A 71,604-nucleotide genomic window follows, 5' to 3' on the forward strand; every position below is an offset into this window, starting at 1 on the left:
GGTACTGTAGTTCCGATGCTTGAAGCTGTACTTGACGTTGTTCCAACTGACATGGTTGCTGTCCATTTTCACGATACTTACGGTCAGGCACTTTCAAATATTTTAATTTCACTTCAGGTGAGCTACATGTTGGGATGCTGGCATGTTAGTGGAACAGTCTGTAGGATTTTTAGGTCTTTAAATTTGACCCTCCCAAATCACCACAGCAAAATCAGCAACTTGGACAATTTTTGGTTTAGCTCCTCTAAAAAGATGGTTAACCTGAACTGCACTCATGTCCCTTGTTATAAAAATTTGTCATGTTCACTCTCAGTTGAATAAATTGGATTAACAACCATGATAAAACCCTGGTCCTTTCTTCAGCCAAGCAAGATACTGTTTGTTTTTGCAGCCTAAGAAATGACTGTTCATGCTTAAACATGGAGATGCACGCATGTACAAATATCTTATTACAGCCTGGCAGAAAGAAGCGTAACTGTAGATTCACAACTTCTGTGTATCTTCCAAACCAACACCTAATTGGTTAAATCTGGTCTGGTCATTTATTTTACAGATGGGTATCAGCACAGTGGATTCATCTGTTGCTGGTCTTGGAGGTTGTCCATATGCCAAGGGTGCAACTGGGAATGTAGCCACTGAGGATGTCGTTTACATGCTGAATGGACTTGGAGTGAAAACAAATGTGGACCTTGGAAGGCTTATGCTAGCTGGGGATTTCATTTGCAAACATTTAGGACGTGCATCTGGTTCCAAAGCAGCTACTGCTTTGAGTAAAGTTACTAGTCATGCCTCCAAACTATGAGTAACTAAAGCTAGTCATGCACCTGCATGATAGGTACATTGTTTGCCCACTGTTGCGTATGCATTATGTTGGTGTTTCCTGTCCAGTGGGCCCTGCCATTAGAAAGAGAGAGCCAGCAAAACACAAATGTAAATGAAATGCTGTTCACTTTTGCTTGTGTTCTGAGCCCGTTGAGTCGCTTTGATTGTTGAGAGAGACATCACATGTTGAACATAGCAAATAATAAAATGCATAGAATGTCCAAGTTCAGCAATTGTCATCTTTCACACATTTTTCCCAATAAAGTAGTTGAAATCAGTATTTCTTCTTCTGGTTGGACATTTTTTTTTCTTGCAATTCTTTTTGGAATTCCTTCCAAGGTCTGTCATCCTAATTTTATTTTCTTGCATCCTTGATTTGGAAGCTTCTAATGAGCTTAGGTGGCACTTATCCGTGATGCACAGATACAATGCACAGTGATAAGATTGTGATAAAAAAATATTGAACATGATACATGCAGATACATGTTTGTATTACAGATACAATGCATAGTGATAAGATTGTGATCAAAATATATTGAACATGATACATGCAGATACATATCTGTATAAAATGTAATTTTGTAAATACAAATTAAGAAAGATCGTTCTTTTTGGACATTACTAAAACAAAAATCATAAATTACTTTTTTTTTTTTCACTTATAAATAGGGATTATACTGTCTCTTTTGAAATTATCTTTAGACAGTGCTTCCATGCTTCTGCACTATACACGTTGGTGTCTCGCTACATTGATTTTTCACAATCTTTTTCATAAGTTTTGGATATTACTCCTGTACTTATCCAAAATTATTGGTATGGATTTCATATTTGGTGCAGATATGCAAAACATATTGAAATGTTTGATATCTTATAATGAGTTGAAGTGAACTTCATACTATCCAATTCACCACATGAGACTACATCAAGTGCATGTTCCAAATTTTGGCTGTTGGTGATGGCATGTGGAAGCAAAGAATTATCAGTATCCTGTGTTACTGTGACACTAAGTAAATTGTTTCTTCCTTTCTGTGCATCTGCTTTTACTATTGTGTATATTGTGTTTTTGCAAAAGATATATTGATGTCATCTGTACACTTTACTTCTGGTGCACATAAAGAATCTCATTAACAGGAGTAGCTACTCTCACAAGTAAAGTACTAAATTAGTAAGTAACAAACTAGAAAGCTGAATATCCCATATCCCATGTCTGTCCCAAAAAATCTTAGCCCTCACCCTGCTTTTAAGCAATCCTTTTACAACTGACACAGAGTAATATCCATTTAAGAGAGATGTTCTGTGTTGTCTGCTTCCTCCCTTGATTTTCTCCCAAACAAAGGATCTCTGTATTGTGACAGCTGAAAAATTATTAGTAGTTGAGAGTTGTTGATGACATAAGTCAGGCACTTATTATTGCACTTTTACATTAACTTCAATTCAATCTATGCTCTTTCATTAAAACCACCTTTAATGCACTGAGGACTTTGTCTCCTTAGTATGTTTGACCAGCTTACACCTCACCCTCACTAACACAGATATAGTACATGGTGAAAAATTATCTGCTCAACCAAATACCGAATCCAACTACAAAAAGAGAATTGCTATGGTACTTCTTCTTCTTTTAATGACTTTGAACAAGGAAAGGAGGAGAGAATGAGGGGAAACAAATTTCTCAACAACTCTACCAAAATTCTTTAATTTTTTTAGGGTTTCATAGAATTAAATGAAAGAGCTCACAGGAAAAGCAAATCAACTTTGCCTAAAATACATATTTCTTCCCTTTTCAATTTCTAGTATCTCATTTCATTCCCCTATTCTTTTGTGATTTTACTTTTTACGTGTTAAGAAAAATAGTAATTTTAGTAAAAATTTCAATTTTAAATATAGGTTTAACTGAACCAAATATATATATATATATATATATATATATATAATATTGATGCTCAGATTAAAATTATGTTTTTTTTAAGTATGAAAACCAAAACATGAAGTAAAAAAAAAGAAATAATCAAAATAATAAAAAAATTAAGAAAAACCAAAATTATGCCTTAGTATTTGGTTTATATTACATGTCAAAAGCTGTTTTAAAAGAATGAGAGGATTAAATTTGATAAAGTGAACTCTAATAGCATTTCATGATAAAATAATCTGAAATATATATTTATATGTGTGTGTATTGATAGACAGATATGTTACATCATTCAATACAAATTTAAAAATCAAAATAAATCGGGTAAAATTGTTTATTATAATATTATTTATTTATAATTAATAGCTAACAAATGTAATTAACTATATTTTTTTAATGTTATTTTATGGTTTACTGCATTTTATTAACCAATTTATATGCTAATCTTTAACTATAAAATCATACAATTTGTTTATTAATGAAAAAAAAGGTTGAATTTACATCGTAATAATCTTACAAATATGTCTTCAAAACTAGAAACAAGTTTTAAAAGGTTGAACGCAGTGTATAAACACTTATAGGCAATCTTTTCTCTTGAAAAATCTATCCCAAACTCACATGATTAAAATTATTCTCTGTTTTAGACAAAATAGCATTATTATAATGTAATAGCGAATGAACAGCATGTCAGTATGAAACTGTTTGTACTATTTCTTTTTAAATGGTCAGAACTGAGGGGGATCCAATCTTAGGAAAAATAGAGGCTTATCTGAATGAAATTGTTTTTTTGTTAACTTTAATTTCAGCATCAGGTGAATACCATTGAATTCATTAAACCATGATATCAGAAATTAAGTTGAATGCAGCTTGTAAGGAATAAATTTCTTCTGCATAATGTGCATCCAAGTACTTTCCTGTCCCCAGCTACAAATCCATCATGCAAATGCCATAAGGAGAAATTTAAGATCTCATTGCTATTTTTGTGATATAGAGCTGGACCCTTCTCTCTTTTCCTCTGGGGCATTGCATTGCAAAAATCTTTGTTCTTGTGTCTCCTAATTCTCCTGAAACAAATGAGACTGAAATTCAACTCTAGATTCAAATGAAATGGAAAATCTCTTTTCTGCTTCATTTCATTAAAGATACTCAAATGAGTCTCTCTTAACGTGAAACCTTACTTTAAATGCCACCCTTGTCTTGTGCATTTATGCTTACTGTGACATTCTGTTGCCCGGAAAATGACTTGACATGCTCGTGAGCTCCTCTTATGATATTGCTTTCTTCACATTTCTTTTTCTTTTCTCTTTCTTTTTCAACCACACCACTCATTAGCAACGGTTAACCAAATTCTTATCTTTTCTCAACATTTCAAATCTTTCTCTTGTCCCATGCATCTTCATATGCAGGTCCTATGTAACCAAATTCTTATCTTTTCTCAACATTTCAAATTCTTAGCCTAAGTTTAAATGTCCCAATTGTTCATTGATGTATCAGTTTTAACCAGAGATATTATCATCTATTAACTTTCTAACATTTTTAAAATATTAATAAACATAAAATACATTTAAAATTTTGAAAAAAATGTTCACTACATTTTTAGAAAGATTGATTTGGAAAGGGGTAGTAAATGAGGGGGTGATGGAGTAGATTAAAATAATTACTGTCTCAACAGCTGGTGCTGGAAATTGACCATGATTTCATTAAATGTCGAATTTGGCTGTTTGTGGAATCTCCATAATTCTGATGCAATTGCAGCCAAACAGAAATTGTTCACACTGCACAAAACCAGTTTGAATGATGAAGGACAAAATATCTGCTCTCAAAATAATTGCATGCTCTGTACCCAATAAAATTATTGTATCCTCTGCAATATGGCTGGAAGGGTGTCCTTAAAATGTAAACCTATCACAATTACACTATATTTTCTTCCAATTCCAAACGGTATAAACTGCAATTAATTCTTGTCCCTCCTTTGACTACTGGTTTATGTTAGATTCTGAAAATGTTTTAAACATTACTGAAATTTGGTTCAACGGTAACCAACTAAAAATTAAGGACTGGCAGAGCAGTAAACATTGACATAAGTTGTTTATTTATGTTTTTTTCTTTCTTTCAGTAAGTGGATATAAGGCTGGCATAGGCAGAATAAAAAAACGAAACTAAGGTGGGACCTGAATCATAATCACCAAAGAGAAATTAAGATGACTGGACGGCTATGGACATTTGATTCTTGCTCAGCTTCATGATTAAAAGTGTTATTGTAGGTTGAAAAATTTTATGCAGATCCATGGCTCAGAATTCATCTCATCACAAGAATCACTGTTACAGAACACCTTTAATTTTTTAACTTTATCGATGAAATTATATGTTGACTAATTTTTGGGCCCCAATAATACATGTCTACATTGCAATAAACCTGAGAGAATTTGTGAAATTAAGGTTTAATTTTTATCTGCAGATGAACTTTATGGTGGTGTGCTACGTACCAAACCAGCTCTAGAACTATACACATTCTGCTAATGCAGAATTAAGAGAAATGCTCATTAAATTAATTTTACCCAGTGAAGACAAAAAAACGCAAGGAAATGGGCATTTTAGCAAAGAGGGTCAAGTTTAAAATAGTTGAACTCATGAACAATGGTTAAAAGAAGGTTGCATTTTTCACATAAGATGAACATATAAACTGATGAGTAGTTGTAAAACAGAAATCCTTTTAAGCAAAAAACAAAAAAGGGGTTTCATTGCAATGTAATAAATGTACGTACATAAAGCTATATCACAATATTCATTACTGAATAATGTATTATTATGGTGATTTTACATGCGGGCTAGCCATACACACTTTCTTCTGTGAGCCAGCAAGAACTTAGCTAAATAGAGAAAACCTGATGATGTCTGTAAGAATCCTGGAAGCATGCAAACAAACACATCCATCATCATGGCATTACCTTACCTTACCTAACCAATATTCGCTCCATCGCACCAACAACAAGCACAAAAAAAAAAATAAAAATAATAGTTTTCATATATCTGAAAACATATCATCATCATCAACAACATCATCACCATCATCTTCATCATCATATATACCATTTCTCTTCAAAAATAGTTTTAACTATATGTTCTCTTATCATGAACAATATAATCTCAAACCTAAGAATTTTCATATACATCTGTGAACTTACCGAGGGGAAAAGGAAAAACACTTATAAAGCACAAAAAATGCTTTGAAAATGTAGTAATAATATTAAGAAAGAAAAAAAGAGGAAGACAAAATTAAGAAATAGGATTTGACGACTGGAAACATTGAGGATGTCTCTTCAGGTAACTTATCTGTTGTGTAGAGGATTAGGACCTGTGTACACTTTCCTTTTGTCTGCACCAAAAACTTGGTCTCCCTCTTTGTGTGCACCGTTTCCTTGAAGGTCTGCTGCACCAGGGAAGTTAAAGGGTTTGAACTCAGAAGCAGAAGAAGCACCTTTGAATCTCTGAAATCTGGCTTTCCCTGCTGCTGCGTGACATGGGGTGGTCCTCAAGAGTAAGAGCAGAAGAAGAAGAAGCAGAAAGAGGATAAGAAAGCTCATCTTTTGGTTCTTGCTCTTCACACAAATCATTGCATAGGGAAATATGGCACTACCCTGGTTGTTTTTGGTCTCCTATTTTATGTGGGTGTGTGGTTGAGAGATGAAAAACCCTTTTGGTTTTGGTTATGTTATCAAGAAAAAGAAGCTTTTTGGTGGGGATTTATCTTTTGTATAGGAGCCTAGAAGTTTGAAGAGTAGGAAAGTCAATGCAAGGAGAGAGCCAACATGCATAGAACTTGCTGCCAAGTCTCTTAGTATATAGAAAATGTCTGGTACAAATTTCAGAGCCAAGTTTTTTCTGTTTTTGTTTTTGTTTTTGCTGAGAAAGAAAGAAAGGCAAAGACAAACACCACACAGCTCAGTGAGAGAGAAAGAGAGAGAAATTTTGTTGGTGTTTGAGTCGGAGAAAGTGGGAATGAATGAACTACAGAAGAAGGACGGAGAGTTTCTTAAACTCACTCTCATGTCAGATTAATCATTTTCTTAATCTACTTTTTCAACATAAATAAACATATTCTTTCAACCACATTTTCTACTCTTATTATCAAACTATGCCTGTCATTTTTTTTATAACACTCAATTTAAAGGTTAATTAACCTTATATAATTTTCATTAGAGTTTGATTAGAACTCTCTTGCATTAATTATTATTTTTTAAACAAAAATATCTTTAATCGTGTCTGTTTTAAATGTAACCAATAATAAGTAAAATACATTAACATCTTAGATTCTTTTTTGGTAATCTAATTTTAATTTTATATGAAGAATATTTTGAAATGTCACTCTGGATATTCACATGTATAGCTAATTAAAATGATAAACTTGTAATTTTTTTTAATGAATTTTAATCAACAGCTTGTAAAAGAGGTTGAAAGAAGATATTCCCAGAAAGGAAAAGATAAGATGTCTTCATTCAGTAGCATGCGAAATCCTGATTCAAAATTGAAGTGTGTCATTTTCTCTTTTTGTTTTTTCAGAAGGTGATAATAATAAGCCCTTACTTTACTTAATTGAAGTGTTTAATTAATCATGTTATGTCTAATAAATTTTTTTTTCTAAAAGCTTTAAATTAATATTCAAACATTTTATACCAAATGAATCATTAACTAATCTACTAGCTGTCACTGATTATGAAAAGCTTTCAGATTCAATGATTTAATTCGTTTCACCAAATGCAGCTATATGATAATACAGACATGCTAATATATAGCCACCATATTTAACTATTTTTTCAACACCACTTTCCTCTACTTTTTTTTTCTTAATTATATATAAAGCATAGAAATCTTATGTTTATATACAGTATTGTTTGCGGCATTAATTGTAGGTATTTGACTATTTTTCAGTCAATATTTCCTGCTTTCGACATAGATATCATGAAGGATTATTAATTATGCGCTAATCTATATAGCTAAGTTAACGTACGACACTGTTTGACTAGAGCAATTCTTTGAGGTTAGTCAACAGAATACTATGAAACAATTCAACATATTGAATATTGTTTATAAGATCAAGTTCTAGATAGAGGCTAACTATTATATATATATATATATATATATATATATATATATATATATATATATATATATATATATATAATCTACAATCACGGAGTAACTTATGAATTAAATTTGGTACTTGTGTATTAGTAAATTGTAACCTTTTTTTTTTTTTTAAGAATAACTTGTGGAGAAAAACTTTCAATTTGGTTTCTTAGAACATGATTTAGGGGTCATACTAATCCCAAAAGCTAGCTTATAGCATGAGAAACCCTCATTAATATACATAATTATTGAAGCAATAATTTTAATTAGCTTGTGTCTCTCTGTTTTTTATACTTATTGAATGGATAATATATAGTAAATGACATAATTAAAATTTAGGTTAAACTTAAATAGTATGTGGCTTATGTATAAGGTGCTATTAATCTCCGAAAGCTTACTCATAACTAAAGGTAGGTTTCCCCCATTAATTATATACTTTTTCTGTTTCCATTTTATTTATTGATAATTGGGATTAAGTCAAAATTACATTAGTTTATAAAAATTGTTTCATTTATTACTCTAATGGTTCTTTCTCGATAGGAAGAAGTAATAATAAATGTGAAAATAAAATTTAGAATGGTGATATAAATAAAAGCAAAAGGTTTCTGAAGACAAAAAAGAAAAAGAAAGAAAGAGTAAGTGTTTGCAATGATAGAAAAGTAACTTTTGTGATGAATGTTATTTATGAGTCACATTAAAGAATGACACGTAAATCTTACGATGGCATGATTTAAGCCCCTTAATTCCAATCTTAGGAAAGATTTTAATTTCACTTTGTTTTGGGGTTTCCAATTTGGGGGCGTTGTTTTGTTGCTGATAGAAAAGGCATCGATATAAAAAAAAAAAAAAAAAACAGATGAAAAGGATGTTGGAAACATAGAATTAGAGTTTCGTATGTTTGATTATGTAGGGGAGAAAAGCTGTGATGTTGTATTCAATCTAATCCTGGTAGAAAATTGAGCAGACAAAGGTGTGTCAGCATTGGTGGAAAAGATAATTGTTTGACTTCTTTGACACTTGATTCACCTTGCATCATTATACATTTAGGGACTGAGTTATATGCCTCTCTATTCATGAAATAAATTTTTATATCTTTTTTACATTCGTTAAAAAAGTTTTTTTAATATTGGTTATTAAATCTGTATAAAAACAGTAATGTAAAAAGTATTCTTGATTTTGAAATTGTTATAAATTTGATGGAAAAATATTTTTAATATATGATTCAGACTTTTTATATCAGTTGAACTATTAATCAAAATAAAAAGTTTACTTAGAACACTAGTTTATCTAAAAAACATTACTTTTTATATTAGTTGGAGTAGTAATTAGTATAAAAAGCCGTTTTTTATATTAGTTCAAACTTTAATCATATAAAAGTCTTATTTTTTTTTAATGAGAGGTTGTACATGTTACTTATCATACATAAATCTACGTAAAATACATTTTAAAATGACGAAATATACATATAATAATCTAATAATGCAATACTTCCCCATTGTTCAAATAATGACTAAGCATTTATAGTTTATACAAAACAAGTCATAAAACACCTAACATCATCTTCTATACAAACTTAAAAGGAACAAGGCTTATTATGCACGAACTTTCTTTAGGATTTCTTGCTCCATTGGAGACGCGTCATAAAAAATCTACACAATGAAGAGTTTGAGCCAAGTTATAGAAATAAATACTTAAGATGTTAGTTATAAAGTGTTAACATACCAAATTCCATAAGTCAGCAACGTTTATGAATATGATTTTCTACATCTACCTCATAACATAATATCTGCAGTTAAAGCTCTCTGATTGACATGAGCACTAAAAGTTAAATTCATAAAATGTCATAAACTTTATAATTATATTTTAGTAGTCTAAAAGATTAACCACTTACAGTTGGTGTAATGAACTGCAAGTTTTTTTTAAAGGTGATAAGTGTTCGCTTAACCTTGAATAAGCCTCAATCACTTTGTAAAAATTAAATGTACATTGAAATGTGTGCATAGTATGGAACTTAGTAAAATTAAATTATGTGTACACAACAAATAAATTATTAAAAAAACTTACGCTATTAGTATATTTTTAATTGTCAAAGTGTTAGGTTTCTTGTGTAATGAATAGAAGAGAATCACAAGAGACTTTGAGGAAAAATTACTAGTAACTGCTTGTGACCCTTGTGGATTCTAACAATATTAGTGTCAAATAAGTTTAACATAAATATAATTTAATTTATAAAAAAACATACTTACTATTGCAAATAAGGTGCTAAGTAGATTTTTTTTCCCTTTTGAAAGGTCTCTAATAAGTACTTTTGCAGCTCTTCACTTTTATTCTCAACTCCTAAAATGACAACATAGTCAATAAGTTCATATATGTGACTGTTCTTCCTCTTAATGTATATATGATGTAAATACCTCAAACATTGAAAATGAACAGTGTTAGAATAATGTATTGATATATTCTAACTTGATAAAAGTAAAATTTTTTACTTACAACAACCATAGTTATTATACTGATATACATAACATATCAGTGTCAAAGAGAACTTCAAATATATCATTTTGACATATAAAACAAGGGAGGCGAGATGTTATGTTTGCGATTTCAGAAGACATTTCTAACTCTATAAGTTTCAGGGAGATCTTCGTGGCCAATCCACCAAGTAATTATAGAATTGTCTATATGGAGACTATGACAGATATTGTAGTGATTCATTCACATCTTTCTTCCATTAAGCTCCAACTTGGTATACATATTTAAAAACTTAAGTAAGATTAGTATATATATATATACCAATAAAGTAAAGAAAGTGTGTAATTAAAACACTAATGCAAATTTACCTCCTTTACAATTACTTTTGCTAATCTAACTAGTCAAAACATAAAACTTATAGGGGCTTGCCTCACTATCTCAACCTCTTGAGTGTGAATCGAGACTCAAGCAATAACATCTCGAATATGTACAACCACCACCCTCATCATATAAGTTGTAATGGTTTCATGGTGTATGGTTGGCAATGTGTTACCTTCAAGCATGCCACTCAACAACTCAAGCAATTTTGTGAAGTTGTTATTAGTTCGCCCATTTTTTGCCTTCACATTGAACAATTTTAACACTGCAAAAAATCAAGTATACTTAGTGCATTATGAATACAAATATTTTTCTACATCACTGCACAAGTTGTCATAGACATGAGCACATTGGAAGGAATCATGTCCAACATCACATATTGTGTCCTCTAACCGATTATCCATCTCTAAATTAACTTCTTCTACTTCTACTTGAGACTTAGTTATACTTGACATGTCTATTAATTCACCATGTCATGTTCACTTTGTGTAACTCTTTAGGAATCAATCGCAAAAATCATGTTCTTGAATAACTACAGTGGGTAATATTTTGCTCATTCAAACAAATAACACACGAGCAATAGAATATTCCATTATTATTTTGAACATTCATTTTTGTAAATTTAAGAAATTGATTTACTCCATTCTCATACTTATTTATTGTGCATAAATAATTTATCAAACTCTAATCTATTATTGTGCTTATAAACCAACACCTATACTTTTAGGTAGAATTAAGAAACAAACAAACACATAATCCAATCTGTAAACTCAACCCTACTTCCAAAACCACATAGAAACTAGTAATCAATGAATGTGGTTGTTTACACCTAAATTCAAAATATTTTAACTATGTGTCTAAGAAGTTGAAAGTCATAAGATTTCAAGAGATGAATATCTTTATTGTGTACTTCACAATGGTTGAGAAATATTAAATATTTGAAAATAGAAATAAAAAAAAAATTCTTACGTCACTAAATTAATAATGGAGTAATGATAGGATGACACACATTTATATTCATTTGAAACATATTATAAGGGTTAAATGGTCATAGAAGATTGGATTTTTGTATTTTTTTCATAAAAGAAAAATTTAAAAAGTAAGAAAAGATAGTGTTAAATGAATGTAAAAAATATGTCTGCGTCAAAGTATCATTTATCTTAATATCGTGTCACTTCAATAAGAAAATATTGAACACAAATAATTTTTCAGTTTCATATATGTTGGTCATTCTACAAATTAATAATGATATTTTCAGTAACAAGTAGTGCTATTCTTGAACCTATTAAGAAGTGACCATCATGAAAGTGGTAGTATTTTCAAAGGAATTTAAATAGATAAAGATGTTGATTTCATTAAACAAACATGAATCAACCATGTTCATTGTTGAGCTTTGTCCCATAGAATCAACTTCATCATCACCTTAATTTTCCCAACTACAATTCACTTCATTGTTCTCTCACTGCCAACCAAACTTCACAATACTAAAAAACTTCATCCTTATTTTTCATCGTTGCACCAAAAACCAAAACCCATCACCCCACTACCATTAAGGTTGGTCAACTCGTGCATTGCTTAGGCTTCTCACCACACATATTCTCTCTTCTTAATACTACCTATAATTGTCTCATTCTTTTTCTAACATTTATTATGCATCAATCCAACATACATCACTCATTCATTTTTAAATTTAAAATAATAAAACAAAGACATCAACACACAAACGATGTAGAATTAGGTTCATATGTTAACCTTTTTTAATGAAGAAAATATAGAGAAGGTGGATGGCGAAGGAAACACCACAACACCATATCATGCGAAGGCAACACCGCAACACCACACCATGCCTAACCATCCTTGTGAATGTCGTTGAGAAGAATGATCAAACACCTCTTAACGTAGATATTCTTGATGTTGAAGGAGACAAGAATGTGACAAGACCTATGGGCGAGTAGATGAATGCGATGACAACAATAGCTAGGCGTTCTTGATGTTGGAGGAGGGCAACAATAGTGCGATGAACAAAATAGAAGTAGGAGAGCTCGAAGTCGATAATGATATGGAAAAAAGAGATCAACTGGAAGACAACTCACAATAAGGGAGAAAGAAAGGTGAAAATGAAGGCGAAATCATTATGTGTAGAGGCGAATGAGGTGAAGTGCAAAAGTTGGGAAGAAGAAAATTAAACATTCTATACCAGTTATAATGACTAACAGATATAAAAAGTAATTTTCTATACTAATTATAGGTCAAACAAGTATAGAAAAGCTTTGTAATTAATTACAGTTTTGTCACTATGCCATTTTCTATATTATAACCAATATAGAAAACCTTTCTAATTTATTATAATTTTGTCACCGTGTCACTTTTTATACCAATTTAAGCTAAAATCAGTATAAAAAATCTTACAATATTTACAACATTGTGTCACTTTTTATACTAAATGGATTATGATAACTCGTATAAAAATTCGTTATAAAAAGTGTTCTTTTATACTAATTATACATCTCTAATTCTTTTATACGTTTGAATCAAGAAAATATAGATAGATAAATTATACTAGTATAAGTTATAACAAATGTTAAATCATCTCATATCTTTTAAATAATTTTTACGAAAACTATTTAGGTTAAGAGTTCAAATTACATTGAGTATATATTTAAAATTATAAAACTAAAATCAAAGTATAAGGTGTCATTTTTAAAATCGACTAGAACATGAATTATTTATAATATTGCTATTATGGTTTAATTTTAGTAAAATTTGGCACAAATAATTGCGAGGATATAAAATTATAATTTAATAATTGTATTGAAAAGATTCCTTTTTGTACATCATTATTAACAATGTAATTTTTACTAAATATTATATTCATCTTACATGTACCATATATACAAAAAAGTTTGTTAATTCAAACATATTTAATATTTCATTTTTATAAATAAAATATGCTTAAATAAAAATAATCTAACTATTATTGTTATTAAATTTTAATAAAATCTAGCACACATTATCACAATTTATAATTTAACGATTGGACAACAAAATTTATCTTTATATAAAATTATTAATAACATGGTACTTAGTAAAAATTATACCATGTAATTTTATCATCCATGAAAATAGAATCTATTTATAGCATGTCAAGCAAAATCAATGGTCGATTTTATAGTTTTACCATTTTAATTATAAAAAGACAATTTTTTTTTTGTATGCATTGGGTTTTATATACAAAACTTCATACGACTTATAATTTGTTTTAAATTTTGTATATTGATTAATTCGAATGAATATATAATATTTAAAAAAATGAAAACATTAAATTATTAGATGATATTGTATCAAAAAAATATGAAGAATTCCATATACATAATCATTATATAACAAATTTCAACTATTAACATTTACATTTTATAAAAAATATTAATCAGATTACACACACATAAAAGATCGGTCGAATACATAAAAGAAGAAGATAAGACACCTGCTGTAAATATATCCTTTTTCTAAAGTTTCTGAATAGTTCTATTTTAGCATGCTAATTTTCTGAAAGAGCTCAATAATTATTCCTAATAGTTGTAATCATCACATTTAGCTTTTGGATGATATTCCAACATATTTTTATAAATTAGTATTTAGAATAAACACGCCCTTTTAAAAATGTACCATGATAGAATTTTATTTTATACAAATTCTGCATGTGGTTTCAGTTGAGTCTTATTAATTTTAGAATTTAATAAGAATATATTATTAATATAAAAAATTATAACGACTCAATCAGAAATCATATTATATAAATTTCAAAATTGTTTATAAAATCAATATACGATTAAACAGTATGAAAAGTTGTTTTTATATATAATTTATTTTGTCTTAATTTTATTAAATTGTTGTTGTTGAAAATGAATGTTTTTAGAGGAAAAGGTGGTGAATGGGTCCACAATAGCCTCGGGGAGAGAGAAAGTTGAAAGATGGCATATTTAAACTTTAACTTCGTGCTCTGAATAAATCAACGAATTACTGCAACAATCAAACTAAGTCAAAGACTTGATTAAAGTTTAAACATTGATTATTAGAATGTGTAGTTATGTAACTACTCAAATAATTGATTACGTGGAATATGGGGAATGTTATTTTCTTTTATTTAACCAAATTAAAATAAATAAACAAAAAGAAAATGATGGAAAACATATATGATTTAGTCAAAAAGGAGGAATAAAAACTTTTGTATAATGTATAGATTAGTGAATAACATAATAAGTAATCTTAAGATTATCACAGTGCCACCATTAATTAATTGATGTCTATTACTTAAGTGCAGACGTGGTATAAAGACATAATCCAGTTTGTTAAACTAATTATGGTATACATCATTAGTTTAATTAATTGATATTTTTGTTCTTAAATAGGATATTTAGTAAAATAATAAAGAAAAGAAAAAAGAGGAGAAGCTTGGAGTGTGGGGGCAGGAATTAAAGAGGTGTGGGGTGAATTTCAGAATAGATGTAATGGTTTACTTTCTTTGTGAAAATGATTATGTTTTTGGATGAAAGTCATATGCAACACTTTCTTCCTCCTCAACCAAAATATAACACACAAACTCACCAATTCAAACTCAACCAAATTACAAATATCCACCTATATAAAACAAAATATAAACACTCAACTCTTTCTTTGACCACTTTTCAACAATTATTCCTCATTACATTTTATATCTTTTTTATTTAATACTTATTTTACAAAATATTAACACAATTGCTTCAAAGATATACCACCATTCTTTTATAAATAACCATATATATCAAACTTCCATTTGCAAATTACAAAAAAATAAAATAAAGTTATGTTACAGATTTTTGATAGATTAATTTATACATAAAGTAATTTTAACTTATACCTTATTTCATAAAAACAAGTAACATCACAAATAATGTCTCATTACATTTTCATAATCTTTCATAGTTATCACATATTAGATACAACTTTCGAAAGATCAATGTATTGATTAAGATTTAAGATTATCTACATGTTATACTCATCTTGTTTTTTTTAAGATCTTTCTCAAATTTCATGACTATATCTCATACCAATATATAAGGGTCAATCACTTGTATGTAGATTTAACCATAAAGGTCAAATCTACACATCATCTCCTTCAACTTTTCCTCTAAGTATTTTTCTTATGTGAGTCCAATACTTATTCAAGTTAGAATTGTCTTTCTTCAAACTCTTGCATCAATACACTTCTTCCATTATTCAAGCATTAACATCTCTACCATTGGAAATCACTAACTCTTACTCTAAATCACACAATCAACCAACCAAAAGAGAGATTTCACCACATACAATCATTTCATCATGTGCAATATTCACACCTCTTTATTTTTCATCTATGCTTTGGTCATTATTAAGATATAATTAATATTAAAGTAATAAAATTAAAGTATACAGCAAAAACAGGATAACAACTAATAGTAGTTTCGCAACGCCAACAACTCTTGGAGCCATTGACTTTAAAATCCTAAGCAATGCCTCGTGATGGCTCCCAAGCGCCCATCAATGTTCTTTGTCAAAATGGCACCAACGATCCCAACACGGTGCCTAACGCCAAAGATAACTGGAGCTCATTGTCCAGAGAGAGGCTGATGACATTAGGATGGCTCGTGGTGTTACCCCACTATAGCTCTTTGACTTCAGGTTTTAAACCCAACACCCAAAGATCCATAGAGATGCCTTCTATCAATATGAGATGCCCTAGGAATTGAACTTCCTTCATCCTAAGTTTGCATTTAGATAACTTTACATACAATTGTTTTTCCCTTAAATTACCAAGCATCATTCTTATATGTTTCTCATGCTCCTCTTAGGTTCTTAAATATACGAGAATATCATCTACAAAGACAACGAAACACTTATCTAGAAAGGTCTTAAAATACTATTAATGTAATCCATGAACAGAGCAGGGAAATTATTTACTCTAAACGGCATAACAACATACTTGTAGTGACCGTATCTTAATTTGAAAGTTATCTTGTGTGTATCTTTAGTTTTCTTTAAGATTTAATGATACCCCAACCTTAAACCAATATTAGAAAACACTACAGCTCCATGTAGTTGATCCAATGAATCATTTATGCTTCATAATGGATATGTGTTTTTGTCAATACCCAATTTCGTCCGGGTGACTAAATAATAAGACTTAGTTTTTATTTTTGTCTTATTTTATTTTATTTTTCAGTTTTTTTACTATTTGGTATTTGATTTAGCTTTCTTTATTATTATTTAATTTAATTTTATATTCATTTTGAAAATAAAAGGATAAAAGAAAAGAAAAGAAAAGAAAAGAATATAATAAAAGAGAAATGAAGAGAAAAAAGAAAAAAAAAAGAAAACAAATAATAAAAGAAAAGCAAAAAATAAAAGAAAAAAGAAACGAAAAAAAGAAAAATGAAAAAAAAGAAAAAAACAAAAGGAAATAAGGAAAAAAAAAAGGAAAAAAAGGAGTGCACGTGAATGAAATGGGAGAGGTGTTCCACGTGAATATTAATGCAGCAGGCCCATAAGCACAATTAATATTAATGCAGGAAAGATCACTTTAGAATATTTTTGAAATTTTGTTTTATTTGGTAATAATTCGAATCAACATTATGACAATCCTTGCAAGGAATAATTAAAAATAATATATTGATTGTTGTATTCAATTTCTTCCTAAAGAGAAAAATATGATTTTTAATTTGATTCAATCAAGACCATTTATTTTCCTATTTTGCTAATTGACAATTAATTTGCCATTAAGGAAAGATCACAATAATATTACAAATGTGTGTATATAAATATGCACCTTGTAAACAAGAAAAGAAGAGGAGAATTGAATTTCAAGAAGAGAGCATAAGGGAACAAAACAAAAAAAAAAGAGAGAAAAAATTCAATTTCAAGAAGAGAGCATAAGGGAACAAAAAAGGTTTAAGCACACGTGCGACCATTCTGTCGGCCTTGTGCTGAAAACCTTTTTCTTCTCCTTTCAAAAAATCAACAAAAAAATTATTTTAAAAGGTTTAAGCACACGTGCGACCATTCTGTCGGCCTTGTGGTGAAAACCTTTTCTTTTTCTTTCAAAAATTAACAAAATTATTTCAAAGTGTTTAAAGCACACGTGCGACCATTCGCGTAGGTCTTGTGCTAAAAAACCTTTCCCCTTTTTTATATAAAAAATACCAAAAAAATATAAAATCTTCAAAAACTAAAAACATTTTCAAACAAACAAACAATCTCTCCGCTAGAACCACGTAACCTTGATTTCTCACTTTGAGAATACATAGGAGCAAGGTAAATCCTTGTCGGACACAAAAAAATAAAACAAATATATATTTTGTTTCTTTAGAGTGTCTTTTTCGGGGATAGTTAAACATTTTGAAAACCACATCAAAGTCGCATATTTAATTAAAGGTATTGCCTTCGGGCAGGCGCGGTAGGGTGCTAATACATTCCCTACACGTAACTGACTCCCGAACCCAATCTTTGGTTTTCGTGGACGTGCTTTATCATTTTATGGTTTTTACGTAGTTTTCCAGAATAAATTATGGTGGCGACTCCAAAACACTTTTTCAAACCCGTTTCCTTTTTGGATCGTCGTCCCGTCACGTTATATTGTAGTTTTCGTTAAGATTTAGTGATACTCCAACCTTAAACTAATATTAGAAAACACTACAGCTCCATGCAGTTGATGCAATGAATCATTTATGCTTCATAATGGATATTTGTTTTTAATAGTGAGCTTGTAGTTGTTTGTAATCCACATACAATGTAGAATTTCAATCTTTCTTCTTACAAGCAACACTTGTGCTTCTCACGGTGATACACTTGACCCGATGAATGGTTTTTCTAACAATCTTGTATTTGTTTCTTTCAACTCAATCAACTCTGTTGGAGTCATTATGTAAGTAGCTACTAATATTTTCTAACCTACTTGTGGCCTTAACATTACTCTATTTTTGTCTATAAATTTTTCCTTTATCCTTACCTTTTGCACTAGAATTGAAAGTTCTATAATGAAAATTATTGATGGATATTGACCGTAATTAATTATCAATAATTTTTTTAATATTTGTAATTATTGACAATTTTTTTTATTACTAAATTTGTCGAAATTTTATTTACTGATGAATGTTTTGTTGTTGAAATCGATAAAATTTTGTGATGATGAACAAATTTTGTTATTTGATAAATTTTTTAAGTGTTTATATATAAATACAAAGGAGAAGACTATTTAATTAGAATATAATTGTTAAATTTAGAAAATTTTGTATATATTGAAATATCTCTAATACTTCTTATATATATATATATATATATATATATATATATATATGGGGTTTGCTAACTTGCGTACGCCTGTTTTTCAGTTGGTACATTTTAGCAATGTGTACCGGGTTTCAGTAGACAAAAATACCCCTATATATCATGAATTCTAAGTTTTAAGGTTATGGGTATTTTAATAATTTTCATTCTCAAAATTAAAAAAATAAAAAAAGAAACCCCAAAACCCTTACCCATCTCTCTCATTCCTTTCAACCATTTCTCTTTCATCTCTTTCACTCCAACCTTTTCTCTGTCATCCCTACTCTAGCTCCAATTGAAAAAAATCAGAAACACTTGTCTTATTTTAATAATTTTCATTCTCAAAACTAAAAAAAGAAAACCCCAAACCCTTACTCACCTTCTTCATTCCTCTCAACCTTTTCTTCTTCGTCTCTCTCACTCAAACATTTTCTCTATCATCTCTGCACTAGCTCCAACTAAAAAAACATTCATTATTAAACGATTTTACTTTTGTAAAGAATTGAGTCATATTCACCTTTCGAAAAAAGTTCATTCAAAATCTCTTTAATTTCATTATCTTCACTATATATATTACAGCCGACGGTCACAACTTGCACCAAAACTTATGAGCATCCTTCCTTTACATTCTGAGACTACTACGTAACTTTGTTCCGTGGCCATTTAATTGTTTTGTTAGAAATTCATTAACTTGTTTTCCTTTACTAAAGAAAAAAACAAATCAAAATACAATAAAATTCTCAATTATAAAATCAAACAATAAAAATTCTATATCTTGAAATTTTATTTATAATTATATAAAGAAAAAATTAGGTGCTTTAATTTTTTTATTTATGTATTTTTTTTCTCTAACCATTTTATTTAATAATGAGTGCTTTTTTAGTTAGAGCTGGTGTAGAGATGACAGAGGAAATGTGTTGAGTGAAAGAGATGAAGGAGAAAGGGTTGAGAGAAGTGAAGGAGGTGAATAAGGGTTTGGGGTTTCTTTCTTTTTTTTTAATTTTGAGAATAAAAATTATTAAAATAAGACAAGTGATTTTGATTTTTTTCAATTAGGGNTAGAGTAGGGATGACAGAGAAAATGTTAGAGTGAAAGAGACGAAAGAGAAAGGTTGAGAAGAATGAGAGNGGTGGATAAGGGATTGGGGGTTTCTTTTTTTATTTTTTTAATTTTGAGAATGAAAATTATTAAAATACCCTTAACNTTAAAACTTAGAATTCATGATATAAGAATATTTTTGTCTACTGAAATCCGGTACACATTGCTAAAATGTACAACTGAAAAACAGGCGTACGCAAGTTAGCAAACCCCTATATATATATATATATATATATATATATATATGAATGAGTGTGTTATTTGTTGCTAATAAATAAATAAAAAAGAAAATAATATTATATCATATTAATAATTTTTACATTAGTGGCATGTATAAATTTTAGGGTTTAGAATTTTACCACACTTTTTACATCAATCATATTTATAGTATTAATATAAAATATCATTTATCTAATAGTAACAACGCTTTCAAATTTTTCTTTCAAACTCGAAAATAGAAGAAACCATTGATTTAATTTTTCATTGAAAAATTAACCTATATATTTTTGCATCTTACTAGCTTTTCGGAAGGTTAGTTAAGAAAGGTGAACTTTTAATGTATCGAGTTAACCTTCTTGTTTTTCATCACGTGTAAAAATAGAAGCATAAATAAACTTGACTAATAATTTTCTTAATTTTAAACCTATTTTAATTTCACACAGTGACTTTGTATTCTTCTTCTCTTTATTCTTTATTACTTTTTTTTTCTCTTTATTCTTTATTACTTTTTTTTTTCCTTTTTCTACTACATTCTTCGTCCTTCTCCTTCCATTTTGCTCCTTCATCTTCATTATTTTTTCTTTTTTATAGTTAAACATTGTAATAATTAATGTGTTTCACGAAGATATTAAATAGGAAGATAAAAACATATGGAAAGTTGGATGTGACACATAAGAATTCTGTTTTGTGACAAAAAATAGTAATTTTGTTCTTCATACATTTCTTTCCTTGTATATGTAAAAAACAAACCTCACTCGTCTTATTTTGACTGTAACAAAAAAAAACTAATGTCAGAGATGAATAAATGCTAACTTTCCTTTTAAATTTAATAATTATAATTGCATAAAATGTCGAAAACTAAAAATGTTTCTACTATTTAATTTTCAAAACATAATCACTTAAACAACATTTTCGAATAATTTTATAAATATTATTTTCAGAAACTATACTTTTCCCTGAAAAGTAACCAATACATAATTTTTGTGGTGGAAAAGTTACACCATCATACATACTGGAAACGTGAGAAAAAAAATAAAGATAAACTTCTGAGAAAATTAACACATAAAGATCCACAGTTTACTTCAAAAACCTTCAATTTCCTATGCTGCGAGGCTTGGTTTTTTATTTAATAATTTGTAACATCACCAAATTGAATTTGAACATAATTTAAAAAATACTTTTGATAAACTTTTACTTTTTTTTACAAAATCAGTGGCATTTAAACATAAAAAAATAGGAGATTTTTTCCTTAATATATAAAATACTGCGTATTTTTTTCTTCCCTTATACAAGCTTCCATTAGAAGCTGATATGAGGTTGATGATGTTAATTATGTGTGTGCGTGTAAGTGGAAGATATCAGATAAAGAGAGACACAAAAATATATCAGTGATTTCGTGTGTAGGAAGTGGAGAAAAGGAGCTAGGAAGAGGTATATATAGAATGAGGTTTGCAACTTCGTGTGTGAAAATCAAAGGTAAAAAGTAATGATATGCTCCCTACATTGTGTGGAAGAGTGGAATCATAATGCATGGATTAAAGAAAGAAAAAAAAAAGTGAAGTTGTTGCATGCTGCTAGTTGTTATTTTTTCAAGGGCTAGTTAATTATGTTCCTGACTTCAGTTTTCATGCTCTACTGCATGATTTGGATTACATTGTTGGTCTCTGAAATATTGAAAACATGCAAAGTTTGTGGAAAAAAGGTTGAATGTGATTAAGCAATATAAATAGTCAGTGTTGGTTATTAGAAAATAGATTTTAAATTTAACTCAATTTCATGGTTTATAAAATAAGATTTATATCAGTTATATATTATAAATTAATTTTATTTTTAGTTTATGTAAGAATTTCAATATTTATGGTATAAAATGTTTTTGGGATTTTGGGTGATAGCAAAGAGGGAGGGTTTGATGAGGTAAAAAGATGGGGATTGAGAAATGTTAATGAGTGGCATCTACTTTGGGGTGAAAGAAGCAAAGATGAAATGCATAGATGGGAATGTCGTTATGAGTAGAAACGATATGATTATAGAAAAGAATTCTTTGCTCCGCAAGCAACTAGAATTTCAGACTTTTTGGTCTTACATTACTTTTTAGCTCTGTTGCAGCTTGCTCTTCAGTCAAACCCATGGCCCTTTGCCTCTCACACCATCATTGGCACATAACTGCTACATCAAAACCCTTCTTTCTTCATTAATTATTAATCAAGATTGTATTTTATGATAAGAAAAATGTTAGAAGATTGTGGTTTACTACTGTTTAGTGTTCTTGCATAACGCAGCAAGCACTAAGACATGTATGATCCATAAGAATCGTCATAAAATTTATATTAATGAAAACCAGTTAGGTTTAAGGTGGTCAAATCAAATATGATTATGGCCAACCTGTCTTTCATTTATTCCACTTCTACTTTTTCTCCCTCCTTTCATTTCTCTTTCTCAATCATTATTCACATTTTTAAACCCGCTTTCCTCTCATCAATTATTTTCAACCTATATATATAGCAGACAATTTTATTCACAGAAAATGAGGATAAAATATTATAACAATTGCTTCTTATATATATATATATATACAGGAAAAACTAGCTTTGGAAACCTCATATTCCTTCATTAGTTTTTTGTTTGGAGTATATTTGGAGACTTTTTTTCATAAATACTTTTAATGAAAATGAAATATTTTTTTTTATAAATTAAAATGAGTTCATGCATAAGTTGTGAAAATTTTTTTAAAAGTACACACAAACAAACATGTATATATTTATGAAAAATTCTGTAAATTAAATTTCATTTATGATAAAACTTATTTTATTTTTTTCTTCTCAAAGAAAACTAAGTTAAATACATTCTTGTGCCAAAGTCTAGAAAATTTAGTAACTTCATTTTTATAAGAAAAAAAAAGTAATAAGAAAGGTAACTTTTCGAAGAAGTTGGATATATAGTTTGTTTTTTTCTTTTACGGTAACTTTTCTTTTTTTCTTTCCCCTCTTCATTTCTCTTGCTTCTTTAGAGTTGGATGTATAGATTCAAGAATGGTGGTAAAGCGCAGAAAAACTGAAGAAAAATCAAATTCCAACATTCAGAAGTAAATTTATAAATATTTTGTCAATATTTTAGACTTGTATATATTTCATTTTTCAACATTATTATTTTCTTTTACTAATAATGTTTTTTTCTGGTTAGAAAATGGTCAACGTACATTGATTTCTCAATGGTCATGTTATGACATTGAAGAGAGAGGAGCCCAAAAGAAGAATGGGTTGGTTTAGAATGTTAGACTGAGCCTGCTATTCTCACCTCCTTTTTCTTTTGTCTAGGAGGACTGACTACTACAAAATAGCTGATGTGGTGTTGTTAATGAAAAATAAGAATATCAAATCTTCTTCTGTTCTCCTATATCATCATATCAATTATACACTAGTCCTAAAGTAGCATGTTATAATACACTTGGGTTATACAATTTTATCTATTTATCCAAATTTCATATCGAATAACGTGAAAAATTATACCAACAAAAATTGTTATAAATCAAAGAGTTATTTTTAGATCTTTCAACAACTCAATAAGTCTCTAATGTATATATTGCTTAGATAGTTGTGTAGTTGGATTTACAATTTTGTTTCAGAAAAAATTCAATTTCGTTTACAACAATTGTACGAGAGTTTACAATTTTGTTAAAAAAAATTGTATGAAAAGATTTTACAATTCTGTCCAAAAATTTATAAAAAAAAATTGTTTTCAATTTTAATTAGAAAAATTATACGGGTTTATAATTTTATTCATATGTTTTAAGAGAAGATTTGTAATTTTTTTGCAAAAATGATTAATATAAGTATATATTTTTGTAAGATATACTTTGGCTTGAGTTAATTAAACAAATAATATATATATATATATATATATATATATATTAAGATAGTCAAAATTGTTTAATTAGAATTAATATATTGTTTTAAATTGAGTAATCAAGATAATTACATATAATTATTATTAATATGTTTTTAAATTTAAATTGAATTTTTAAAGTAGTCATAACTGATAAAAGATAAATGATATGACTTTTATTTACTATTTACTTCGATACTTAAAAATTAAGTTGTTCACATTTAATTATGATATTTTACCCATTAAATAAATTTGTTAGTTGTCATATCTTTTTTTGTAATGTGTAAGTTTTATATGGATAGATTTTTTTAGTTCAATTTGCAAAAAAAATAAAACACTTTCCTTATTCATTCCACCAAAATCACGTTTCAAAAACTTCATTTATTTAAATCTCCTTCCTTTTTTTCTCTTTACCTAGTTTCAAAATCTAAACCCTCTCAATAGTCAACTCCAGTTCTCTCTTTATAAGCCTTCACGTTTAACATTTCAGTCGTGGTGCATCCATCGTGCTTTTCTTATATTGAGAGGGTTTTCATCTCTACCATTGTGATGACAAACCTCTCATGGCCGAACTTGTGGTCAACGTAGAGGTTGTTCTTGGTGGTGCTTCAAATAGGTTTTCTTCTCTCTACATCTATCTCTGCAAATTTCATTCCACCTTTTTTTTAATATGGGGAACCTTTCATTCTGGGAACTTTGTTGATTATTGTTATTTCTGCTTTTGTAACTGTTTTCAGTTAGAGATTTATGAATCCCGTTTCCCCCTTTTCCCCTTATAGGAACCCTATATATATTTGGGGTTCCTCTTCTCTAGAATGTAATATTGAAAATCCATATGCAATACACAAATTATTTCATATTAACAACTTTTCTTACTTTCTCATGAACCCATAATCCTGTTTGGTGCGTCTGCTTCTCTTTTCTAGACGTCATCCTCTGTCGCTGCCATGGAGCCTTCGCCCATGTGTCCTTAACTGCTGATCACCCAGCTGTGCTTCTCTACTCAAGTCTCGTGTTTCCAGAAGCCTCTAATCGCGCTTTTGCCTCTTGCGTCAGAAGCCTCTAAAACAACTTTTACTTCTTCCGTCGTGGGCCTACTTATTTGGGCTTCTTTCTTTTATAAAGATTGGGCTTCGCTATTTTTAATATGGTATCAGACCAGGTCCTGTACCTGTTCTGCCACTATTTCCGCTGTGCTTGATTTTCTTGGTTTCTTGGCATTGGATCTTTCTTCTGGTTTTTCTTATCATCATGGAGAAAGATGACCAAATCAATAATCCTTCCAACCCTTTTTACCTTCATCCTGTAGAAAACCCAGGTATCTCCCTCATTACACAAGTCCTAAATGAATTCAATTATTCCTCTTGGAGTAGAAATATGAGAAGAACTCTCATTTCCAAGAACAAACTAAAATTCATTGATGGAAGAATCAAGAAACCTAAGAAAGACGACCCTCTTTTTGACTCTTGGGAAAGGAACAACATGATGGTGTTGTCCTGGATCATCAGTTTCACATTAAAGATTTGGGAGAACTCAAATACTTTTTAGGATTTGAGGTTGCTAAGTCTAGGAAAGGTATACACCTATGCAAGAGAAAATATGCCTTGGATATCCTTGAAGAAACAGGAATGATGGGAAGTAAACCTTGCTCCACACAGTTTCTAAGTAATACTAGTTCTCTGTACAAGAATGAGAACTATTTGGATGATCCTAGTGCCTATCGCAGATTGATAGGGAAACTCTTTTACCTCACTAATACTAGACCTGATTTGTGTTTTACTGTTAATATTTTAAATCAATTTATGCAGAAACCTACTGACTATCATTATCAGGCTTTGCAGCATGTCCTCAGATACGTTAAATCTAGTCCCTCAGAAGGGATCTTCTTTGCTGCCAACTCTGATATTCATATAAAAGGTTTTAGTGATTCAGATTGGGCCACCTGCCCTAACACAAGGAGATCTACCACCGGGTACTGCATATTTTTGGGTTCCTCCCTTATATCATGGAGATCAAAGAAGCAAAGTACAGTCTCCAGGTCCTCTATAGAAGCAGAGTATCGAGCTCTTGCTGCCACTGTTTGTGAAATACAGTGGCTCCGCTATCTTCTTCAGGATCTTCAGATTCAACCTATTGTTATCTCAGTTCTCTATTGTGACAACAACTCTGCAAGGCACATCGCTCACAACTAGAGTTTCCATGAGCGGACCAAGAACATAGAGTTGGACTGTCATGTGGTGCGTGAGAAGATTCAAGCTCAACTTTTGCATCTTCTTCCCATTCGTTCCGAAGAACAACTTGCTGATGTCTTCACCAAGTTCCCTCATCGCACACGTTTTAGAACTATCATTCCCAAGCTTGGATTAGTGAACATTCACCATCCAGCTTGAGGGGTGGCTATTGTTATTTCTGTTTTTGTAACTGTTTTCGGTTAGGGATCTATGAATCCCGTTTCCCCCTTTTCCCCTTACAGGAACCCTATATATATTTGGGGTTCCTCTTCTCTAGAATGTAATATTGAAAATCCATATGCAATACACAAATTATTTCAAATTAACAACTTTTCTTACCTTCTGATGAACCCATAATCCCATTCGGTGCGTTTGCTTCTTTTTTCCAGACGTCATCCTCTATCGCTGCCATGGAGCCTTCGCCCATGTGCCCTTGACTGCTGATCACCCAGCTGTGCTTCCCTACTCGAGTCTCGTGTTTCTAGAAGCCTCTAATCCCGCTTTTGCCTCTTGCGTCAGAAGCCTCTAAAACAACTTTTACTTCTTCCGTCGTGGGCCTACTTATTTGGGCTTCTTTCTTTTATAAAGATCGGGCTTCGCTATTTTTAATATTGATTCTAAACAATCCTCTTTGGTACTGAGATAGTGGTGCATCTCACCACGTTAACAATGATTCAACTTCTTTCACAAATAAACAACCATATCAATGCAATGAAGTTGTTCAAATCATTAATGACACAAGTTTAATCCATCATATAGTTAATGCTATTTTCGCTCTTCCACACACTCGCACCACTCTTTTCTTAAATTAGTTATTGCAGACAAAAATGTTAAAACTAAAAGGAGTTATGTTAAGGTGAGACATGGATAAGTGAAAACCTTTAAAATCATATACAGAGAAAACATCTACAACACTGAGAGAGAAAACCCACGCGGAATCATCATAAGAGAAAACCTAACGGACAACACCAGGGGAGAACACGTCCACAACCATTGAAAAAAGCCCTAAAAAACGATTACCGAAAAGATGTAAACAAAAAAACATTGGAAGAGAAGACGAAAACAAGCACCGACGTCACTAAACTTTGAAAACAATCAAGAAACCACTAGTAAAGAATATGCATAGGAATTTTATGTAGACCCTCCAAATTAGCGGGAAAAAAATATCCCAAATCAAATTTCATCTGAAACAAAAAGCAACTTTCCAATTTTACCCTAAGCTCTAACCTACCACTTTTTAAAAAGGTGACATGGCACTGTGTGAAATGAATGTCATTAACATGCGTACGTCTTAACCTACCAGGTCTCCAACGCTGTGTTCATTTGCGCGGAATTTACTGTTTAGACAGTTTTGCGAGCAAGGAATTCAGCTAGCACTCGTGTTCGGATGAGAGGAAATGCGAAGAAATGCGAGCGATGATTTGCGGGATACCATGCTTTTTCATCACCCGTGACTTTGCAGAGATTTGGGGGGATTGTGACTGAAATGTCACACATACCCTCAACCTATTATACATTCCCATGTATGTGTATCAGCTTATTCCAACAATCGAAAGTTGTTTGAAGCTTTCTGTGCATTTGTTGCTTTTGCAGCGCTTGCAGCCCTAGCTCCATGTTGAGGAGAGGTTGATGGATGAAGAGGAAGAAGGCTTCAAAGAGCGATTGAAGCAGCGGTTGAAGAAGAGTTTGATGTTCTTCAGGGGTGTGTATTCGGTTCCACAAATGGGGTATTCGGTTCCAGTGCTAAGAAGAAAATCCACATCTTGTTGTATTTAGTTCCATCTCAAGCGTATCCGGTTCCACTACTTTGAACAAATTGCACAAAACGCGTATCTGGTTCCATAGCGTGTTGTATTCGGTTCTAGCTTCTTCTTCTTCTCACTCTGGGATAAGCACTTCTGCTTCCACGTTGGTTGGTCCTCCTCCTCCGCCTCCTTCTTATTCTTCCATCTGCTTGGAACTGTGGCATGCATGTGCGGGCCCTTTGATCTCTCTACCGAAGAAAGGAAGTGATGTTGTGTACTTGCCCAAGTTCAAGTTGTTGTTGAGAGCTAAGTCCAGTTGTTTTGCCTTTCTTCCTTGTCATTTAATTCCTTTTTTTGGTTTTGTTTTGAACGTGTTCTGTTCCATCAAATCTGTCATCATTGGTTGTTGCTGTTTTTAGGATTTTGTTGAGTTCATTGTTTTGTGTCCAACTTTCTTTGCTTTGTTGATGCTTTTCATTTTTCAATCGGAGCACTTCATATTTGAGTCATTTTTATTTGATAAATCTGCCCAGTTTTGTCAATTCATTGATTTGAAGCAAATTTGTGAATTGTTTTTGCTGGTTAACATCAATTGCATACCACATAAGCCATAAAATGCTTAAGCATAGCTTGGATGCGTTGAAAAATTACAGCAGAACCTAAATTTGCAGTAGGCCAATCTGCAGCTTCATTGTTGGTTTAATTTTTATGTTTTAAATCTGGTTTGAGCACTTAGATCTTGCTAACCATCCAACACACTGTTTTGCTACTTTGAGAAAGTTTCAAATGTTGTTTTGACACCAAAATCATTCTCTCAAGTCTGCTTAAAACTCTGCTTCAAAATTTGGATACTATAGTTGCTTGATTCAAAATGCACATGAACTAAATATGCCAAATTGTTTCATAGATTGAATCTGCCTAGAAAAATCATTCAAACAATCTTATATTCATCAACCAAACATGTTTGTGCAAAGCTAATTTGATTATAAATTGTTCTGTGCATTTTCACTATCCAACTCATCCACTTTTTAAGCACTTTTCTTGTTCAAATCTATTGCAGCAGAATTTTGCACTCTTGAAAACTGATTTAGTGCATTGAACATTGTTTGTAAGTTGTAGCAAAAACTTGAGTCCATATAAAAGAATTAGAACATTCAAAAGAATTGGAATGAAATTAAAAAGCTAATTGGACCAGTGCAACAAGTTTTCAAAATCTAAAAATGAGGAATTCTGCACCAAACTGCATTGTCATTGAGACTTTTTCACAAACAGTTTGTAACATTTGCATTGCACCTTTGATTTGAACTTATCTTCGACTTGTGGACTTTTATTGCATTGTTAATCCATTGTAGAGATAATCATAGGATCAATTTGAGTTGGCTCCTTGGTTGTTACCGATTATTTGCTTGCTCTTTGAGTTCTTGGCTATCTTGCACACAAGCTGTTTGATAAAAGGGCTTGTGCTGCTGTCGAAGTGCTTAATGTAGGTGCAACATAGCCAGACTCCTACACATCCAAGGTAACATCATAAGAAGTGGAGTGAGTGAAGAATCAAGCATTGAATTCAACTCTTGTGTAACCTTTTGTGCATGGCCAGAATTGCAAATTCTGTGATTTTTGTGTAGCAGCAAAATGCACAGTTGGCAGTTGCGAGATTAGTTTGAACTAGCATAGTTCATTTGTGTGTGTGAGAGCGTATTTTTTCCCTTAAATTGGACCGTGTTGCATCGTTTAACTGGAAGTTTTTATTAGATGCTCTGTTATATCATTATAAACCTATAAATGATGGTTAATGTAAATTCCATGTCGTGATTCAATTATGAGTCTTTTCCAGATGATTTCCGAGAGTATATCTGCATCATGTTGAGCACATTGGTCATGTAGCGAATTGCAACCTTAATACTAGTTGCTTCTCGACATATGATATACATATTTATCCAAAGGTTCAATGAAGACAAGTTTTTTATTGGTGCTTCTGTCATCAACAACGATAATTCGTGTGTGTTGATTGCAAATTAATGAAGAAATTGATGTTGTAATAGATGTTGTTTGAAATAAATTGTTTTTCTTGAATGGTCTTTGATGGTGCTAATGAATTAATTCTATAGAATTGTTTTCTAGGATTTGAGTACGAAAATATAATCTGAAGGTAGAAGTGTTTCTTATTTTTAGTTTTATTTACATTTTGAATTAAATTTAAAGATATATTATAGAACTAAAAATAATTATGCTTCAAAAGTTCTTTAACTCTCCACATTATAATTTGAAAAGGTGCTTTTAGAATTTTTTTACTTCTAAGCATTATAATTTTTTTACTAAATTCATTTTACTTCTAAAAATTATAATTTTTTTAAGAAATTCATTTTACTAAATTATAATTTTTTTACTTTTAAAAAATTAATTATAATTATCATTTTTAATTTTTTACTCTTTATAAACATTTTTAGAATTTAATATAACATTAACAAATAACATTTTATATTACTAGGACATTTTGGTAATCTTCAATTTCTATCAATTAAACAAATTTTTTAAAACTGTCACATCAATCAAATCCTGTACTAATTCTCACAAACTTTACCTCCAAATTCACTCTCAATTACCTTTAAATGCACTCAAGTAAACACAAAAAAAAAATCACCCTTAAATCTCCTCAAATCCACTCAATCACTCTCTTCCAAATCATCTCCCCCAACCACCTCCAAGTGAACACACCCCAAAAGAAGTTGTGCTCATCTTATTACAACTAATGTTAAAAGACTTTGCATGAGATGTACAATGATTCCCACATTCAACTTCTTCTCCCAACAAACACATTTATTCCTTAACCATGTTTTAAACAATTAAAAACAACTAGTGCACCACAAAAACCAGAGATGTAAAGACCAAGCAAAATGTGTAGCAACCAAATGAACACCAACGTGAAACATGTAACAACCACACAAACTCTTAAGTTAAAACTCCAAAGTAGCTACCTCCTCACGTTCAGAACTGGTCTAGCAAAGAAAACATTCAGTTGTTTACTCTATAGACTACCTAAATGTCATGTTCCAGCCCCTAAAATATCAAGAAACGAAAACACTACAACACTTAAATGTGGCACAACACCTAGTCTACATTGAGTTTCTCCTAGATACATTTATGCTCTCTAACTCACAGTCTAGTTCAAGAAACTTGAACTTCATCATGTTTTAAGTCTTCTAAAGAACTAGAGTGCTTAGCATCAAGTTTTAAGCCTCAAGGAAAAATGTAACTATATTACTAATTTCAATTAACATATATAATAATGGTTATCAAAACACTTCAATACTTCACTTAATTTCATAGTAAAAGGACATAAAGATGCAAACAAAAATGTTAAAACTAAAAGGGGGTTACGCTAAACTTTCACAACACTAGAGAGAAAACCCACGAGGAACCACCGGGAGAGAAAACCTATTGAGCACCATTGGGAGAGAAAACCTAGCAAGCAACACTAGGGGAGAACACGTCAACAAGCACCTACGAAGACCTCGAAACGATTAACAAAAAAAATGTAAACAAGAACCATCGTGAGAGAGGACGAAAACAAGCACTCACGTTAATGGGTTTCGAAAACAAGACCTTTACTTGGACCCTCCAATTTAGTGGGCGACAAAATATCTCAAATCAAATTTCCTCTAAAACCAAATGCAGCTTTCCAATTTTACCCTTAGCTCTCACCTGTCACTTTTAAAAAAGGTGATGTGGCTCCTTGTCAAATCAATGTCATTGACACGTGCGTGTCAACCTATTTGGACTAAAAAAAATTATGATACACCTATTACAACTAATGTTGAAAGACTTTGCATGAGATGTATAATAATTCCCATAATCAACTTCTTCTCCCAACAAAATCAACCATTTCTTAACCATGTTTTAAAAAATCAAAAACAACTACTGCATAACAAAAACTAGAGATGTAAGGACCAAACAAAGTGTGCACCAAACAAATGAACACCAACATGAAACATGCAACAACCATGCCAGCTCTTGAGTTAAAACTCCAAAATAGGTACCTCCTCACATTCAAAACTGGTCCAACAAAGAAAACACTCAGTTTTTTTCTCCAAAGACCACATAAAGGTCACGTTCAAACACCCAAACCATCAAGAAACGAAAATACCGCATCACTTAAATTTAATAGAACACCTAAGCCACATTGAGTTTCTCTGAGAGACATTTATGCTCTCTAACTCACTGTCTAGTTTAAGAAACTTGAACTTCATCATGTTTTAACTCTTTTAAAGAACTAAAGTGCTTAGTACCTAGTTTTAAGCCTCATGGGAAGTTTTGGGCAAAAGTACCTCACAATTCTATAAGATTTTGGTAGTTAAACTAGTTTTGTTTCAAAGAATAGAGAAAGAAAGTTGTTTTGTGCTAACTAAAAAATTCTAATAGTTTTTTCTGAACTCTAAAATGTAACCTTAACAACTTTAGTAGCTCCTATTTAATCTAGCTTAAACGAGAAAAATGTTCAACAACAGCAGCTCACAAATCTTCCAATAACAAATGAAAAATGTAATTAAATTATTAATTTCGGTTAACTTACATAATAATGGTGATCAAAACACATTAATATTTCACTTAATATCATCATAAAATAACATAAGCATGCACAGAAAAATGTTAAAACTAAAAAGGATTACATTAGGATGAGACAAAACCTTCAAAACTACGCATAGAGAAAACCTCCATAACACCGAGAGAGAAAACCCACCGACAACCATCAGGAGTGAAAACCTAACGAGCACCACCAGGGGAGAACACATCCACAACAAACAACAAAAACCTTGAAAATGAAGAAGATGTTGTTTTTGGCCCTTTTTCCATCAGTGTGAAGCATCTGGGGTTGATTCTACTATAATTTCTTAATTGGATTCTGATGTTAGATGAATAAATTTGTTTATTCTTTTAATTCTTGTTGTGATTTTTTTTATCTATGACTTTTGCTTCTTAATCTAGTAAAATTTATGATTTTTATCTACATATAACATATCAATCATATGAGACCAAGGGTTAATATTTTTAATTGAGAATTTATTTTGGCTAAATTTAGAAACTTTCATTTGATTGAATGAGTTTTTGCCACCAATTGAGAATGTACTTTCATAAGTGGTAAAATTTTTAACAAGAATTAATCAATAATGTACTTTGGTTAATTAACTTCTTACTTGATATAAGAAGTAAAAGAATATACATGATTAAGCATGTTAATATTTGATTGAGAATGTACTTTGGTTAAATTTACTATGATTAATCTACAAAGTTCTTGTTTTTAATTGAGAATGTACTTTGGTTAATAGTGGGAATGCCAACAAATTAATTAACAATTTACATTGATTAATTTCAAAATCTAAGACAATAATTAATTGAACAATAATCTTTAGATAACCAATGATGAATTCTATTTTTAAAAAGAAGTGAAATCAACCTATTTTTTTATATTATTTTTATCTTTTTAAATCTCTTTATAATTTTCTTTCTTTGTATCTTTTGTTACTTTGTTCTTTAATCTTTTTTTTAATCTTTATCTTCTTTATTATTTTACTAATCCTTTTGAATATTTTTTATAAGAAGTAATTTTTAAGAATCAATTCCGTGTTCGTTGGGAGACATTGAATTTATCCTTTCTATTTTATTGGCTACTATCTTAGTAATATTGAAGTTTCTATAGTTTAATAATATTAATTTTATCGCGTCAACGACAATGTTATTAGTTTCCAAGCATGGTTTGAAAAGACTTTCTAAGGTAAAATTCTTGATAGTTGTTTCAAGTATTGCATCTATTATTGTAAGAGCTCAGTCCTTGAAGGTATTCTGACACTTTAATGGTTATCCATTCTCAAGTAGAGAGGATGAGGTATGTGGTGAGAGTAGTGGGAGGTCCTAGTTTGGAGGCCTTTACCACTGGCAAAAGACATTTTAACGGACTAATTTTGTGTGGTAGTTTGAGGGGAGCTATTCCACCACTACAAATATACAACTCGCCATAACTCGACAATAACACATGTATCGAGATGGTCAAGTCTAGAATTTATCTGTATGCTTAGGTTGTTTTTGTTTAAAAGTAAAATGTGTTGTATGCTAAATTATAATTGCATGACTTGTATTTTTTTTATACCTTTACTTCTGTGTGTTTATTTGTATGTTTATCATTTTTTTGTTGTGATGATCATTTTAATGATAGAAACAGATAAGGATGTCTTCTCAATTGATCCGTGGGATGCGAGTGAGTGAGTGACCTAGTTATATTTTAGTTCTTTGGGTGTAAGTCTCTTTCTTTTTAAATCTAAAAATTTTAACACTTTTTTTTATGTATATAAATTGTCAACTTTTCTATATTTGCTATATGATATTGTACCCTGATGAATACTACCAATTAATGTGATGCATACTGTACATTTATTATGAATTATCTTATTTTTAACACTTATTTTAATAATTTTATATTATTAAAATGAGATGATATATAACTAAATTATAAAATATTAAAAATATAAATTTAATAAAAATTACATGAAATAATTTAAAGGAATGTTAATACACATAGCTCAATAATTTCTTTTTCACTTTAAGAGCCACTCATTTTCTAATGAATTTGTGACAATATTCATTTCTTATCTTAAAATAAACATAAAATGAAGAGTCCTAAGACCAAAAGACCAAATACCGACTTTAATTTTCATAAGATTACGATTTTTTATGGTAAAAAAAATAAATGATAAGTATAATACTAGACTGTTGTAGTTTAGTAATATTTCAATTTTAATTTTATAATAATAAATATTTAAATAATAAAATTAAGAGTTAAATATGTTTTCTAAAGTTAAAAAACTAAATTGTACGTTAGTTTAAAAGAGGGACTAAAATCAAAATCGTAATATAGAAACTAAAAACATATTTAACTCTAAAATTAATAATTGATAAAAATAATAATTACTTATTTTTTTATTTTATTTATTTTCAGTTAAACACCTAATTAATAACAATCATGTCATTATACAAAACTGAAAATTTTTAGTCTATGAAAATCAATGCATTGAGTAAGTGATTTAAAATAAAAATAATTATCTTAATATTTAATTTAAAATTTTAACAAGTAATATTTAGCAAGACTTACAAATTAATTCGAACTATTTTATCAAAAATTTTCCCTAAAACATAATATATATACACAGATATATATATATATATATATATATATATATATATATATATATATATATATATATATATATATAAATTTTGTTATAATTTGATTATATTAATTTGTCGATTTTTATGTAAGTTTGCCATTATTAATGGATATTACCGAAATTTACTAGTTAGTATAACTATTGTGATATATTTTATTTTACATTTGTATTTATTTTTAATATTATAAATCAAATGCAGAAATATATTTCTAGTATATAAAATTATGGTATTATATTGATTTATAATATTATTTATTAAGACCTGTTTCTTCAAAGATAAATTATTTAACTATAACTTTAACCGATTTAATAACTAATCCAATTTAAAAAATGTCCAAAAAATTGTTCTTTTTTGGTTTATGTATCAGAGAACCATCAATTTTCTGATTTTCCGTTTATTTTGAGAATTCATTCAGCATAACATGAACTTTAGTGAAAAAAATATAATTTTAAGAGAAGATTCTAGAACCCCTTGTATTAAAAAAAATAATGTAAAATGAAAATTTAAAAAGGAATTTAAACCCTTTGTAAAACCCTAACAAGTGACCTCAAATTTTTCCTCAAGTTATTCTCCGTCGTTCTTTCACTTCTCTTTGGTATCGTGAGGTGTATTCCAAATGGCAAAGAGATTGATTCCACTGTTCAATCGTGTTTTGGTGGAGAAAATCGTGCCTCCATCAAAGACCAATGCTGGCATTTTGTTACCGGAGAAATCCTCCAAGGTTAGCTTTGCCAATCTACTTGATTCATGCCTTCTTCCATTTCTCTTTTTGGGTCTTCGCTTTTCATGTCAAAATTTCATCTTGCCTCGATTTTTCCCTATTTTACTTATTAATTTTAACACTTTTTTTATGATATCGTACCCTGATGTGTACTACTAATTAAGCTGATGCATGCTGTACATTTTTTTTTCGGGATTAGTCCTTGGGTTGTTTTCGTGTTGTTTGTTTTGTAGATAGTGCCTTAGTGGATTTCCAGTAACCAATTAAAATTTAAAGATTTGGGGTTTTTAAAATTCAAAGTCTTTTGCAAGTGAGTGTTTCAACTTATCTAGAGTGATATAAGGGACGATTTATCTCTGAAAATCACTCTTTTTCTGTTAGATTCTTGATTTTGCTAAGTTCATGTATTTCTACATGTTTGCTTTAGCTGAATTCCGGGAAAGTTATTGCTGTTGGGCCTGGCATTCACAGTAAGGATGGGAAGCTAATTCCAGTGGCTGTAAATGAAGGTGACACTGTTCTTTTGCCTGAGTATGGGGGAACTGAGGTGAAGCTTGACAACAAAGAGTATGTATATTTTTCTTATGACCTGTTTTATTAGATTATTTTCTAGGCTCACGGCTGATACAATTCTTCCACTTGAACCTACAGTTTAAATTGCTAGATACAAATGTTTGGGACTAGGATTATTCTTGAGATCCTTTTATTTTTGTAAAGAAACTGCTTATTTTGATGGTTACACTTGAACTTTGGTAGTTTTGTGTACTAATACCTCAAAGACTTATTTCTCATTACAAATATACGATACCTCCAGTTCTAAATACTATCGGGGACTGCCTGCCGATGATATAAATAACTTGAAACACCGTGTGTTATTGAAAATGTATGATTTGAACCAGGCAGATGTTGAAAATAGAAATTTTACTCGAAGTTATGAGAGTGGTAAAATGATCTACAAATGATGTTGCCATGTTTTATAACATAGTGTCTGTTACCCTGCTCCCTAAATTGAAAAAGAAAAACTTAAAGCAGGAAGGTTATATTAGTTGGGAGTTAGTGATTTTCTATTTGTGCATCTTATTATTTACTTGACTGTAAGTGAAGATGATATGTGTCTTGATTTTTCTTTATTAACTTGTCATTCTCATACTTAATAAAACTGTGGGATTTGAGTGTGATTAGTTAACAAACAAAATATCAAGTTTTGGGGAATTTGCTAGTTCTTGGAATATTTCTCATTGCCACCAATTAATTCCTCTTTTCTTGTCCTAACTCTTATTTTGTCAGAGTATAGTATATGCTATACACACGAAGAACTATATTGGCTGGCTATGTGAATGAATTATTTGGGATGGATTAAGAATATTTTTATTTATCCAAGTTCCAATTATTTCTCAAGTCTTAGCTAATAATTAGATGCTTTTTGTGTAGGTATCATCTTTATAGAGACGACGATATTCTCGGGACACTGCACGATTGATGTTAAACTCATTAGCAGACTGATGTTAAACTTGTTGGCAGATGTTGCTGTAGTAAAATTTATATGCCTGGTGTTCTATTACGTTTGGATTAAACAATTTCTTTCTGTCTAAGTTTTATTAGAAATTGTGGAGCCAAGCACATTTAATTTTCTTGACCGACATCGAATCAATAGCGTTATTTTCTGCTATAACATGAAAACTACTTTGTTGCTCATAAAATGTATTGTCTTACATTTTTCAGTGTTCTGTTTTGTGGCTTGGTTAAAAGAGGGAAACATGAATTTTGTGAAAGTAACAATTCTTTTTTTAAATTCCTTTCACATTTGTTACTGGGGACGTATCATGTAAGTTTAGCACAAATCGAGAAGAAAGTAGCTACTATATTTTTTGACAAGGTTAAGAATTTAAACAACATTCATATGCACGGTAAATTGAAAGTTATTTCTGTGCTGGATGGCGTCGAGAAATGAGAACATTATCCATTTACTCGTTGAATGAAAATAAAATATAGAAGAAAGAAACTGAGATAGCAATGAAAAAGTGATCCAACAAAAGTAGCAAGTTTTCGTGAGGATTTTATTATTGTGGTAAAAGGAATTAGAAACACCTTTGTAATTAAATCTGTTCATAGTTTATTTAACAGCAGGAAGTGGCTTTCCTTCAAGAAATGCTTTAAGTAGCCGAAGTGATCTTTTTGGTTGAGAAAAGGGAGCTTCATGAGATGCTCCTCTTATGGTGGCATAAGATAAGATGCCTCCGTACACTTGTGTCCATCCTCCTACCTGAAATTTACAAACCAAATCAAAGTTGAGTCAAATGTATTGCTTTCGAATCATCAGTATTCAACTTTATGATAAAATAACACCTTTAATATATTTTTACCATTCATTAAATCATCTATATATCAAATTTTAAATATTATACTATAATGTAAGGAAATCTCAACTTAAACTATTATCAACAGTTGAGATAAAATGTTATGTATTAGATATAGCATGGTATGTACTAACCTGTCTTCCTTCAAACCAAGCTCTGTACGCTACTGTTGTATTGAGTCCAAGTTCCTTGGCCAATCCATTCACCAAAGATCGAGATCCTATTAATGGAATAACTGAGTCTTGATCTCCACTGCAAAGAGATTAATGATTTTGGTTGTTTAAAAAATCAGGGTGGGTAGGTGTGTAATGTATGGTGTTAGGTGATAAATGCAGACGATCCTATAAATTCGCTTACCTATATACCAGAACTCTGATTTTGGAATTAACTAATGATCCTAAAATAGAAATTGTTGGTATCTCTAGATTTGTACGGTCATAGTGGAGAACCCTGTAACAAAAGGTAGATGGTTAGTTAATAATAGCAGGGATAGGTCTAAAAAGTCTCAAAGTCAAACTATGAAGACATATCTACAAGTTTAACATGTCTGCATCTCTCATAAATGTCTCATCTTTGGAGCAATAAGTAAAACCTTACTTGCTGCAAGTTGACCATTTGGATACTCCAACAAGCTTGGCATGGAGAGCCTCCTGCACATCTTTCCTGTTTAAGTAGTTCACTGCTTTATCATCCACACAAACATCTATCTTCTGTATCTTTTGCTACATTACCAAGGCATGGAAATCAAATTAATAGAACCATAAAGGAAGGGAAAAACAATTAAAGCAGTTATGATGGTTATTCATGTAACAAACGAAGCTTACCATTTGATTCAGCACATAGGCCTGTTCATTCACTGATGACAAACACACATCAAGAATGACATCATATTGATCTATATAGTTGCTAACCTCAGTGAACACCAATGTATTTATGTTATCACAAATTTCACTAAGATTCCTACTTATCATTTGTCTCCTAATGGTTGAGTAGTTGCAGACTCTGGTGAAGAGATCATAAGTTGAATCTGAAATCAGTCCGTGGGACCAAAGGAATTCAGCTTTGGAGTTCAAATCAGTGTCAAATTCCATTAGAGGATTCCCAATCTGCAGATATTAAAAACATTTATATTTTGATCACATTATTATACTTACTAAATATACCATATTACTCATTATGTTATAATTATCCAAAATTTCCCTTTTGCACTCACTGCTATTCCCTTGAGATTGATGTTGCTCTTGGTTTGAACAATAAGTTGTGCAAGTTGTGGAGCATAGTGACCTGCAAAACAAGCTCGTATTACCATATTGCAGTTTCAAAAGTGATACATTATTAATTCATTTTAATTATTTCTTTATACCAGCATAGCTCTCCCCTGTAATGAAAAAGTTGTTGTTTGAGTACTCAGGGAATTCAACGAACCAGCGTTGTAGGAAAACAAGATTATCCCTAGCTGTAATTTCATCTGTCACCAAGGTATAGAAAGATTTATTGCTAGAGTAGGAAAATCCAACACCAGCCGGTGATTCCAAGTATAGCACATTTGCCACTGAAAACAACAGAAAATCAATCAGCAGTTTTTGATTTTGAATAAAAAACATATTTGATATCATGACCCCTTTAAAACAAAGCATAGAATTTACAAAGTTGTTGGTTCACCTTTGTTCCAACTATAATGATTATTTTCAAGAACATTATTGTCTCTCGGTTTGAAAGGGCCATGCTCAATTAGAGCTCCAACTCCAACAGATGAACAACCAGGACCTTCATACATCAAAAGCAAACACCTTAGTTGATTTTATCAGTTTAAATAGTTTAAGACTAAGTCAAAAGAAATCATATATGTGGCACAAAAAATGTATATACATATAGACCTCCATTCAACCAGAGAACTACTGGCTTGGAAGTAGGATCTTTTTGAGCTTCAACAAAGTAATAAAACAAAGCTCTCTGATGTTGGTCATCCACTGTAATGTAACCAGAATATTGCTGAAACTTAACATGTGGCTGCCCTGGCAAACTGCTAATTTTATCAGCTGCAGGAAGTGAAGTCACCCCCACAAGTGTTTGTGCAAGAACAATAATTATTGTTGCAATCATAGTAAATGAATGAGACAACATGGTCACATTGATGTGTTGAATTAGAGGATGAAGATGAAATGCTAAGGATTATGAGAAACAAGGAACAAGGTACTGTCCTATTAATATAAGGTTTGTGTTTGTAGTCCAAATGATGTTGGTTACACCAATGTACAATTAGTTGTTAACCTGCCTGCCTTCACAATTTGGGTTATATGTATGCTTTGCTTCCCTTTTGTTGTTTTTTCATGTGTGGATGCACTCTATGTTTGACTTCAAAAATTAATAAAAATGGGTTAGGCAAATCAGTGCAATTTAAATTACAAAAAAACAATTATTTAAGTACACCAACCAAAAGAGTAATATAAGTGCCAGCCAATAAGAGTATATATGAATACATAATTAACTTTTGTAGTAATTATTTTAAAAATATTTAGTGTTTTTTGATAAAATTGGCTGTTAAATTGTTTATTTTAGGATAAAATGTCATTTGAGAAATCATAAAACATTGCCACATTTCTGAAATTAAAAAAATAGAAATAAAATTCCAAGAAGCTTTTAAGTCTCATTTATTTTCTTCTTGAATTAAAAAGTATTGAAAAAAATTTTAGTCACTGATGCAGATAATGAGGTAATTGATTTTCTTTTAGCCCAACAAACCTAACTAACACAGACATATTTTGTAAAGTCATTTTCAAAGAATATTATTATACTTATAAAATTTTGATAGGTTCCTTTTTACCAGAATTCTGTTTTAAAACATATTAAACACCAGTATACCAAAGTACTTACGAGAATTCTATGTTAGTTTCCTTCTTAAAACTAAAAACTCCAAATACTGTTTTTTGTTGTAAATTCTCCTTACAAATAAACAAAGTAGAACCTAAATATTAATTATTCTTATACTAATAATATACAATTAAGTCTTTCTTAAAATCTAATTATTTATATAATTTTATTTCGATTCCAAGTCTGTACGGTAGAATAAATTACTATATACCTCTAAAATAATATCTGCTTTCAAATATGAAACTTTATCAAGATTTTGTTTTTAAAAGAGATGAAAAAAAATAAATTTAAATTTCCTTAAACTTTGATTTTTAAACTATATGAAACTATTACATGTGATAAAATGTAATAATATTTATTAACATTTTACTTTTTTTTTTTTTAATAAGGTGTTACACCTCCAGCAAGTTTGTAATTTGTGAAATCATCCTCTAAGTATGCACGATAAGCAAACTCAACTTAGTAAGCTAACATCTACAGTCACGAGTTCTTACATTTGAATATAATATATAATAGAATAAAATAAAATATTTGTTCAAATTAGACACATAATTATTGAGATACTATAACCAATTTTATTTTTAATAGATTTTAGTCTTCAATGCATCCTCGTAAGTTAAAAGTAACGGATAACACGGTTAAAAAAATTTGATTATGATCTTAATGGCTCTATATCATATTAATATAATAAATTTCATGTCTAAGTCAATCTCACTAAATTAATTCAGTAAAATTATATTTATCTTAAGTAAGAGTATTATATCACCATTTAACAATCATTGACTATGGTATTTTATTATTATCATTAAATTGGGTATATTAAATTGTAAAACACTCCTTGAATATAGATTTGGTTTAAATCATTTAATTGTTTCTATTTTTGGGAGGTTTTTCCATTTTGATCCCTATCTTATTATAATCCTGGATTGAGTCTCTATAAGTGCTAATTTCAATCAATTAAGCCCTTTGCCGTTAAAGAGGTTAACTTTTTTGCACAACTGGAAGAATGATCTGTTAATTTCTGTAAACATGGCCTATTTAAAGTTGAAACGTGGCATGAATTAGAGTTGAAATTGATTGAAATTAATACTTATGGGACTCAATTCATGCCACGTTTCAACTCTAAATAGACCACGTTTATAGAAATTAACAGGTCATCCTCCCAGTTGTGCAAAAAAGTTAATCTCTTTAACTAAATTTAACGGCAGGGGCTTAATTGATTGAAATTAACACTTATAGGGACTCAATTGGGAATTCTAATAAGACGAAGATCAAAATGAAAAAACCTCCCGAAAATAGGGACAACTAAATGGTTTAATCATATAGATTTTGTGTCCCGTGAATCCAACCCAAATACCCACTTAGTTAAAACAACTCATTCTAGTATTATTTCACCACTCTTATACATTCTTTTAACACTAAAAACATAATTATCAAAGAAATTATCCTACAATTATGCAACCAATAATTTTTGTTTATATTCCTTTTCATGGTAAATAGGGACGAAAATATAGGTAGTATATGTGAAGAAAAAACAAGAATTAAACCATATCAAACGATATTTAACTTTTACTTATTTTAAGTAACTTTTTATAAAACCAAGTTGAGTAGTGAATTTATTTAATTATACATGTAAAATTCGAGTTTAAATATCTTGTTTGAATTTTATTTAATAATCGACACCAAGTTTTTTGCCAAACAATGCAATAGCAATAATGATATCCTCATTGGATAATGAGACTTTTAAGTGAGAGCGAAGGAGAGACATACAAATAAGATATGAGCAATTATAAAGGGATTGACATGAACTTAAACTTAACATGATATTTTGTTACTCAGCTTTTTTATCTCTACCGTAGAACATTTCGCAATAATAGAAGGTAGTGTTAATTAAAGTTGTTCATATTTCATTTAACACTAGGCAGTTGCTTTCCTTGTAGAAATGTTTTGAGTAGCAGTAGTGATCTTTGAGGTTGAGTAAAGGGAGCTTCATGAGATGCTCCTCTTATGGTGGCATATGATAAGATGTCCCCATATGTTTGTGTCCATCCTGCTACCTGAAATATGTGTTCCAAATCAAGGTTAAGTTAATGCCTTATCCATACAGGAATTCAATTTTTTAAAGATATATTATATTGCCTTCCAAGTATTTGTTTTTATTAACCTGTTTTTCCTCAAACCAGGCTCTATAAGCCACTGTGGTCTCAACTCCAATTTCCTTGGCTAATCCATTCACTAGATATCTCGAACTTGTTAATGGAATCACTGAGTCTTGATCACCACTGCAGACACAAATGACTTTGATTTCTTCATAAATGCTATGTGGAGTTAGCTAAAATGTCAGGAATTAAACAAATTCAATTACCTGTATACCAGAACCCTGATGCCAGACTTAACAAGTGACCCTAGGATAGGAATTGTTGGTATTTCTAGATTCCTGTAGTCATAATGCAGAACTCTGTGACACAAGGAAGATATTGTTAACAGAGGATGAAGTCTCACAAAAAAGGGTGACTGATTGTGCTTGAGAATGAAGAACAAGGAAATTAGATAAGAATTGGTGGCCAAATGACCCTACTAAAATCAGCTGGAAATTTTATGTGATCTATTACTTTCCATTTTTTTTCTGATCATAAATATTTGCATCTCTAAAGCACTAATAAAATCTGTCATCTTTGAATCAACAGAACTTACAAACTGCAAGTTGACCATTTGGTGACTCCTACAAGTTTAGCATGTAGAGCTTCTTGGACTTCTTTCCTGTTCAAGTACGTGGTCGTTTTATCACCAACACAAACATCTATCTTTTGTGTCTCTTGCTGAACCAAAGACGAAAGTAATTGAATTAAGCAAACAAATCAGGAGAATAACAACTCTGGGGGGAAAAATCAAAAGGACAAATAAGATGGGTATGCAGAAAGTAGAAGAAGCTCACCAGTTGATTCAGCACATAAGCCTGTTGATTTACTGATGACAAACAAACATCAAGAGTGACATCATACTCATCTACATAGTCGCTAACCTCGTCATACAATTGCTTGCTTGCTTTTGCACAAACCTCTTCTAGATTCCCATTTTGACGCTGTCTCCTAATTGAGGAATAGTTGCAGACTTTGGTTAGGATTTCCAATGTTGAATCTGATATCAGCCCGTGAGACCAAAAATACTCAGATCTGGCGTTGAAATCAGTATTGAACTCCAGAAGAGGATTCCCTATCTGCAAATATCAACGTATATATGAACCACATGTATCTTTCAAATAAAGCAAATGATTTTTTATGATAAAATTACTCAAATGTTCCCTTCTGTACTCACTGCTATCCCCTTGAGATTGAAGTTGGTCTTGGTTTGAACAATAAGCTGTGCAAGTTGTGGAACATAGTGACCTGAAAACAAGTTTGAACTGTGAAGGGTGCATTATTTCAATACAGTTTTCAAAGTGGATGTGTTATTCATTTATATCTGATTCTAACCTCCATAGCTCTCCCCAGTAATGAAGAAGTCGTTATTAGAGTACTCAGGAAATTTAGTGAACCAACGCTGTAGGAACACAAGATTATCCCTAGCTGCACAACAACAAGACTATTGTCACACCCTCCTGAGAAATATCATGAAGGTAAGAAGTGAAAAAGCCTAGAAGCTTTAATCAAACTATTGTTCTTATCTTACTAGTTAAATGACACTGTGGAAGAAATGAAGTGAAAAAAAAAAACACCTGTAATTTCATCTGTCACTAAAACATAGAACGATTTATTGCTAGAGTAAGAGAATCCAACACCAGCTGGTGACTCCAAGTATAGCACATTTGCCTCTGTGATAAGGATGAAATAAGTAATCAATTTTGGTTTCTTCATTAAGAGCGTATTGATATTTGGTTCAACGATCTTAGGTTGAAGGTTCACCTTTGTTCCAACTATAATAATTTTTCTCAAGAACATTGTTGTCACTCGGTCTGAAAGGGCCATGCTCAGCAAAAGCTCCAACTCCAATCGATGAACAACCAGGCCCTTCAAGAATAAAAAACAAGAAAACATCTAATTACATTGATCAGTTGATGAGTTTCAAAGGCTTAAGCCAGATTCTGAACAAATAAAATAAAGAAAATCAGGCATGTTAGGCATAAAAATGTGACCTCCATTCAACCACAGGACTAATGGCTTGGAAGCAGGGTCTTCTTCTGCTTCAACAAAGTAGTAAAACAAAGCTCTCTGGTGCTGATCATCCACAGTAATGTGGCCAGAAAATTGCTGAAAATTGACCGGAGGTTGCCCCGGCAAATTGCTTATTTTATCAGATTCAGGAAATGAATTCACACCCAGAAATGTTTGTATTAGAACAAAAACTATAGTTGCAATCATAGTAAATGACTGAGGTAGCATGGTCACATGTGGAAAAACTCTGGTTTAGTTTGAATGTTGAATCCTTTGCACTGGTGTTTGTGTGAAAAGGATTATGATATAAGCATAATTCATTAGTGCGTGTAGCACAGGACCTTATCTCACTGTCACCTCAGCTTTTACATTTAACCAAAGACTATCAGCATTTACATTTGATAAAGAAAAAATCTCTTTTTAACAATTCTTTTTTTACAATTTTTTTGATAATATGACAATTTGTGATTGATCTGTTTCAAAATTTTTTTTGAATAAATTCAAACAAACCAATAAAACAGTGACATGTATCCTATTATAAAAAAAATTATTAAAAAAAAGTTGTTAAAATATAATTATCTTTTACATTTAACCAAAACCTAATAGGTTTTACATTTAACCAAAACCTAATAACTTTTACATTTAACCAAAGCCTATCAGCTTTTACATTTAACCAAAGCCTATAACATCTTAATAACTTTTTTAAAAAAAAATTTATAGAGTATTTATTATTATTTTATTTGTATATTTGAAATAGATGAACTATTAAATATACAATTGTAAAGAGTTGTAAAAAGATAAAAGTTGTTTAAAAAACATTTTCCTTTAAACAACTTCCACAAAATCTAATATTTTCATTCGGTTCCTTATTCTGTCTCCTTTTCTTGCAAACGCTTCTTTCATCTTTTTACTTTTCTCAGTGACGTTTATAGTTTGCTACAAGATTATGACATTTATAGCACTAAACAATCCAAGGAAAGCTGAAAACAATCACAATAAAAAAAAAAAATCCACTTCCCCACTGGAAAATCTTGTTATTTATTCTTTCATTAGTATTATAGTTAATTAACAAAAAAGTAACAAAGTTCTTGATTAAGTAAAACAATGACGTTATTCTATGGGAATGTGATAATAATACAAAAGCAATCCCAGTTATGATGTTATATTTACACTTCATTTAATTGTTACTTTGTTTTAAAAAGACTCATTAATAATTGATTTTTTTTTTTATATTTATGGTACCATATAATGCACGAGTTTAATCATTATTTGTATAATTATAATGTGTGTATGTGAAAGTGGAAATTTAGTGTTGATGTGTGTGGAAACTAATGTAGTTTTTCACACCTCTTTTTGAATTTTGAGGATTTCTGTTTTCAAATCGTGCTGGATTTTGGTGTTTTCTTTGTTCTTAATCGTTTTAAATTGAGGTGGTCCCTTCAATATGTCTTACTATGATACATTTATTCATCAAACTTTTAGTTAATAAATTCAATGGAATATAATATATATATATATATATATATATATATATATATATATATATATATATATATATATATATATATATATATATATATATAAATTATGCTGAATAATAGTGATCTTAGACCCCATTTCACGGTGTTGAATTGGAATGTTTAAATAAAAGCAGGAGACAATATCAACCTTAGAATATTCATATCATCTAGAGACTGAGAGAATCATACAGAAATAATTATCTCAAATCAAATCAGTGTATCAAAAATACTTATTAACAACATTGAATTCTTATATAAATCTGGTAACTAAAAACTTTGTCCATTCAAAAGAATATTGCATCTTTTGTAGTTATTTTAGTTTATTAAATAATAAAAATCGGATTTAATTCATAAATGGATAAAGGAAGATGCCTTGGTATTAAGTTTCATAAAATTATTTTATTATTAAATTGAAGTATTTGAAAACTACTATATTTTTTGAGGAATAATTTCAAATTAAAATACAAAATTTAGGAATTAGTCTGTCATCAAATTACACAAGAAAGATGTAATTATAGCAATTCTTTTATACTTTGAAAGATAAAATTGAAATTCATCCATTTACAGTTAAGAACTAAAATGAGATTTGAGAAAATGACGTTGGTTGACTGAATATTCGTATGTGATAAGGTTCCCATCCGATTTTTGTTTTGAAGTAAATAGTGTTTGTGTCAGCTTATGGGAATGGATTCGAAAGTTGAAAATGATGTCAAAAAATTCCACAAATTCAAAAAAGAGTTGTCTAACTTGACTTCAGAATAACGTCATCCAGACGTTGCATCCAAAATTAATAATTAATTAAGTCGTTTAATATTAGACATTTTGGTTGATATAATTCTTTTCTTAACTAATCAAATTATGTATACTAGGTCCAATAATTTTACATATTTAAGAGATGAAGTTAATAAGGATTTATATACACTTTTTTCTTTTTCATTGATTCTTTAAGAAAATACTGGAGTTTCGAATTTTAAATGTGATTTATTATAGCAATTTACAAAGAAGAGTTTTGTTGGTAAATTTGTAAAAGTCTAGGAGAAACATATTAATAAATTATAGTTTTATATTTTTTTAATTGAATAATTAAGATATAATTATATAATTTGTTTAAATTATAGTTTAACTAAATGGATAAATGTTATAAATTTTCATTAAAATAGAGTATTTATCAACACATTATTAGTCTAAATGAAACTGAATTTATTTTTTTAATGTTATTAAGTTGAAAAATATAATTAATTAAATAGATATAAAAATAGTTAATCAATTTCTTAAAATGAATTATTAGTAAAATAAATAAATAAATAAATAGCATACAAAGTCAATATAAAACGATTAAAAAAAAATTCAAATATAGGGATTGCTTAAAATTAGGTTTTGAATGAGCCATGAATGGCGTGTAACATGATAAAGATGGCCCAATCAAATCAAATTAATGATGAAGAGGTCTATTTCAAAGCTGGCATGTGGAGAACCACTAATGATGATTATCCAACTAAAATAATGGAGACAAAGGCTAGTTACCACTTTCATAAGTGCATTAACTCAGTACAAAAACTTAATACTCATACTACTCACCAAGTGATTTTGCTGTTGTAGTCCACCTGTCTGTTTAATATATCACCAGTTTTCTTTACAATCTTCTACATTTATACATTACTAAGTTTAATTTGCATGTTCTATTTATGACGATATTTAACAGAAAATGCTGAACAAAAACAGATGGAAGATTGTTTTATCACTTCATCATATCAATAAATATAAAGTGACAAAATGGTCACATGTTATTAAATACCTCTAAATATTTGATAATATATAAATTAATATTAGTAGAAATGAATATACAGACATCTTCAAGTTCAAAAGTCATGCAACTGACCTAATTAATGTCTCAGTTAAGTAAAATGGAACATAGTTTTCCTATGGCTTTTGAACGTTAATTTATTTGTAAAATAATGGTCAAACTTTTAAGACATTAACTCATACATGAGACAGTCAACTATAATGATATATAATCTGATTCAGTGATACAGAAAAGTGCCCCGATGTAAAATAGAAAAAGAAAAAAGGAGCTGACTTACCACGTTATGCTTGTTTTTTTTTTTTTTAAATGTTGATAGGGGGAGGTAGCAGCATAGATTTGTGGTTGCTCCAGAAAATGGAATGTCAAGATCTGTGCATGAATGATGGTCACTCTTTTAGCCAAGTGAAAATTTAATCTCAAAGATAAACCTTCAAATGAATTTCTATTCGCAACGCATCACCATTGTACTAAAACAATGACACTACCCCAATTCAATGAACAAGCAATTCAATGAACAGATGAGGAACACACAAAATGGATGGATCAAAGAACTTAAAGCACACATAGAAGAGCTAACAAAAATATCCATTTATTTATGGAAAAGAAGAAGGAGCCTCAGGAAGTGATGATGATAACGAGGGCTTCTCTTTTCTTAGTTCCTTGACAACAGCAGCAAGTGCTTCAGGATTGACTCCAAGATCACAAAGTGCAATTAGAACCGAAAGTGTGTGACGGTCTAGACCCGTGTCAAGTATATTGGACATATGGAACGCCAGGTCTAGAGATTCTCGTGCAGCTCGAGCAGCCTCCGGATCCATACTTTTAAACTGAGAAATGGGCAGAGTATGTCCAATTCATTAGTATCACAAAAATTAAATCACCTGAACACAGGTCGCAGATCCGGATATAACAAAAGTCAATAGATTGTTAGGACCAAGCATTTGAAAAAGTTGTGACTAGAAAAAACAAGGTTCCTCATACTAAGTTTCTAGTATGAGTATCAGGAGAGAAATTAGAGCTCAACTGATTTGAACTTTAACAATGCAAATACGTGTGCACGCGCACACACATACTAAAATCCTATGAAATGCATGGAGAAGCATTAGTATAAGTCAATCATGAATTAATAATGATCTTCGAGATAGACATAATGTTAAATAGATTTTATGAGATTTTACTCTGATACTCAAATCTGTATACATCTTTATATGCTGTTTAAAAGTGCTACACTACATTATGATAGGCGAGCATCACATTCTTCAAATGGTATGTAAGAATTCCTATTTGATGTATCTCTTAAGTACTTTTGTTTCCATGTTACTTGATTTGTCATTTTTTCTAATGCTCAAAGAAGGAGAGTAGCTGGAAAACAATTTCTTGTTGTGCATCATTAAAAGGAGAGAGAGATTATTGATAGAAGGAACTATACACAACTAAACCCATATCTCACATATGTGTTTTTTATGATGACAAAAAGAAATGTTTTATAATTTCTTGCACATCAAAATGGCAAAACAATTATGTTATTATATCTGTGATTGTACTTGGACTATGTGATATGTGTATTCATTGATTGAGAATGAATCATTGGATAAAACACTTTGCACATTGCATATATGTATGAATTAATCGATTAGTTTGTTTGCATAATCTGTTATAACTCATCAAATATCACTATATGCTTAAGAGTGTCAAAACACTTTTAACCGTTTAGATTATGTGGGTAATTGATTAAAACTCGTGGTTATGCCTGGACATGTTTATTGAGTGCATTGTGGTGTTTCGAATGAAAAAGTTTTCAAAATTTGCTTAAGTATGGAACTTAACCGATTACATTAAATTCCTAATCGGTTAAAATTCGTTTTGTATGAAAACCTTTTTCATGGAAAGCCATAATTGTCATAATAGTTATATTTTTAAATGTTGTGGCTTGTATGTTTTGGTTAATCGATTGTGGCTTGTATGTTTTGGTTAATCGATTACATGCACTTTCTAATCTGGTAAATGCTGTGAAATGTAAATATGTTAAAGCTGAAGGAATTGCTTAAGTGATTGTATTATTTACATAATCCATTAAAATGCGTCAGATTTGAAAAAACTATAAATAGACGCATTGCTCTCTTTATTCAACAACTTTACGATTCATATCTTTAATATATAACTAGTTTGTTGAGGTTTTAATTGTAGGAGTGTCCTGAAACTCTCCAAGAATCAAGATTGCTACATTTTGAAAAAATTCTCAAAGATTCTTGAAGAAATGAAGTGATGTCATAGGCCGATCATATCTGCACTTTGACGTGTATTTTCTAGAGATCAGATTCATCCGCAATCAAGGTTGATTGTGTTCCCTGTTGTTACGGCCAGGAAGAGGACTTGGTGAAGTTCTTTGACTTAGAGTGGGGTATCTCTAAGGTTGATAGAAAGTAAGTAATCTTTCTGGGTTTATACTATAGTTGATTTGGAGTTAGGAAGGAGAGTACATTGAAAGGATTGTTCTCTTAATGTCTTGCTTGTAAGAACTCAATTAATATAGTGGAATCCTTTCAATCTAAGGTTGATTTATCACCAATATGCTAATATCTAGATTTAGTCACGTACATCATAGTAGTTCATAATATGCTCTATACTTGATCCTCTCAGCAATACTGTTCTCTAAAATGAGTTTGTCAGATAACAAAGAAATTACCATTCCATAGAATGTTACTCTAGTTTTCATTTTTTCTCTTAATTGTGTAATGTATATTTGTTTCTAATTGAGAAGATGGAAAACAGATTTACCTGTTTGATTTTGCAGGTCACTACCGTCAATCTGTGATAGGTCTTTAAGGAGAGGACCCCATGAGAACTGCAATTGCAATATTGGATTCAAAACTTTGAAAATCAACAAAAACTACCTTCCAAATTTGGATAGAAAAGAGAACCTACCTTCCAAATTTTGTCGACACCGCAACCGGAAGGATAACAAAACACCCAAAAATGCTACAAGCTTCAGCACACGAAACACATTCACAGCAAAAATACCAAAATCCAACCTATTTAACACAACACCAAAAACCATACCCGGAAAACAGAAATTTCAACACACCAAACACATTCAAAGCAAAATTACCCAAATTCAACTAAATTAACGTAAATATAAACACACAAAACCAACCTAAACAATACACTTACAACAACCGAGGGAAAATCATACATGAAGAGATTACCGATGAAGATGCAAGCCAACCGGAAGAAATGAAATCCAAATCCAAATCTTCAATAGCCACTCAATAAAACGCAATCAGCACACAATGACCACAGTATCAAGATGGAAGCACGAGCGCCAGCGGCAGAGCCGTCCAGAGCGCGATAGTCCCGAAAAAAAAACTCATAGCTGTCAACGGATGAACATTTGTACAGATAAATCCTAAATTTCAAAACACTACCAATTTTACAAATTTATCCTCACTTCTCCCTCAGCCATGACCCTGATTAAAAATTTAAAAAAATTTAGAAAATGCTGACGTGGAAAAAGATATAAACGTGTCAACGTGGTAATATTCTTTTTTTGAAATTGGCACTTTAATTAAGTACATTTGTTATCTTTTTTTTCTAGCTTATTACTTATATATTATTGTGCTAACTTACTTAATAAAAAAATAATATAATATGTATATTATGTTAAAATATCATAAAAAAAATCTAAATTTATACATCATTATCTATCTTAAAAAAGAACATTGTTATTAGTAGTCTTTAAACTGTGTATATAGAACTTGTTTATTCTAATATTTTTGTACTTATGATCAAGTTCATTGTTGTTTAAAATAATTTTTATAGTAGTGTAATATGTTGGTTTAATGACAATCAATGCTGCATCATGATATTCATTGTTGGTCAAGTCTCATGATAAAAAATTATCACATAATGATATTCATTTATACGACTATAATAAATTTATGACATTTGAGATAATATATAATGTATTTCTAATGAATACGACATTTGTTCTCATAAGGCATTTATTCATGAAGCATTGAAAATTTTCATGCTTTAGGCAGTGGTTTGCCATGGAGAAAAGCATCAAACAAAACAAAAGATCTCTTTGGTTGGGTAGTTGGAGTGCCATGTGAAGCTCCTCTCACCATGGCATAGGTGAGATGATTCCCAAAAACTTGTGCCCATCCTCCAACCTTAAAAACAATGTAAAATGTAAGCAAAAAGATTCATCATCATCACCACCATATCAAACAAACCCAACAAAACAATGCTAAGTATAACCTGTTTGTCCACAAACCAGGCACTGTAAGGCACTGTGGTTTTAAGCCCTACTTTCCTTGCAAGTTTATCAACTAATCTTCTGGTGCCCATGAATGGAATCACAGAGTCTTGGTCCCCACTATCATATACGTTAAATATGGATTAACAACGAATGAAAATCAAAACTTGCTTAATCAAATCTTCTTATTTATATATTAACCTGTAAACGATGACTCGAAGACCTGATTTTACAAGGAAGCCGACAACATTAATTGTCGGTATCTCTCTGTTGGATGGGTCATAATTTGTGAGTACAATCCTGACATTGGAAGAAGTGTCAGCAGGAGAACCAGACACCGTTCCTACCATACCCTTAACGATTACAGTGAGTGTTTATTTTAAACATAATAGAATTAGAAGTAGTTTTACTTGCTGCACAAACGATAATTTCTAGTTCCCACCAGCCGGGCATGAAGAGCCTTCTGCACATCTTTCCTGTTCAAGTACTTCTCTGAATATTTCATACTACACTCATCAACTTGCTGCACCATTCAAATTCAAGGACCAAAATTCCAATTAACAAATTCCAAGTTTGAGGTGTTTTTGTTTGTCCATATTTTTAGAGCCATTTAGAATTATGAAATTAAAAATGCTGTACTTTTAAATGTAGGAACAGAGAATGAAAACATATACACAAAGAATGAATCAAAATAGTAGTATATTTTAATAGAAATCTCACCTGGTCTGGTTTTTGGGTTTGAAGCACATCATGGGAGTTCCTAAACTGAAACATTCCTGAACTTAGCATCTCCTTAAGAAAACCTGCCTGAGAAACATTGTAAGAAAGACATCTGTCGCCGATGACGTAGTATGGATCTATGAAGGATGTAAAAGAATATTCTTCTGAGACTTTTTGAGCTGCAAGAAGACAATCGTTGGAAAGTTGACGGCCACTGAAGTATTCTCTTAATAGTCTGGATGAGTTACACAGCGAGATCTTGATTTTGTATGCATGATCAGTTATGATTCCATGAGACCAGTAATATTCATCAACTGCATTCATATCAGTGTCAAAATCCAGAAGAGGATTTCCAATCTGCAATGCAAAGATAACTCAGAAAATGCCAAGACATGAAAGTAACAAATAAAGAGACAAAAATAACAGTCAGCCTTTACTCACTGCTATGCCCTTTAGGTTGAAATTTAATTTACTCTTAATAATGAGTTCAGCAAGTTGAGGTACATAGTGACCTGCCACCAAAACCAAAACTGTCAGTGTTAGCTACTCATGAATTAAGATTCCCTCTGCATCAACTGTTCAAATTCTTTTATCATATTAATTACTTTTAGTCTATGCATGTATTATTTACTGATATATATATATATATATATATATATATATATATATATATATATATATATATATATATATATATATAATATCTGTGTGTATCCTTACCTCCATAACTCTCTCCCATTATATAAAAGTCTCTGTTTGTGTATTCTGGGAACTTGGCAAACCAGCGCTGCAGGAAAACTAGACTGTCTCGGGCTAAAGAAACAATAATGTTAGCAGAGAAAAAGTTAATTTTATGTTCAACATGTGAATGGAATCTAACATAAATAGAGGGAGCATCGACTGACAGGAGAGACGGACACTCATGAACAGAATAAAGAAAAGAAGAAATTGATTAGGTTTGTTGCATTTGCATAGGGATAAGAGAGCTAACCAACCTGTAACTTCATCGTTCAGAGCTTTATAAAATGACAGATTGAGAGAGTAAGAGAATCCAACACCTGCTGGTGAGTCCAGGTACAAAATGTTTGCCTCTGAAAAAGAAAGGACTCAAAGGAGTTGAAAAGATGAGCTTAGTTAAGTTTGGGGGTAAAAATTTGCAGTACCTTTGTTCCAACTATACTGATTTTTCTGAATAGCCTTTCCTTGATTTGTAACAAAAGGACCATGTTCGGTGAAGGCTCCAATTCCAACAGATGTGCAGCCAGGCCCTACAAAGGCAACAAGCCAATTGCAGATCAAAACAACAGAAACATAAACTCTTCAGACTGTCAAATTCTAAGGCTCGTCACAATCATAGTGAACATAAACCATCTCTACAAACACATGTAGAGTCTAATGAATGCATTAGCTTAACACAAGTACAAAGAAAGGTGTTTGATAGATGAAGTTGAATGTGGATTAACCTCCATTGAGCCAGAGAACTAGAGGCTTTGAAGAAGAGTTCCTTTGTGCTTCAACAAAGTAGTAAAAAAGAGCTCTCTGATCATTGTCATCAACGGGTACATAGCCAGCAAATTGTTGGAAGGAAACAGGTGACTGTTCAGGCAAGCGTTTCACCTTATCAGCTTCTGGAAATGACTTTACCAGTGAGGACATGAGAAGTGAAGTTGCAATGATTGTGGCTATGAAGATCCGTGGCTGGGGAAACATGGCGTAGTGGGTGAAAAAATGTAGTGAAATGTGGAGTGAAAAATGTGTAGAGCAAGGAAAGCTTTTTCTTATCCTAGATCAGTAGCTCTAGCATGTTGTTCTTGATCATGGAGGTCCTACATAACCTCACTTTCTGTTTTCTATGTTGGAATTCAAATATAACTTTGAAATTTGAGACAACTTTATGAACAAATTGAGTAACTTAAAGTTTGAAGTTGTAAATGACATCCCATTATCCAGTGTTGTCAATTGATAAAATTTTCGGTGTTATTCTTGTCGAGAATGCTACTTGTGTCGGCATCAAAAGCATAGTAGAATGAAAAGGATGTTTGATTAATTTACGTTTGGTCAATTTTGGTCATATCATAAAAAGAGGTGTAAGACGACACTTTTAAGTGAATTCAGATATAGATTATTGTGAATTGTGAAGAAAGGTTATAAAGGGTCGACCAACGGATTATATATTGGGCTGGTCAAATGGCCCGTCAACAACATATAAAAATCGGATAGTTGCTCTTGGCACTCCTATAGTTATTTTATGCACACATATGTAATATTTTAAATATTTGGACAGGTGACAAGATTTTAGTAATGATTTGAATGTTATTATGATTGAAATCAAATCCCTCCTTGTTAAGAGGAGAAAGACATATCTATAAAAGATATTCTAACACTCAAGTTAGTAAAAAAAATTTGGATCTTTATGAATAAAAGATAGAGTATAAAACAATTATGTTTTTGGTGAAATACTATTTGAATTTATAGAGTTTATGAGCTTTATGAGATTTGGTATAAAAATTATCAAAAGAATATAAAATAATTTCAATAAATACAACAATTTACAATTTATATGTTAAATTGGCATAATAATAACAATAATGAAATATATATTTTAACTGGTTTTCTATATATTTTGTTGATATATGGCATTAAAGGATATTATAACGTAATCAAACTACTAAGATTTAGTTACATATATTCCGTTATTATGTAATAATTGTACTAAAAAATATCTCTTACAATATTATTTAACCACTTTAGGTAAATAATGTTAAATGAGCCTTATTGGACCATGCTATTTATTATATTTGTTGGACCAGGTCCGTAAATAAGTCCCTAAGCTCAAAAGTTTGATTAGCCTAAAGGGAATGCTTGTTGTAATTGTAACTGACCCTTTAATTGTTGTGTAGGCTTCATGTTTGCAGGTGGATGAACCATTTGGTCAAACTGTTTGTGGTCATTTTCTACTTTGTAGGTGGATTAATCATTTGGTGAGACTATATGTGGTCGTCTTTGACTTTGTAGATGGATTGGTCATTTGGTTGAGATGTGGGTGGTCGTCTTTAACCTTGTAGGTGGATTGGTCGTTTGATCGGACTTGTTTGTGGTTGTCTTTAACCATGCTGAACTCAATGTTGTCTTGTGTGCTGTCGGAACAGACTTTAACTTGTGCTACCGACTTAGGTAGGGTGTCGCCTAAGTAGGGTTAACTTATGTTATTGTCTAGATAGGCTTAAGTTTTGCGTGTTGGCTTAACTTGTGTTTCCATCTAGGTAACTCAAGTGTCTTGTTTTCAAACTTAATTTTTGTTACTACTAAGTAACTCGAATGTCCCGTTAGTCGTCTTTTGTTATTGTTTAGGTAACTTAGTGCCTTGTTTGAAGGCTTTTATTATGTTACTATTCAACTAACTCAAGTACCATATTTGTGGATTTTGTTACCGTTTAGACAACTCAGTGTCTTCACATTTGTGGATTTTTTCCACAACAACACCGCCTCCCATGACTACACCTTCCTTGCCTAAGGTAGTAGCAATGACATCTGCCACCATCGGAGGCCTTGTCGATGTCATTACTCCATCTTCTTTTCTAGACTTCATCCCATGAGAAAACTGGAAAGCAACATCCCCACCAAGCATTGCAACATTGCTCCACCTTCTTCTTACAAACCCAACGGTTTAGGACGTTTTATGTAAGCTTTTCTAACATGTGCATGATTTTCATTAGTTTTGATGATAAGTACATGTTCTCAATATTCCTAGAATATTTTTCATTTTAAACTTATATTAGACATGACATCTAGATAAATTGATATTACAAAGTATATTAATTATTTGTCAATATTACTAAAAAAAACTAAATTCATGTACCAAAAAATAATGGAAAACATTTTATAAAAAATAGTTCTAAACATAACAATTGGAAACTTACTACAAAAGAAATTAAGAGTTATCTTATATGGTATAGTATCTTACCATTTACATTTATATTAAATCTTACTTTCTAATATAAGAGAAATCAACTTATCCACATATTGATTCTTATATGAAAATATAAGAATATTTAAATTCAATTTATTCACAAGTTTCCATACACTTTCTTTCTCTTCTTCTAAGTGATTAAGAAATAATTAGTAAAGAAAAAGTTGTATGAAATCACTTTCCAATCAAATATGTCTCTAGTAAGCTAGCTGACAATATATTCAATAATTAGAACAACATCCATTATTTTTGCGTATAATGAATTTTATATTTCTAGAAATGTAGAAAAATTCAATATATTTACCTCTACCCATACACATTAATCTACAAAATTGTTGGATATATGCGTACGACGAATTCTATATTTCTAGAAATGCAAAAAAAAAAAAAAAAAAAAAAAAAAAAAAAAAAAAAAAAAACTCAATATATTTTATCTCTACTCTTAAACAAATCAATACATATTGTCAAACTGTTAGTCTACAAAATGGTTTGATATGTGGGGAAAATTCTTTCATATCCGTTGCTGTACACACAATGAATTTGATTGTTCAAAAATGATTAAAGGTATTTGGCAATGTAAAGCTTCTCGACCAACTTGTATAAGCTATAAACTCCTTTGAAGTATAGAAACACCAGAAAAAACAAAGAAATGTAACTCCAATGCTCTACTTACTAAGCTTGAGGGTAATAAAACAACAGTAAATACTTTTATCTATAAATTGATACGAGATATAGGATATCAAATGTACTAATGCAGTACTAGCAAAGAAGCTTAGAAGTAACAAACACATGAAATATGACTACAATTTAATGTCCAAGACAAATTACACAAAATATTGTACATAAGGTTTTTTTTTTTTTGCTACCATGCTTCACGTAATTTTTTTTTACTGAATAACGTGCCTTTATTCCTTGAACTAAAATAAATTATTTATTGCAACATGAATACATTATAAGTTCAGATAATGAAAAATTAAAAAACTTCACACAGTTTTAAAAATAATTAAATTTCAGTTAGATGAACTTAAGGAGGAGAATCCTTCCATTTTGAAACACATCGTTCAGCACTTATAAAAATATGATTAATTATGTTTTGTTAGTATAATGGAGAAGTGAGACACAACTTTTACCGACGAACAAAAATAAGCATATTAATACAACTTTATCCTTTAAAATAATAAAATAACACAAGAACCAGAAGTAAAGAACACAAAAAATTTATGAAAAGTGAATTAAATAAAAAGAAAAGAAAACGGAAATACTTTAATGATTGTATTGTGATAAGATTTAATGTTAGAGAAATTTTTCACTTCTAAGCGGCGACGCAAAGTAACACACTTAATTACGTATAAATGTTTAAAATTTTTTGAACAAAATTTATGTAAACTTGAAGTTTTCATTATTTTTTTTTCTCAACCATATTTTAGTTGTTTAATTTGAAAACCTATTGCACAGAAAATACACTTCAAGGAAAAAATTGATTTTTTGCATTTTTTTTTTTGGTTTTTTTAAACAGTTAGTTTTGTGATACTGAGTTTAAGTTTAGAGTTTAGAGATTTAATTTATGAAATTACAAAAGATTGTGTGTTTTGGTGAAATATTATTGTTGTAGTATGACTCATTATGATATTCGAGAGGTAAGAATTGATTAATAGTAATGGTAGAGTGAAGTAAAAAAAATTTGAGGCCCAGAATAAAAGAAACGAGGCCCAAATGCATTGGCCCAGTAGCCATTAGAAAGCATGAGACAAAAGATCTCACTCGAAGTTTCTGTAGGGTCAGAAGTTAGGTGAGCTCACAGTCTCCAAACACTTCATGTGAGGGAAAGAAGAAGAAAGCGATCTCCGACGATCTTCGTCGTGCTTCAGCGAGGACATCAACAGTGAAGTTCAAGAGAGAAAGCACGAAAGAGATGGAAGGGCGTATGCAAAGGTAAGAGAGTATTTTAGAGTATTTTTCCTAAATGAAAATATATGATAAATCTGTATATAGAGTGTTGGAATCCCTATTTATAGGGTTCCGGTAAGAGTTCATTACAAAATAGGAAACTTAACAGAAAAGTAAAACCCTAAAGAACAAGGTTACTGTTCTTATGAACAGTTACAACAAAACAGAAAACATTAATGGTAAAACAGACACACTTAATAGCCTCCCTTCGAGCTGGATGATGGATATTTAACAATCCAAGCTTGGGAATGATAGATCTGAAACGAGTGCGGTGAGGAAACTTAGTAAAAACATCTGCAAGTTGCTCTTCTGACCGAATGGGAAGCAATCACAGAAACTTAGCTTGTATCTTCTCACGAATGACGTGACAATCTAACTCTATATGTTTGGTTCGCTCATAAAAACTTTGGTTGTGAGCAATGTCATAGTAGAGAACTGCAGTAGCAGTTGGTTCAATTTGAAGATCTTGAAGGAGATAATGTAGCTACTGCATCTCAGAAACAGTAGCAGCAAGAGCTCGATACTCTGCTTCTGTAGAGGATCTTGAAACCATACTTTGCTTCTTTGATCTCCATGAAACAAGAGAAGTGTCTAGGAAAATACAGTAACCAGTAGTAGACCTTCTTGTATTAGGACAAGTGGCCCAATCAGAATCACTAAATCCCTTTATTTCTAAATCTGAATCAGTAGCAAAGAAGAGTCCTTCAGAAGGACTGGACTTGACATATCTAAGGACATCACTAGTACAAAAATCATATTTTATAACGTATAAAAACGAGCTATGACGTACATAGTTTTGTACGTTATAATAGGTCTACACATTTTATGACGTAGCAAAAATTTATGTCATGATAGTATAAACATATTATGACGCAGTTTCTAACAAAAAGCATGTAGATTCCAACAAAAAGCATGGATGAAGCTATAATCCTCTTGTTAAGTGATGCTAATTTTTATTCCAAACACGTGAAACTGATACATTTTAACATCCGAATTCAACCTATTGCATCTTCTCTTTGGTTTCAATTTCTTCCTTATCTCTTCAATTTGTAGAACCCTAAGTTCTCCACTATGGAGGGCTTTTCCTATTTGTTGATATTAGATGTAATAAACTGAATCTTGTGTATTTTGTGATGTTAATACATATGCTTTTCCATTTCAATGTTAGTATTTGATTTCTATGCTTAATGCTTGTTGTGCCTTGATCACCCATGGCTTGAATTTTGGTTCTTGATATATTGGAAAATATGACTTGAACTTAGAACTTAAATTGAACACTTAATTGATAGAATTGAGTTGTTTGTAAATGCATGAGAATGAAGTGGATGAACTCTAGTCTTGACAAATTGTAAATACACTATGTTAAATTCCTTGCACACCAACTGTTTGATAAAAATACCAAAAAGAGTTTCTTGTATTTTTGTGCACTTTGATGTCTAATTGAGTTATAAAAGGAAGAATTGTCATGTGTTGCACAAGTCTCTTGGGAAAATGATACCTGGTCTTACCAGTTTTATTACTTGAACGATTTGGTACACTTGCCAATGAGTTAACAGTAGCTAGTAGGCTCTTGCATAAACTGACTCAAAATATTAATTGTAAAGCACAAATCAGGTCTAGTATTAGTAAGATAGAAGAGTTTTCCTATCAATCTTCGACAATCACTAGGGTTGCTCATGTAGTTTTTTGCCTTGTATAAGAAGTTGGTGTTGCTAAAAAATGGGGTAGAGTAAGGTTTGCTTCCTAACATTCCAGTTTCATCAAGAATATCAAGGGCATATTTTCTTTGACAAAGATGTATCCCTTTCTTAGACCTAGCAACCTCAAAACCCAGAAAATACTTGAGTTCCCCTAGATCCTTAATCTGGAATTGGTTATGTAAAAGAGTCTTTATGTGTCTGATCTCTTTCATGGAATTTCCTACTCAGACAATATCATCAACATACACAAGTAAGGTTGTGAAATCTGTAGAAGTTTTCTTAATAAAAAGGGAGTGGTCAGATTTGGATTAGATATAGTCAGAAGAGATAAGAAAGGTGGAAAGTTTATCAAACCATTGTCTGTTGGCTTGTTTCAAGCCATAAATAGATTTAGTAAGCTTACAAACTTGTCCTTCGACATTAGTAGTCAAGCCAGGAGGAGGATCCATGTAAACATCCTCATTTAAGTCTCCATGAAAGAAAGCATTATCTACATCTAGTTGGTGTAGGAACCAATTTCTTGAGGCAGCAAGAGCAAGTAATAGTCTGATAGAAGTGAGCTTTGCAAAAAAGTGTCCAAAAAATTTATTCCCTCCTGTTGGGTGTAACCTTTGGCAACCAACCTAGCTTTATACCTTTCAATAGAGCCATCTGATTTGTGTTTCACCTTGTAGACCCATCTACACCCAATGGATCTCTTTCCTGGAGGAAGTTGTGTCAAAAACCAGGTTCTATTATCTTGAAGAGCCCGAATTTCCTTTTGCATAGCATCAACCCACTCAAGATTGTTTTTAGCCTCATCATAAGAGTTTGGTTCTTTATTGGCAGTTATGGCAAGAGTATACTTTAAATGTTTATCAAATAGAGATTTATAGGACAAAGTATCAGTTATAGGATAAGGAGTTTTCAAACCGTTTTTGGCACACAAGTAGGTAGATAGGGATTAATCATTTTGCTGAACATAGTCTTTCAAGTATTCAGGAGTTCTCTTAACTCTATTAGATCTTCTTTGATTGATTCCCTGTTCTTGTTCTTTGGAATCAGTGTCTTCAGCGCCAAGATTGGTGTCTTCAGCAGGGTTGTTCTCTCTAGGACTGGTGTTTTCAGCAGGGTTGTTCTCTCCAGGACTGCTCTCAGCAGGGTTGCTCTCAGTCGAGCTTGGATTCCCTCTTCTATTCTCAGCAGAATCTTCCCCATGTCTGTAGGGGACGTTATCAAGAAAAAAATGTGTTCTCTTTACTGTTATTAGAGCTATCTTTATCCCCTTGTTTGTTTTTGTAGGGAAAAACATCCTCATAAAAAATGACATTCCTAGTAACAAATATTTCTCTACTATTAATGTCAAGAACAATATACCCTTTTACCCCATTTTTGTATCCTAGAAATATCCCCTTTCTAGATCTAGGATCAAGCTTATTTTTGTTGCTTTCCAAAGTGGAAGCAAAACATAGACAACAAAAAACTTTTAGATCAAGATAGGTAGGCGGATTATTTTGCAGAATATCAAAAGGAGTTTTGTCCTTAATGACAATAGAAGGTAGCCTATTAATTAAGTATATAGCATGTGACAAGGCATAAGACCAATAGGCATGAGGAACATTAGATTGAAAAATTAGACTTCGAGTAACATTCAATGTATGTTGATGCTTTCGCTCTACAACAGAATTCTGTTGTGGAGTTTCAACACAACTTCTTTGATGTTCAATCCCATAAGAATCATAGGTGTTGAAATAGTTAAACTCAGGACCATTATCTGTCCTAATGACTTTGATAGTTTTATTAAATTGGGTCTTAATTCTTATGATGAAACTTTGTAGAAGTTTCCTAGTCCGACCTTTATTATGCATGAGAAAACCCCAAGTATGCCTACTGTAATCATCAATAATAGTGAGAAAGTATTTATGTCCATGCACAGAAGGAGTAGAGATAGGACCCCAAATGTCACAATGTATCATATCAAAACAGCCAGCAGATAAAGAATTACTCTTAGGAAAAGATAATTTGTGTTGCTTAGCATAATGGCAAATGTCACAAGCATCATCAGATGTAGTTTGAACATAGGGAAAAACTTTACATATTTTCTCAACTACTTTACGTCCAGGATGGCCAAGCCTACAATGCCATAGATTTACATTATCATGTTCATAAGAGAAAATAAAACTAGGAGCCAAATTCCTTCCAAAAGATTGCAAGTAGTAAAGCCCTTTGCACACTCTAGCACATCCAATCATCTTCAGTGTAGAGCTGTCCTGAATTTCACACATCTTAGAAGAAAAAGTTAGAGTACAATTTATATCTCTGGTTAGACTTTGAACAGATATGAGATTGAATGTAAATTCTGGTATGTATAGGACATTGAAAATTATAAAATCCTTAGAAAATTGTATGGTCCCTGCATAGTGGGCAGTAACAAGCGAATTATTGGGCAATTTAACAGATACAGGCTTGATTTTATATAAAGTAGTGAACTGATTTTTTTCATGGGTCACATGATAAGTGGCCCCTGTATCTATAATCCATGAGAACATACCTTGTGTTTCTTCTGCATTGTCTCTCTACATTTGTAATATCCTCTGCATTTGTTCATTGGTGAAGGAGTTTTGAATTGCATTCTGTTGAATGGTCTGTGATTCAGTAGAGGTAGAGCAAGCATTAGCCAAACCCCATTGATTATGTCCCATATTATTTTGACCATTATTGTCATTTTTCTTGTACCAAGGTGGGTATCCATGTTTAGAATAACACTCATCAATAGTGTGATTCATTTTATGACAGTGGGAACATTGTTTTCCATAATTTGGATTTCTTCATCTCCCTCTTCCTTGATTCCTAGAGGGATTTCCTCGTCCATAAGTCCTCCAGCCTTGGTCATTCTTCCACTGGTTTTGTTTTTCAGTGGTGTTGGCAAGAGCTTTGCTGTCATTTTGATTTGTGAGGCTAAGATCATGTCTCTCTCGTCTTTCCTGCTGTATAATGAGAGAGGATACTCGATTAATGTTGGGTAAGGGCTCCATAAGCAATATTTGTGTCTTAACAGTATTATAGCATTCATTCAAGCCCTTCAAAAAGCAAATGACATGTTCCATCTCCCTCTATTTATGAGAAACTTTGGATAAGTCACAGCTGCAAGGTATTTTGCAGTTGCAGCATGGGATGGGTATGAGAAACTCTAGTTCTTCCCATAAGACTTTTAGATCAGTGAAATATTGATTTACATTTCTTTCTCCTTGCTTAATTAAGTGAATTTCTTGGAGTAGGTCTGAGAATTTAAAAAGATCCCCTTTAGAAAACCTTTCTTTTAACTCTTCCCATAGTTCTTGAGCATTCTCCACATGTATCACGCTTTCTGCTATTTAAGATGAAAGAGTCTTGATAATCCAAGATAATATCATCATATTGTTTCTTTCCCAAGAATCGAAAAGAGGGTTCTCTCTTTTAGGTTTCTTGATCCTTCCATCTATGAATTTCAATTTGTTTTTGGAGAGAAGGTCCCTTTTCATATTTCTGCTCCAAGAAGTGTAGTTAGATTCATTAAGAACCTGAGGAATAAGAGAGGTACCTGGATTCTCCCCTGGGTGAAGATAATAGGGACTAGAAGGATTGTTGGATGGATCTTCCTTACTCTCCATGACAGCAAGAAAGACTTAAAGAAAAAGATTAACACCAAGAAGGAGAAGTATGGCAGCGGAAACCGTGGTAGAACAGATACAGGACCTGCTCTGGTACCATAAAGAAAACTTGAGGCCCAGAATAAAAGAAACCAGGCCCAAATGCATTGGCCCAGTAGCGATCAGAAAGCGTGAGACAAAAGATCTCACTCAAAGCTTTTGCAGGGTCAGAAGTTAGGTGAGCTCACAGTCTCCAAACATTTCACGTGAGGGAAAGAAGAAGAAAGTGATCTCCGGCGATCTCCGTCGTGCTTCAACGAGGACGTCAATAGTGAAATTCAAGAGAGAAAGCACGAAAGAGATGGAAGGGCGTATGTAGCGGTAAGAGTCTATTTTAGAGTATTTTTCCTGAATGAAAATATATGATAGATCTGTACATATTAGTTCAAGAGTGTTGGAATCCCTATTTATAGGATTCCAGTAAGTATTCATTACAAAATAGAAAACTTAACAGAAAAGTAAAACCTTAAAGAACAAGGTTATTCTTATGAACAGTTACAACAAAACAGAAAACATTAATAGTAAAACAAACACACTTAATATGAAGTGTAATGGAATAAGTTTGTGATGCTTCATTTAGATGTAATAATTATTTTATGACTCTAGGTTTCGTTTAAGAAATATTATTGGTTAATTCAATATATTTATTTCTCTCCTAGCATAAAATGCTTAAATGGAAATAAAATTATTGTTAATATTACACATTTATATTTCTATTAAAGATTTTATCAAAAAAAAATACTTGTATTCATGATAAAAGAATTTTCATAAACTCATTTGTATGAAATTATTATTGATGAAACTGTCAAACCAACACTTGAAAGTTTAAGTAATAAAATTGGATATTCACTCATTTAATAGAAATAATCTTAAAGTAACTCAACTTCTCCATAAGAGAAAGATTATACTAGAATAAAACGGTACAATACAATACAATAAACAAGAGAAAAAAAAATACTTACTATCTTCTCACATTCTCTAAATATAGAAGAATAATGCAACCAGGTCTCAAAACAATTAATTAAATCATGATAAAGGTGTTTGTTCTTCTGAGTTTTTATATTAACTTTCATATTGATTTGAATTTAATTTTCAATTATTTTAATCAACCTTCAATTATATATTTTGATTCTTCTATTTCTAAGAATATTTTAATATGAAATATTTCTAAGTATATAATTTAAATGAATTGACGGAAACTAACTCCTCCTTACATCTCTTGGAGTTGTTATTCATAGTAAAACATTGCACGTGAGATTTAGTGAAAAGAAGTGTGGAAAACAACTCGTAGCAGTCTAAGATTACAACTCAAATTGGGAAAATATCTTCCAAAAAAAAATAGCACATTTAGACTTGCAATAATAAATATTAAAGACTCCAATTATATCCAACCAATATTTACCACTTTAAAGCAATATTACATTTAACATTCAAAAGAAGAGAATCATTATATCAAATAAATTCAATATATTTTTCAAGAATAATGATTTTCAGAGTTTTCACCTATCTTAACTCAGAGAAGAGGAAGAATAATTTTCTTAATTATTAAATTATAAATGAGAAGAGCACAATAAATGTACAACTCACGGTTCCTACCTTAAAAGCTGTTATACATTAATTCAATCATTAAATTAAATTATATATACATTAACGAAGTAATAATTATTCATTTAATCATTATTTGGGCCCCCGAACAAATTACTCTCTTTTATATTTTAAAATTTATATGTCAGGTTAATTTATATATAATAATAATAATAATAATAATAATAATAATAATAATAATAATAATAATAATAATAATAATAATAATAGTTTCAACAGAATTAAGACACATCCTTTACAAATATATTATTCTCGTTCCATTTTGAGCATAAACAGATATCATATTTTATATGTGAAATAAAGTATGAAATGAAATCTTATTCCAACAATAGGTCTGGAGAAACATAAAATATATTTTAGATCTGTTTTTACAGTTTTTAAACTTTATTAGAGTGATTAATTAAGTAAATAATAATTATATTTATATAGTCAACTGTTCTCACAATAAACCAATAAATGTTAATCCACGCCAATCATTTACCAAAATGACGTGGTTCAAATATTGTTGTTAATGTAAATCATATTAACGATAATTAAATCCATAAGCAATCTTCAAGATCCAACTGATTTTAATTTTTTCAACCGAAGAAATTACTCTAAGGGTAAAATTGCATCAAAATTGCTCTTCCCATCCCATTTTCTGTTGTGAATTTCATAATAAATATTATGTAATTTTTATTTTTAGTATTACATATCATATGAATTAAATATTTTTTTTAACTCCCACTCCAAAGTAATATATAAAGAAGATAATAAGTAACTTTAATATTTGTGCCTAATCTGTAATATGTTTGAATGGGCAGCTGGAGAAGAACTTTGGGTTGGACAACGTGAGGTCCTTCGTTACCAATTCGATGGGTGGTCTGAGGGGCGGAAGCAACCTTGCTTCTGGGTGGTCGTCGGAACCCTAGCCTACTACCTCTGGTTCAAGCCCTCACAAGACCTCAAGCGCCAACAACAGGTTATTTTCTCTCTTTACTCTATTGTCTCTCCAAACTTCAATTTGCAAACAACACACTCACTGTAAAAGTGGACCCCACAGGAAAAAGCCACACTTAGTTTAGGATTTTTATTCTTTGATAGTCTGCATTGGATATTATGATAACAGTGAATACCTGTTCTTTGTTAGTTTTTTTGCATACTCTTTATGTTCCTTTATATTGCTTTGCTTCCTTCACTTAGTTTTCTAGTCATTGTTTCTTTTGTAATTGAGTTTCAATTTCCATAATCATTCACTCAAGCACAAATCAGTTTCATGTATTGCATTGGTTAGATGAATGAGTGTGAATTACCTTCTGCAACATGAACCAAAATACTCCACAGTGAGTTTAAAGCTTTACAGGATGCTTTTCTTGTTTTTTCAATCAGGATCTTCATTTGGTCATGGAGATATTTATAGAGGCTGTCTTTATGTTATTCACAAGTCTATAGGGTAAAGTAAAGACCTTTGTTTGCGCCAATCCTTTTCGTTTCAAGATCTTTCTATTCCAATTAACGACTTGTACTTTTAATTCTCACATGTATCCATATGAAGCTATTTGTGTGATCACAGCCTATAGATACATTCCTCTTCTAGAAAGAATTCCTAGGTAAATTAGACATTTTTTTAGGAAAAAGTATGGAAGTGCAATCATCCACCCTCTTTGATTTTGAACTTACCGTGATCATTTGACATCTTTTTATCTCAACTTCTTTTCTATTGTTGTATGGAGTGAAGTTAATATGATATGCGGCTTTTTTTGGTCATAATTCTGTTTAAAGTTGTGGGTCATTCCTGAAATAAATATTATGTGTGAAGGTAGAGGGTTTTGAAAGTTATAACACAATTTTATCCTTCAGATTATATATGATTATGACAACATTGGAAGAAATAACAATAGGGAGACTTGATTATTGTTATTGCTTTGTGTAGAGTCTAATGTCTGAAATCTAACTTCACGGGTGAGATGCACGTAAAGCTGTTTATCTTCAGCATGGAATCTTTGATTCTCAATGGGGTGAGTAATGTTGCCGTCTCAATCTTTACTAGTCTGGGTTCAATTTGTAGAGTATTTCTTCTCATGTGAATATAAAGTAGAGACCTAAATAATGGTTGGGTAAATTTGTGTTGCATCATATTTTAGTGTAGCGTCGACTGAATCCTTTATCCTGTCATTAGTTGTGATATTGGCATAACATATAAGACTGAAGAGCTTTTCTGTTTAGATTTTACCATGCCTCCTCTATTTTATACCAGACTCCCTCCCTCTGAATCGTGAATTTTTTTTCTATTCTTTCAGTTGCTTGGATGCCAGAATGATGTTATGACAATAGTGGTAGTCTAATAAGTTAAACTTTTTTGGTTCAGTTGGGTATCTAGCAGTTTGTCGGCTCTCCCACCTTTGCAGCCTATGATCAAGGTCTGTTACATCAGTCAAAATAGTATGTGCATCCTAAGATAATATCTGTTTTTGAAGAATTATTACATGTATATTTGTTGTTATCAGGCTTGGCTTTGATGTATTTCTGGGAGGTTTTTAGGGAACATGTCAACAAGAATATCTCCTCTCGTAAGTGCTCAAAGCAAAACATTTTAATTTGCCTTGTGGTGTCTTACACAATGTAGTTTATTCTAATTAGCAGGATGCTTTATCTTTCTAGAAGCCAAACATAGAATAATTCATAAACTAGAAAATCTCTTCAACTAAGTGAAATTAGGCTGTTTCTTTTCTTGTCCAACAGTGAAATATATATAACTAGTCTGTACTAATTATAGTTGTGTAAATTTGAGTGACATCCCACCAAAGAGGAAATGGCTGGAACAATCTAGTGTCCCTCTCCAGTCATAGTCCATAGGTTAAATAATAGTTTATGTTCTAAAAATTCAGAAATGTATTAGAAATATTTTAGAGCCCTCAATTTGGTCCTCCAAAGCCATAGTCATCACATTAGTCCTTGAAAAGCTCCAATAAGTCTTTTATTTTGTGTCTCCAATAACAAATATAATGTCATTTTTATGTGTGAGGGATTGATGTGGTTGTCAATTGTTTTGAGTGACAATTTTTGATTGGCTAATAAGATGAATGTTGATTTAAATCTTTGAAAGGCTAATTTAGTTCCAACAATTTTGTGAAGNACTAATGTGGTGATGCATATAACTTGTTATTTGATAATTGGGTGGGATGGAATTTGGTTTTTGACATGCAATACTTTTTGCTTTATTTTATATACCTATTTATATTGAATAAACTAATTGCCGGGCTTGCTTGTATGGTTTAACTTTTCTTCTTTTTGTGCTTTTTTCTCTATCTTACTATTCGTTGATGGCAAATAACTACTGCTGCCATAGTATACTCAACACTTGTTTGAGATGCTCCTTATAATCCTCCCACGACTTCCTGTGTCTTCAAAGAAGACCAAACGCACTTCCTCAAATAAGGCCTTAGAATGTGGCCGGGGCATTTGATAAGGCAAGAGACACTATCATAAACTCGTAGTGACCTTGGTAGGTGTGAAAAACTGTTTTTTTGATGTGTTCCTCCTTCATTCGTATTTGGTGGTACCCAACCCTTAGATCCACCTTCAAAAAATAGGTTGCCTCGTGTAGTTCATCCAAAAGTTATTCTATAACAACCTCCAGTTGCCATCCTTTTCTTTCACCAGCATCTCGGCCATTTGCTTCTCTATCTCATACTTTAGCAAATATGGGTATCGGTAGGGCCTTACATTGACTGAATTCATTCCCTCCTAAATGGAAATCTTGTGATCGAAGTGTATCCTAAGAGGAAGACTTGTAGGCTTTCTGAAAATCTTTGGCCGAGGGTTAATTGTGTCTCTCCTTTATTGCCTTCTTCTAGTTCTACTTGCCCCAAACCTGATACCAATGTTTTAGCTTCGATCTCTTGCTCCTTTAACAACATCTGTGGTGACACTACCTTTCTTATTAGTGTAGGATCTCCTTTGATAAGAACTTCCTCATTTGTCTGGCTAAATTTCATGGTTAAGTCTCCCTAATTGATTGCACTCCCAAAATAAGATCCACTCATTCCAGTTCGAACAAGTAAAACCTCTCCTTGATTTCTAACCCCTGGGATTTCCCCTCAGTGATTTCCGATCTAATTGAGAACAAAATAGCTAAACAAATAAATATAATGGAAGAAAACTCCAAAGGGTTGGTTAGAGAAAAGCTTCACATAAGTGAACGGCAAAAAGATTTAAATGTGAATTATACGGAGACTAATGATATAGAGGCCATGAAAGCGGAGATGATTAATAGGAATGGATTGTTGATGGATTACTGTGAACTTGAAATTCAACGTAGCACTATTTCTGAGTTTTCCAATTCTTCCGGTTCCCCACTTGCATCCTCTAAGCATAATGGTTGAAGGAAACTTGTAGTCATGTCCTCTGACTCTGAGGATGACAATTCAAATTGTGGATATCCTGCAGAGGACGAAGATTTTAAATATTCAGAAATGGCTGGTGGTGCATACTTGAATGAAACATGTAAATCACTAGATGTATCATGTGTGACAGAATCAACGTTTGTTCCTGAAACTGAAATTGAAAACGGAACAGAGACATTGTCTGGAGCCGTGTCTTCTGGTCCTGCTCTCCCTTTTGTTAGTCTTCCAAAAGTATCTGTAAATAATGAGTTGAAACCATTCAATTTCAATGTTCGTAGGCGCTTAACAAAATTGTCACAGAACCCAGATTTCTTGGCAGATACTGAAATTCCAGATCATTCTTTTCAAGGGGTTCTGCCTGATGTTCAAGATGAATATACAGAGACACTTGTTAAAGTGATGGATGAATGCAGTCAAATGGATTTCAAACCAAAGCCAACATTGTTGCAGTCCAATCCATTAGACGAGACAGAAAAGATACAAAACGTGTGGAG

At 31.2% G+C, this 71,604-nt stretch overlaps 7 protein-coding genes and 1 pseudogene across 29 annotated transcripts in view; 4 read left to right on the forward strand and 4 right to left on the reverse strand.

The window, feature by feature from the left end:
• LOC106753954 (hydroxymethylglutaryl-CoA lyase, mitochondrial) overlaps positions 1–6,840 on the forward strand; it is a 13,488-nt gene extending 6,648 nt beyond the window's left edge. For 2 of the 6 annotated variants that reach the window (XM_022777771.1, XM_022777772.1), the window contains 2 exons: positions 2–117; positions 554–1,111. In XM_022777771.1, coding sequence (XP_022633492.1) covers positions 2–117; positions 554–802 — 365 coding nt within the window. In that variant the 3' untranslated portion in view covers positions 803–1,111. Of the gene's footprint in view, position 1; positions 118–553; positions 1,112–1,659; positions 1,956–5,186 lie in introns of those variants that run through there. The other 4 variants (XR_002666872.1, XR_001375272.2, XM_014635852.2 and 1 more) reach the window with 4 other exon arrangements.
• An 18,650-nt stretch (positions 6,841–25,490) lies between these two features.
• On the forward strand, positions 25,491–26,629 carry LOC106753705 (annotated as a pseudogene).
• Positions 26,630–35,961: 9,332 nt separating this feature from the next.
• LOC106753834 (10 kDa chaperonin, mitochondrial) lies at positions 35,962–37,875 on the forward strand. Its single transcript, XM_014635697.2, has 3 exons — positions 35,962–36,154; positions 36,582–36,721; positions 37,586–37,875. Exons 1-3 carry the CDS (start codon positions 36,050–36,052, stop codon positions 37,632–37,634), a joined length of 294 nt encoding a protein of 97 aa, XP_014491183.1. The 5' UTR covers positions 35,962–36,049; the 3' UTR covers positions 37,635–37,875.
• Positions 37,876–38,188: 313 nt separating this feature from the next.
• Positions 38,189–40,736, reverse strand: LOC106753835 (serine carboxypeptidase-like 45). Its single transcript, XM_014635698.2, has 9 exons — positions 40,389–40,736; positions 40,174–40,278; positions 39,875–40,063; positions 39,725–39,795; positions 39,336–39,617; positions 39,109–39,233; positions 38,869–38,961; positions 38,646–38,763; positions 38,189–38,417 (listed from the first exon to the last, which is right to left on the reverse strand). Exons 1-9 carry the CDS (start codon positions 40,633–40,635, stop codon positions 38,268–38,270), a joined length of 1,380 nt encoding a protein of 459 aa, XP_014491184.1. The 5' UTR covers positions 40,636–40,736; the 3' UTR covers positions 38,189–38,267.
• A 2,350-nt stretch (positions 40,737–43,086) lies between these two features.
• On the reverse strand, positions 43,087–45,826 carry LOC106753772 (serine carboxypeptidase-like 45). The gene is made up of 10 exons (XM_014635620.2): positions 45,515–45,826; positions 45,285–45,389; positions 45,098–45,193; positions 44,856–44,948; positions 44,698–44,768; positions 44,318–44,599; positions 44,077–44,201; positions 43,748–43,840; positions 43,547–43,664; positions 43,087–43,439 (listed from the first exon to the last, which is right to left on the reverse strand). The coding sequence occupies exons 1-10, from the start codon at positions 45,759–45,761 to the stop codon at positions 43,290–43,292; spliced, it is 1,380 nt and encodes a 459-aa protein (XP_014491106.1). The 5' UTR covers positions 45,762–45,826; the 3' UTR covers positions 43,087–43,289.
• A 3,440-nt stretch (positions 45,827–49,266) lies between these two features.
• On the reverse strand, positions 49,267–52,266 carry LOC106753781 (mitotic-spindle organizing protein 1B-like). 9 transcript variants are annotated; one of them, XM_014635636.2, is made up of 4 exons: positions 52,064–52,265; positions 51,783–51,843; positions 51,636–51,702; positions 49,267–49,684 (listed from the first exon to the last, which is right to left on the reverse strand). In XM_014635636.2, exon 4 carries the CDS (start codon positions 49,673–49,675, stop codon positions 49,451–49,453), a length of 225 nt encoding a protein of 74 aa, XP_014491122.1. In that variant the 5' UTR covers positions 49,676–49,684; positions 51,636–51,702; positions 51,783–51,843; positions 52,064–52,265; the 3' UTR covers positions 49,267–49,450. The 9 variants fall into 9 exon arrangements, with proteins under 9 accessions (XP_014491122.1, XP_022633468.1, XP_014491121.1 ...); XM_022777747.1 differs by having other exon boundaries at positions 51,783–51,889; XM_014635635.2 differs by having other exon boundaries at positions 52,051–52,265.
• A 535-nt stretch (positions 52,267–52,801) lies between these two features.
• LOC106753769 (serine carboxypeptidase-like 45) lies at positions 52,802–55,844 on the reverse strand. Its single transcript, XM_014635616.2, has 10 exons — positions 55,299–55,844; positions 54,999–55,103; positions 54,831–54,926; positions 54,556–54,648; positions 54,277–54,347; positions 53,836–54,192; positions 53,526–53,638; positions 53,317–53,415; positions 53,118–53,235; positions 52,802–53,029 (listed from the first exon to the last, which is right to left on the reverse strand). The coding sequence occupies exons 1-10, from the start codon at positions 55,543–55,545 to the stop codon at positions 52,883–52,885; spliced, it is 1,446 nt and encodes a 481-aa protein (XP_014491102.1). The 5' UTR covers positions 55,546–55,844; the 3' UTR covers positions 52,802–52,882.
• Positions 55,845–67,502: 11,658 nt separating this feature from the next.
• The window catches only part of LOC106753684, a 4,691-nt gene continuing 589 nt past the window's right edge, over positions 67,503–71,604 (forward strand). Inside the window, exons 1-5 of one of the 10 annotated variants that reach the window (XR_001375235.2) lie at positions 67,503–67,686; positions 68,638–68,722; positions 69,073–69,124; positions 69,212–69,274; positions 71,389–71,604. The exon at positions 71,389–71,604 is cut by the window's right edge and continues 130 nt beyond it. Coding sequence is in view for 9 of the 10 variants with exons in the window: in XM_022777729.1 (XP_022633450.1) it covers positions 69,223–69,274; positions 71,430–71,604 (227 nt within the window). In the remaining variant the exon portion in view is untranslated. Of the gene's footprint in view, positions 67,687–67,824; positions 68,048–68,637; positions 68,723–69,004; positions 69,147–69,211; positions 69,275–71,388 lie in introns of those variants that run through there. The other 9 variants (XM_022777729.1, XM_022777728.1, XM_022777736.1 and 6 more) reach the window with 9 other exon arrangements.

Source organism: Vigna radiata, unplaced genomic scaffold, assembly GCF_000741045.1.
Source record: "Vigna radiata var. radiata cultivar VC1973A unplaced genomic scaffold, Vradiata_ver6 scaffold_7, whole genome shotgun sequence".
Taxonomy (NCBI): Eukaryota; Viridiplantae; Streptophyta; class Magnoliopsida; order Fabales; family Fabaceae; genus Vigna; species Vigna radiata.

Bases quoted from the DNA above. Each gene is read 5' to 3' on its own strand.
- LOC106753769 (XM_014635616.2), bottom strand. From the start codon at position 55,545: ATGTTTCCCCAGCCACGGATCTTCATAGCCACAATCATTGCAACTTCA. The intron at 54,348-54,555 runs GTAAGGATACAC...TTTTGGTGGCAG, and splicing joins AATGGGAGAGAGTTATGGAG to GTCACTATGTACCTCAACTT. The intron at 53,030-53,117 runs GTTATACTTAGC...ATTGTTTTTAAG, and splicing joins CCTGGTTTGTGGACAAACAG to GTTGGAGGATGGGCACAAGT.
- LOC106753772 (XM_014635620.2), bottom strand. From the start codon at position 45,761: ATGCTACCTCAGTCATTTACTATGATTGCAACTATAGTTTTTGTTCTA. The intron at 44,600-44,697 runs GTGAGTACAGAA...TGATATTTGCAG, and splicing joins TCAATCTCAAGGGGATAGCA to ATAGGGAATCCTCTTCTGGA. The intron at 43,440-43,546 runs GTTAATAAAAAC...CACATATTTCAG, and splicing joins CCTGGTTTGAGGAAAAACAG to GTAGCAGGATGGACACAAAC.
- LOC106753834 (XM_014635697.2), top strand. From the start codon at position 36,050: ATGGCAAAGAGATTGATTCCACTGTTCAATCGTGTTTTGGTGGAGAAA. The intron at 36,155-36,581 runs GTTAGCTTTGCC...TGTTTGCTTTAG, and splicing joins TACCGGAGAAATCCTCCAAG to CTGAATTCCGGGAAAGTTAT. The intron at 36,722-37,585 runs GTATGTATATTT...CTTTTTGTGTAG, and splicing joins GTGAAGCTTGACAACAAAGA to GTATCATCTTTATAGAGACG.
- LOC106753781 (XM_014635634.2), bottom strand. From the start codon at position 52,052: ATGTATGATTTTCCCTCGGTTGTT. The intron at 51,703-51,782 runs GTAGGTTCTCTT...TTGCAATTGCAG, and splicing joins GTGTCGACAAAATTTGGAAG to TTCTCATGGGGTCCTCTCCT. The intron at 49,685-51,635 runs GTAAATCTGTTT...CCCATTTCTCAG, and splicing joins TGACCTGCAAAATCAAACAG to TTTAAAAGTATGGATCCGGA.
- LOC106753835 (XM_014635698.2), bottom strand. From the start codon at position 40,635: ATGTTGTCTCATTCATTTACTATGATTGCAACAATAATTATTGTTCTT. The intron at 40,064-40,173 runs GTGAACCAACAA...TGTTGTTTTCAG, and splicing joins TCATTATAGTTGGAACAAAG to TGGCAAATGTGCTATACTTG. The intron at 39,234-39,335 runs GTAAGCTTCGTT...TTGGTAATGTAG, and splicing joins CCTATGTGCTGAATCAAATG to CAAAAGATACAGAAGATAGA.